The sequence below is a fragment of the Trichechus manatus genome, unplaced genomic scaffold, assembly GCF_000243295.1.
Source record: "Trichechus manatus latirostris isolate Lorelei unplaced genomic scaffold, TriManLat1.0 scaffold00057, whole genome shotgun sequence".
Taxonomy (NCBI): Eukaryota; Metazoa; Chordata; class Mammalia; order Sirenia; family Trichechidae; genus Trichechus; species Trichechus manatus.
In genome coordinates, this window is record NW_004443993.1 from 2,888,778 (window position 1) to 2,960,866 (window position 72,089).

Here is a 72,089-nt window from a genome sequence, read left to right on the forward strand (position 1 = left end):
ACTCAACATAATAATAAAGGGCATCTGTATGTCTTAGGCTGGGTTCTCTAGAGAACCAAACCCAGTAAAACATGTAAATATATATATAGAGAGAGAGATTTATATCAAGGAAATGGCTTACATGATTGTAGAGGCTGGAATGTCCCAAGTCTGTGGGTCAGGATAGAGGCTTCTGATTCACATTGACAAAGGTGCTGGCGAACCCAAGATTGGCAGGTCAGAGAGCAGGGCTCTTGCTCACAGGCTGCGAAGATCTCTGAATCCCAAGATCGGTAGGCAAGACTACAGGTAAGCTGCTAGCCAGGAACCAGAGATCACATGAACAAGAGCCAGCAAAAAGTGCTGAACCTTGCCAGGATGTCTGCTTATATTAGATGCAGGTCACATGCCCAAAGAAACTCCCTTTCAACTGATTGGCTACTCACAGCAGATCCTATCACTGGGGTGATCACGTATCAAATCTCAACAGGCAAGTGATCACAACATTATATGACTGCCAAAACACTGAGAATCATGGACCAACCAAGTTGACACACAATCTTAACCATCACAAAACCAACATTCAACATCTTTCTCAATGGAAAGAGGAAGAAAGCACTCCCCCTGAGAACCGGAACAAGGCAAGGATGCCCCTTACCACTACTCCTATTTAACATTGTGCTGGAAGTTCTGGCTAGAGCAATAAAGCAAGAAAAAGAAATAAAGGGCATCAAAATTGGAAAGGAAGAAGTAAAAATATGCCTATTCACAGATAATATGATCCTACACATACAGAGCCCCCAAGATTCCACAAGAAAACCACTGGAATTAATAGAAAGATTCAGCAGAGTAGGATAGAAAATCAACATAAAAAATCAGTTGGATTCTATACACACAAAAAAAAGAACTTCAAAAAGGAAATCAGGAAAACAATATCATTTATAATGGCCCCTAAAAAGATAAAATACTTAGAAATAAATCTAACCAGAGATGTAAAAGATCTTTACAAAGAAAACTACATAACACTACTACTACTACATAAATGGAAAACCATACTATGCTCATGAATAGGAAGACTCAACGTTGTGAAAATGTCAATTCTACTTAGAACCATTGACAGGTATAATGTAATCCCAATCCAAATAACAAGAGCATTCTTTAACAAGATGGAAAAACTAATCACCAACTTTATATAAGGAAAGCGGTCCCAGATAAGTGAAAAATTTTTGAAAAAGAACAAAGTAGGAGGCCTCACAGTAGCCTGTACTGGTACAGTGACAGACACATAGACCAATGAAAAAGAAGAATACAGATGTAAATCCATCCATCTATGGTCAGTTGATCTTTGACAAAGTACCAGAGTCCATTAAATGAGGATAAGACAGTCTCTTTAACAAAACTGGGTGTCTACCTGTAAAAAAATTGAAACAGGACCCATACTTCACTCTGTACACAAAAGCTAACTCAACATGGATTGAAAACCTAAATATAAAACCTGAAACCATAAAGATCATGGAAGAAAAAATAGGGACAACGCTAGGTGCCCTAATACATGGCATAAACAGAATACAAACCATAATCAATAGAGTCCAGCTAATGTGGTTCTAGAAGTCCTGGTGGCTCAGTGGTTAAAGCGCTCAACTGCTAACTGAAAGGTCAGCAGTTCAAACCCATCAGCTGCTCTGTGGGAGAAAGATGTGGCAGTCTGCTTCCGTAAAGATTTACAGCCTTGGAAGCCCTGTGGGGCTGTTCTCTATCCTACGGGGTTGGTATAAGTTGGAATCAACTCGATGGCAATGGGTTAATGTGGGTCTATCACTTGTGAAATGTTTATAATATTTAAAATCAAGGGAATTGATTGTACTGCAGTTGGATGAGATAAAGTACATTTGATTACCTCCTGTTATTGTTGGTTGCCTTTGAGTGGGCTCCAACTCATGGCAACCTCAAGCACGATGGAACTACATGCTTTCTGGTCCTGCATCATCCCATGATCGATTGTGGATCAGACAATGTTTCCTTGTGACCTTTTGGGTTTTCATTGGCTGATTTTTAGAAGTAGATTGTAAGCCCTTTTTTCCTAATCTGTCTTAGTTTTGAAGCTCTGCTGATATCATAGCAATACACAAGCCTCCACAGTACAACAAACTGACAGACGGGTAGAGGATGCACATGAGGTGTGTTGGCCGGATGCACATGAGGTGTGTTGGCCAGGGATCAAGCCCAGGTCTCCTACATGCAGAGCAAGAATTCTACCATAGAACCACAGAAGCCTCACTTGATTGCTTCTTAATCTCCTATAACTAGAACATTTTTGTTTTTACTTAAAAGGAGAAAGATATTTCTTATTGCATATGTTTCCTTCATAGTGAGCTGATATTATACTCCCTGTGTGTATTTCTTATCTTAAAAATGTCCTTGATATTCTAACATTCTTCAGCTCTGTGTCTCTAAAACAAGTGCCATCTTTGGTGTACAGAAACGGATGAATAGCACAGACACCATGAGGAAAGAGTTCTGGAGAATGGGCTTGCTACAACTGAGAAATATTGCTAAATTACTGAGGTATTAGGTCCTCAAGTATGAACACTTTACCTTGTATTTCTTGAATTCAAAATTTAGACACAGTGCTGGGTACCTGTTTACTCTTTTCCTTTTAACAATCCTTTTATTTTTCCAAAAGCTGTCTCAGGTACATGGAGCCCCAGAATCTAACACGTGTCCCTGATTTCCTCCTCCTGGGCCTCTCTGAGGATCCAGAACTGCAGCCCCTCATTTCTGGGCTATTCCTGACCATGTATCTGATCACTGTACTTGGGAATCTACTCATTATTCTGGCTGTTGGCTCTGACTCCCACCTCCACACAGCCATGTACTTCTTCCTCTCCAGCCTATCCTTTGCTGACATTGGTTTTACCTCCACCACAGCCCCCAAGATGTTAGTGAACATCCAGACACACTGCAAATCCATCACCTATGTGGGTTTCCTGATACAAGTGTCCTTTTTTCCATATTTGTATGTCTGGACAGTCTTCTCCTGACTGCTATGGCTTATGACCGGTTTGTGGCCATCTGCCACCCCCTGCACTACACAGTCATGATGAACCCCCGCCTCTGTGGCTTGCTAGTTTTGGTGTGTTTTTTCATCAGTCTTTTGGAGTCCCAGCTGCACATTTTAATAGTATCACAGCTTACCTTCTGCACAAAGGTGGAGATTGCTGATTTCTTCTGTGACCCTTCTCAACTCCTCAACCTTGCCTGTTCTGATACCTCCACAAACACCATATTACTGTATTGTATTGGTGCCATCTTTGGTGGTGTTCCAGTCTCAGGGATCCTTTTATATGCGAGTTGTTTCCTCCATTCTGAGAGTCCCATCATCAGGTGGGAAGTATAAAGCCTTTTCTGCCTGTGGCTCTCATCTGTCAGTTGTTTGCTTATTTTATGGAACAGGCCTTGGAGTGAACCTTGGTTCAGCTGTCTTATCTTCCTCTAGGAAAGTTGCGGTGGCTACTGTGATGTACACCACTGTCACCCCCGTGCTGAACCCCTTCATATACAGCCTGAGGAACAGGGACATCAAGAGAACCCTGCGGAGGCTCCTCAGAAGAATAATCTAATGTCAACATTTGTGTCATCTTTTTGAGCGTGTGGGTTGGAAAAGACAGCAAAACCAAACATCCACGATCAGAAATCTTGTCTCTTTGGTCCCATAACTTTTGTAGTTCTCATAGCTTTCTCTCTCAAGTTATCATTTTCTTTGCCATGTCTTTGGTGGAATTGTGGGAGAATTCTGGGTAATGTCAAATTGCTTGATAAAATCTATTACAGCTACGGAGCCTTCTTAGTTTCTCATCTATGACTCAGGCTTCCTGGTAAAATACACAACTCTATTTCTATGTATTTAGAATCTTTATCCTTTTTTGTAATTCATATCTATTGACAAGATTACTTTTATGTCTAATGGAACTGTATATGCAGGTTATGTGTTCAAATGAATGTCACTGGTCCCCAACCTGAACTTCATATTGCAAGCATCTGGGGAGCTTAAAAAATATTGACTTGGTCCCACCAATACAGATTCTGATTTAATTGGACCTGTATGTGGCTTCAGCATAAGATGTTTAAAGCACCACAGGTGGTTTTAATGTTCTGCCAAGGTTAGAACTACTGATCTTTTCAGACTTTTCCTTCAGAGATGACTAGTTTGTCATGGGTCTTTTACTCCTCCTTAGCAGATGCTGAAGATCGTAAAGCTCACAAGGGGAAAGATATGAAAGTGCTTGTCTTAACAACAGGCAAGTGATTTTTCCCAATATTCTTGATGATATTTCTTCTCATATCTTCTAGCTCCACACTTTGTTGCTGTAATTAGCTTCCCTTCAGTTGCCCCTCCCCCAACTCATGGTGACCCCATGGACAACAGAAGAAAATGCTGCCTAGTACTACACCATCCCCATTATTGGTTATGGATCAGACCATTGTGGTCCATAGGGTTTTCATTGGCTGATTTTCAGAAGTAGATTGCCAAACCTTTCTTCTTCATGTGTCTTAATCTTAAGCGCCACTTAAACCTGTTCAGCATCATAGCAACATGCAAACCTCTATTGGCAGAAGTGTGGCGACTGTATGTGGAGTGTGTGATGGTTAGGTTGTGTGTCAACTTGGCTGGGCCACGATTCTGAGTGGTTTGGCAGCTGTGTAATGATATAGTTTGGCTGTTATGTAATGATGTAATTTGCCAGTTACATAATAATGTAGTCATCTTCCATGATGTGATCTGATGTGATCAACCAACCGGTTGTAAGGGGAGTTTCCTCAAGGGTGTGGCCTGCATCAAATATATATATGGACATTCTGGCAAAGCTTGCTTCCTTGCTCTGGATTCTGCATTAGGCTTGTCATCATCTGACTTCCAGTTCTTGGGACTTGAGCCAGCTGCCTGCTGTATTGCCTGTTGATCTTGGGATTCATCAGCCTTTGCAGCCTGTGAGCCAGCAGGCTGCTGTCTTACCTGCCGATCTTGGATTCGGCAGCCTACGCAGCTCATGAGTCAGTGGCCTGCTGTCTAACCTGCTGATCTTGGATTTATCAGCCCCTACAGCTACTTAAGTCAAGAGAAGCCTCCAGCCTGATGCTTGACCCATGGACTTGGTTCTTGCCAGCCTCTACAACTGCATGAGCCCTTTCCTTGAGATAAATCTCTTTCTAAATATCTATATCTATATCTATCTATCTATACATATACATACATTTCACTGATTTTGCTTCTCTAGAGAACCCAGCCTAAGACATGGTTCTTTGGCCAGAATTGAACCCTGGTCTCCCATATGGAAGGAGAATTCTACCACTGTACCACCGTTGTCCCTGCCCTCCACACCATAAAGCTGGTCATATGTGCCTTTTATTAAGCTATTATCTCTCTTCCCCAAACTCACTCTTCTACTCTTTACTTTGTGATGCCAGGGCTAGAGAGGGAAGGTTCTTCAAACCATTGTTCTGATTTTCCATCTGGCTTTCTTGTTATGTTCTTCCAATAGTGATCAGTAAAGGACAATGCACCCTAATAAGCCCAACACTTTCCTTATGCCTGTTAGCCCGTGGTGTGGTAGCTTCCTTCTGCAGTTCCTATTTCTGTATTGCCACACTGTTCCTTTTTGCCTTTCAGTCCTTGCATAACTATTTTACCAATTTCCTGTATTAAATTCTCTTCATAATGTTTCTTAGTGCTTTTCTTTATTGAATCCTGGCTAACAAATTCTGCATGGGTAAGAAAAGTATTTGTGAAGTTTCTAAAATTAGAATATTACAAAGTATGCTTAGGAAAAAAAGGTAGTTAATGATATGTCTTGGTCAAGGTTATACTCTGAGGATTAAGACCAATCTCTAGAAAAGGACATCAATCCTAAGTAAAATAGAAGGTCGGTAAAAAGGAGGGAAACTCTCCATGAGATGCACTGACACAATAGCTGCAACAATAGGCTCAAACATACCAACAATTATGAGAACGGCGCAGGATAGGGCAAAGTTTCGTTCTGCTATCTGTAAGGTCTCCATGAGTCAGAGCTGAATCGATGGCAGCTAACAACTAACATCGTATTTTTAGTTGATGGTAGCCATTATGGTGACTTAGGATCATTGTTTGTTGTTGTTAAGTCAGTTCCGACTCATAGCGACCCTATGCACCACAGAACGAATCACTGCCCGGTCCTACGCCATGCTCATAATCGTTGTTATGCTTGAGCCCATTTTTGCAGCCACTATGTCAATCTATCTCATTGAGGGTCTTCCTCTTTTTCACTGACCCTCTACTTTACCAAGTATGATGTCCTTCTCCACAGACTGATCCCCTCTGACAACCTGTCCAAAGTATGTAAGTCTTAGTCTCGCCATCCTTGCTTCTAAGGAGCATTCTGGTTGTACTTCTTCCAAGACAGATTTGTTCATTCTTTTGGCAGTCCAAGGTATATTCCGTATTCTTCGCCAATACCACAATTCAAAGGCCTCAGTTCTTCTTCAGTCTTCCTTATTCATTGTCCAGCTTTTGCATGCATATGATGCAATTGACAATACCATGGCTTGGGTCAGCGACACCTTAGTTTTCAAGGTGACATCTTTGCTTTTCAACACTTTAAAGAGGTCTTTTGCAGAAGATTTGCCCAATGCAATGCTGCTTTTGATTTTTTGACTGCTGCTTCCGTGGGTGTTGATAGTGGATCCAAGTAAAATGAAATCCTTGACAACTTCATTCTTTTCTCCGTTTATCATAATGTTGCTTATTGGTCCAATTGTGAGAATTTTTGTTTTCTTTATGTTGTGGTGTAATCCATACTGAAGGTTGTGGTCTTTGATCTTCACCAGTAAGAGCTTCAAGTCCTCTTCACTTTTAGCAAGCAAGGTTATGTCATCTGTGTATCACAGGTTGTTAATGAGTCTTCCTCCAATCCTGATGCCCCTTTCTTCTTCATATAGTCCATCTTCTAGGATTATTTGCTCAGCATACAGATTGAATAGGTATGGTGAAAGGATGGAACTCTTATGCACACTTTTCCTGACTTTAAACCACGCAGTATCCCCTTGTTCTGTCCGAACAACTGCCTCTTGATCTATGTACAGGTTCCTCATGATCACAATTAAGTGTTCTGGAATCCCCATTCTCTGTAATGTTATCCATAATTTGTTATGATCCACACAATTGAATGCCTTTGCGTAGTCAATAAACACAGGTAAAAATCTTTCTGGTATTCTCTGCTTTCAGCCAGGATCCATCTGACATCAGCAATGATATCCCTGGTTCCACATCCTCTTCTGAATCTGGCCTGAATTTCTGGCATTTCCCTGTCGACATACTGCTGCAGTCGCTTTTGAATGATCTTTAGCAAAATGTTACTTCCGTGTGATATTAATGATATTGTTCGATAATTTCCACACTCGGTTGGATCACCTTTCTTGGGAGTAAGCATGAATGTACATCTGTTCCAGCTGGTTGGCCAGGTACCTGTCTTCCAAATTTCTTGGCATAGACGAGTGAGCACTTCCAGAGCTGCAACCTTTTGTTGAAACATCTCAATTGATATTCCGTTAATTCCTGGAGCCTTGTTTTTCATCAATGCCTTCAGTGCAGCTTGTACTTCTTCCTTCAGTACCTTCAGTTCCTGATCATATGCTACCTCTCGAAATGGTTGAACATTGACCAATTCTTTTTGATATAATGACTCTGTGTATTCCTTCCATCTTCTTTTGATGCTTCCTGCATCATTTAATATTTTCCCCATAGAATCCTTCACTATTGAAACTCGATGCTTGAATTTTTTCTTCAGTTCTTTCAGCTTGAGGAATGCTGAGCTTGTTCTTCCCTTTTGGTTTTCTATTTCCAGCTCTTTACACATGTCATTATAAAAACTTTACTTTGTCTTCTCGAGCTGCACTTTGAAATCTTCAGTTCTTTTACTTTATCATTTCTTCCTTTTGCTTTAGATACTTGGCATTCAAAAGCAAGTTTCAGAGTCTCTTCTGTCATCCATTTTGGTCTTTTCTTTCTTTCTTATCTTTTTAATGACCTCTTGCTTTCTTCATGTGTGATGTCTTTGATGTCATTCCACAACTCGTCTGGTCTTTTGTCATTAGTGTTCAACACATCAAATCTATTCTTGAGATGGTCTCTAAATTCAGGAGGGATATAATCAAGGTTGTACTTTGGCTCTCGTGGACTTGTTCTAATTTTCTTCAGTTTCCACTTGAACTTGCATATGAACAATTGATGATCTGTCCCACAGTTGGCCCCTGGCCTTGGTCTTACTGATGATATTGAGCTTTTCCATTGTCTCTTTCCACAGATGTAGTTGATTTAATTCCAGTGTGTTCCATCTGGCAAGGTCCATGTGTATAGTCGCCATTTATGTTGGTGAAAAAAGATATTTGCAATGAAGAAGTCATTGGTCTTGCAAAATTCTATTATGCGATCTCCAGCATCGTTTCTATCACCAAGGCCATATTTTCCAGCTATCGATCCTTCTTTGTTTCCAACTTTTGCTTTCCAATCACTAGTAATTATCACTTGCATCCTGATTGCATGTTCGATCAATTTCAGACTGAAGAAGTTGGTAAAATATTCAATATCTTCATCTTTGGCCTTAGTGGTTGGTGTGTAAAGTTGAATAATAGTCATTGTCATGGATAGAATTGTGTTCCCCCAAAATATCTGTCAACTTGGCTAGGTCATGATTCCCAGTATTGTATGATTGTGTAATCTGATGCTATCCCCTTATGTGTTGTAAACTCTATCACTATGATGAGGTTATAGTGATGACATCTAGAAGATTGAATAGTGTCTTAAGCCAATCTCTTTTGAGATATAAAAGACAGACTTGAGCAGAGACACATGGGAACCTCATACCACCAAGAAAGCAGTACCAGGAGCAGAGCTCATCCTTTGGACCTAAGGTTCCGTACTGAGATGCTCCCAGACCAAGGGAAGACTGATGCATCACAAGGACCTTCCTCCAGCGCAGACAGAGAAAGCCTTCTCCTGGAGCTGATGCCCTGAATTTGGACTTGTAGCTTACTAGACTCTGAGAAAATAAATTTCTCTTGGTTAAAGCCATCCAGTTGTGATATTTCTGTTACAGTACCAGTAGATGAATAAGACAGTCATATTAATTGGTCTTCCTTGTAGGCGTATGGATATTATATGAACACTGACAGCATTGTACTTCAGGCTAGATCTTGAAATGTTTTTTGTGTCAATGAATGCAACGCCATTCCTCTTCAAGTTGTCATTCCCAGCATAGTAGATGATATGGTTGTCCAATTCAAAATGGCCAATACCAGTCTATTTCAGCTAACTAATGCCTAGGATATTAATGTTCATGCATTCCATTTCATTTTTGATGATTTCCAATTTTCCTAGATTCATACTTCGTACATTCCATGTTCTGATTATTAATGGATGTTTACAGCTGTTTCTTCTCATTTTGAGTCGTGCCACATCAGCAAACGAAGGTCCTGAAAACTTGACTCCATTCACATCATTAAGGTCTACTCTACTTTGAGGAAGCAGGTCTTCCCTTGTTGTCTTTTGAGTGTCTTCCAACCTGGGGGACACTATATCAGACAGTGCTATTCGTAAGGTTTTCACTGGCTAATTCTTTTCAGAAGTAGACTGCCAGGTCCTTTTTCCTAGTCTTTCTTAGTCTGGAAGCTCAGGTGAAACCTGTCCGGCATAGGTAACCCCGCTGGTATCTGAGTACCAGTGGCATAGCTTTCAGTATCACAGCAACACGCAAGCCCCACGGTATGCAAACTGACCGAGGATCATTAATTCACCCAACTTATTATGAATAAATTAAACTTTATTTTCTTTTTCATTAATCTAGCATAACAAATGTCCATGTCTTCAGCAAAGGGGAGCTCTTTCCTTTCACCAGTAATAGACTGGTTAAGACTTTACTTTCTAACAATGTTTCCTTGTCTTTGAGATCCTTTGGTGTTCTAGTACATGAGTACTCCTATGTCCTTTAAGATATTGACATAATTTCTGACGTAGCAATTTGGGGGTGTCTGAAAAACTGCCCAATCAATAGTTTAATTTACTCTGTCTTTTACCACTGAGTTAAATCACCTACAAACTTTCTAGATGAGAAACTTTGATACTGGTGAAGAGAATTCACTTGACAGAGGATGAAGCTATCCCAGTCCATGGGAAGACATAGCTCCCATTAAAGTTCATGAAAGTAGTGTTCCGATTATCTGGTTATGGTTAACTGCATTGAGACTTCATGGTCCCATCTACCATAGAACTAAGTTGCACATCCATTTCTGCAAACCTAGGGATGGCCAAAAAAAAAAAAAAACCTTTGGTAGTTTCCAAGGTAATGTTGCCTTTTGATATCTCATGATAGACTCTCCTCAAAGATAACATTTTCTTTTTCCTCTTTAAACTTCAACACTTAGAATGAGTGATACTAGTTGATTAATTCTATGAATGGGGAAAAGACTGGAAGGAAATACACCAAGGGTTCCTAATGGCTCCCAGGAAGCAATGTGCGTATTTGTGATATGGAAGAGGAACAACAGATAATAGAAAGGGTGTGGGATTTGATAACATTCCTCTACCCAGATATAGGCTCATAAACTGGAGACCTTTAGTACCTCAGTGTGCCTCACAGAACCTCAGGGTTCTCATCATCAAATTGAAATTAATAGTGGTAAACTTCTAAGGCCATTCTAATCACTATAATGCTGTCAATATCAGATCAAATGGTAGTTTACCATTTCATCAAATGGTAGCTCTTATATCTTTAAAGAAGATCCTTTTTAGTATGCATTCCAGGAACTCAAAACAACTTGATATTAAAAACTAATCTTGGGCATAATACAAAACATCTTTCTGTTTAACTTCCACATATCTATAGTTGTGATAACAAAAGCACTCAACTGAGAGAGTGGTGAAAGGGAGATAATCAAAGGTACTGATTAGAATGGTGTTTAGTACATAGTAATGGATCAGTAGTGGACACTAACATAGTTACTATAAGGACAGACCAGTGTAGTGGTTCAGGGAGGCCATGGGTCATGCCAATGGTTAATGTGCTTGGCTGCTAACAAAAAGTTTGGAGGTTTGAGTTCACCCAGAGGTGACTTGGAAGAAAATCCTGGTGATCTACTTCCAAAAAGTCAGCCATTAAAATCCCAATGGAGTACAGTTTCACTCTGACACACATGGGGTCACCATGAATTGGAGTCAACTTGATGGCAACTGGCTTTTTGGTAGTGGTTCAGCTAATGGGCTTTGCTGGCAGAATATTTGATTTTCAACATCAGCAGCTCTAACTCATTAGATGTGTGAACTGGGACTTGTTATTTAACTCTCAAGGACTTTGATTCTTCATTTTAAATATTAATTAGCTTACATCAGTCTGAGGGTTAAGCAGATTATGCATATCATGCATGGTAAGAATTCAATAAATATAGACATCATAGTTGTTGTCTACTGTAACACAGATGCCACTGAAATAAATTATTTGAACTCCACGTGTGTTTTACTCTGGATGCTTGACAATCATAATTTATCTTTACAAGAAACGACCGTGAGCAGTTCAAAGGCAGGGATTGAATATTATTGGTCTCAATACACAATGCTGGAAGCACTTAGTTGTCTATGCCAAGAAATTTGGAATACAGCTACCTGGCCAACTGACTGGAAGAGATCCATATTTGTGCCCGTCCCAAAACAAAGGTGATTCAGCAGAATGTGGAAATTATCGAACAATACCATTATTATCACATGGAAGTAAAATATGGCTGAAGATAATTAAAAAATGGTTGCACCAGAGCACTGACAGGGAACTGTCAGAAATTCAAGCTGAATTCAACAGAGGACCTGGAACAAGGGATATCATTGCTGATATCAGATGAATCTTGGCTGAAAGCAGAGAATACTAGAAAGATGTTTACTTGTGTTTTATTAACTATGCAAAGGCATTTGACTGTGTGGATCGTAACAAATTATGGATAACACTGTGAAGAATGGGAATTCCAGAGCACTTAATTGTGCTTATGAGGAACTTGTATATAGACCAAGAGGAAGTCGTTCTAATAGAACAAGGGGATACTGCATGGTTTAAAATCAGGAAAAATGTGCATCAGAGTTGTATCCTTTCACCATATTTATTAAATATGTGTGGTGAACAAATAATGCAAGAAGCTGGACTATATGAAGAAGAATGGGGCATCAGGATAATAACTTGCAATATGCAGAAGACACAACCTTGCTTGCTGAAAGTGAAGAGGGCTTGAAGCACTTACTGATGAAGATCAAAGCCTTCAATATGAATTACACCTCATCATAAAACAAAAATCCTTACAACTCGCTCAATAAACAACATCATGAATCAATAGAGAAAAAGTTGAAGTTGTCAAAGATTTCATTTTACTTGAATCCACAGTCAACACCCACGGAGACAAGAGTCAAGAAATCAAATGACATACTGCATTTGGGTAAATCTGTTGCAAAAGATCTCCATAAAGTGTTGAAAAACAAAAACGTCACTTTGAAAACTAAGGTGTGCCTGACCCAAGCCATGACATTTTCAATTGCCTCACATGCATGTGAAAGCTGGACTATGAATAAGGAAGACCTTGAATTATGGTGTTGGTGAAGAATATTGAATATACCGTGGACTGCCAGAAGAACAAACAAGTCTGTCTTGGAAGAAGTAGAGCCAGAGTACTCCTTGGAAGCGAGAATGACGAGACTTTGTCTCAGGTACTTTGGATATGTCATCAGGAGTGACATCATGCTTGGTAAAGAAGAAGATCAGTGAAAAGAGGAAGATCTTCGATGAGATGGATTGACACAGTGGTGCAACAATGGGCTCAAATATAGCAACAATTGTGAGGATGGTGCAGGACCGGGCAGTGTTGTGTTCTGTTGTACATAGGGTTGGTATGAGTTGGAACTGACTCGACAGCACCTAACAACACATAATCAAAATCTACTGTAGCAAGGCCAGAGATTAATCCCATCTGTACTTTGTATAATGTTGAATAAACTATTCTTTATTTTATGTATAAAAAAAGGTGAAGACAATTTGACATCCATACGTTCAGTACTTTTATTCCTCCCTGGACCATTATACCTTCCATAGAGATCTTTAAGAACTTCTGAAAGAAAAAAGTATAATTTGTTTTTATTATTATCGACATTTGATGGGATCTATTATTCACCATTTAATTGTATGTGCAAGAATAAAAGTCATACAATAAAGGGTGAGCTTTGATAATTTCTATAAATAACACAAGGATAAAAAATTGAGGGTAGAAGTTCCTCAATTGGACATCTAAAAAGGAAATGCAGGAAGGTGGTATCTTTCCTTTTCCTCTAAGGATGCTCATCCAGAGAGAGAAGTGGGAAAAACACAAAGCAGATCTCTCTTTTTACCACAAGAACAAACACTCTTTGGTTTTCAATCACCTGTCCTCTACACTCAGCTCTGGCAGTGACTCTAGAATCTGATTCCCTCTTTCCACTATGTTTAATGTTAAAATTTTGTCACTGTCCAAGGATGCTACAAGCTCTTAACACTTATTCTCTACCTCTCCAATCCACCTCAACACACCTGTCATTTGGTCTTGGCCATTTACCCACATATAGGTAAATAGCATCCTTTTGTCCACATTCAATTTCATTGAGTATATATTCAAGTTTTCTTCATATCAGTTAATGACAAGCCAATTTCAGAGTTCTTCAGAACAGAGAAGCCTTACCCAGGTGGCCATATAGATAGAATGTAAAGGGTGCAACACACCATCATTCCACTTTATCCACTAGGGAAAAAACCAGATAATCCGAAAGCACATTTTATTAAAGATTTTAAGAGCTCTGAAAACAAAGAAATCTAAGGAAAACGATATTCTGGAGTGAAGTTAACCCCTTCTAGTTAAGCAGAAATCAGAAGCTGCTGGGAATATTTGTCGAAATTGTGCGCAGAATGGCTACAACATGGCTTGATGTCGATGGAGCGGCTTTGCTGAGATAAGGTAAACCAAGGAGGCATATCATAATTGCATGGCCAGGAGCAGCATAGTGGAGTGTGCAGGAGTACCCAAGCAGAGGTAGATCTGCCCATCTGTCAATTCTTCCGCAGGGAATTTTTGTTGGGTGTGATGGGTTGGGGACTATGCTGGGCTTAGAATCTAACAGCCTAATAAAAAGCTAAGTACGTGCAATGGGTAGCATCTTAGATTCTCCCAATAACACACAACCCCTGGTGTTCACGCCCTGGTGAAATCCCATTCCCATGTGTGTGTGCAAAGGACCTAGTGACTCGTCTCAAAGAATAGAATATGGCAAATTAAGGAAATGTGACCTTCAAGATTAGGGTGAAAAAAGACACTGGCTTTTGTCTAACTGATAGTTTGTTCATCTCCTGTTGACTCTGAATCCAGCCAACTGCTATGTTACAAGCTGCCTCATGGAGAACTCCATCTGGCTATAGACTGAGGGAGACTTCTGGTCAATCATCCAAGAGAAATTGAATACTGCCACAGTCACATAGGTGAATTTGGAAGTGAATCCTGTCCCAGTCAAGCCTTGAGATGACTGCAGCCTTAGGCAACACATTGGATGCAGCTTAGTGAAGAGCCTTACAGTATTTAGATAAAGTATCAAGTTACCAAACAAGTATGCAAATATCTCTTGTTTTCTAATATACCAACATACATCAATTAAAGAGAAAAATTGGAACTGGTGGTGCCATTCAAATTAGTAAAAGCATGAATCTCCAATGCACAAAATCCTAAATCCCAAGAAAAAGCTATAGGAAGGAAAGTAGGATGTTCTCATTAGAGACAAAAACATCTTAAATGAGATATAGAAATAGTATCAGATTCTTGGTATAGAAATCCTAGTTTTCCCTAAATTACTTGATTCATTCTCTGTATTTTATGATGTTAGAGTCACTCTTTGATACTTTAAAAGAAGAAAAGAGTCTGAATTTCATGTTATGATCTCTGCAAGATCCCTGGATGGCACAAATGGTTACGATTGACTAGACTAACCTAAAGGTTGGCAGTTGGAACTCACCCAGCTGCACCATGAAAGAAAGTACTGAGGATCTGCTTCCATAAACGTTGCAGCAAAGCAAACCATGTGAGGTACAGTTCTACCCTGTAACACATGGGATTGCCACGAGTTGGAATTGACTCGAAGGCAGTGTTTTTTTTTTTTTTTTAACTTACAAGTCAGAAGTGAGAAGTACAGGTGTGATTCCTCCTGAGATGAGGAAGGGCCCTCACCCTTCCAGGACATTCACATTTCTCCTCCCTCATCTGTTAACAAGCCCTCAGAGATTGGGATAACATAGATCAATTAGGATAATAATGAGCTTTGTGAAATGTGTTCTCAAAGATATACCACTATAAATTATTAGCCTGTGTCTCCAGCCCTTCAAAGTGTCTGTCTCAGTCCAGCAGGCTACAAAACGTGAGCCTCTTCTCCCAGAGTGGTCATCCACATCAGCAAGCCCATGCCTGAGTCTGTCTTCCTGCAAGTCTTGAAGAAGGAACCTGAGCCCTCATCTCCCACCAGGGACTGGAAGACCAATGGATCCACACTCCTTGGCCATGCCTCAGCGGAGACATGCAACCCAGTGAGTGCTGAGGGAGACAGGAAGGCAGGAGGGACTGTCGAGACCATTGTTTTTGTCATTAGGACCAACAGGACAGTCAGGATAGCAAGAAATGAGGGTCCAGAATGAAAAATATCAGCTAAGAGGTCTATGAAGTTTTAAGTTCTTTGTACTGGTGGGGATCTGAAGACTGTCATTTAGAGTTCTGCTCTCCACCTTCCATTTCCAGCTTCCATAGGCTTTGCCCCCACCAGAGTAGGAAACTATCTAAACTGTCCCTGGAGTCTCTGAGTAGTGTCCCTCAGCTGCTAAAGGGAAGGTCAAAGTTCAAGTCCACCCAGACACACCTTGGAAGAAAGGCCTGGGAATCTACATCCAAAAAAACCAGCTACTAAACCCTATGGAGCACAATTCTAACTCTGATAAACGTGAAGTCTTCATGAGTCAAAGTCTACTTGACAGTCACTAGTTTTTTTGTAAAGTGTTCCTTAAAAAAAAAGTTACTAGTGGTGTCAATTCTGACTCATGGCAACCCCATATTTTGCAGAGTAGACATGCACTCCATAGAGTTTTCATGGCTGTGACCTTTAAAACAGATCACCATGCTTTTCTTTTGAGGTACCTCTGGGTGGGTTGGAACCAGCAACCTTTTGGTTAGTAGCCAAAGGCTTAATTGTTTGCAACTACCAAGGGAGCCTAAACTGTCACTTAAGTACTCCTTAAAGTTCATGAAGCTGGAGATGATGATAATGATGCTGATGAGAACAGTAGCCAAAATGTCAACAAACTGTACTGAAGGTTTCCTAGTGCTAGACTCTGAGCTATGTATTAGGTAGTTCTTTCCATTTGATCTGCATAATCACACACAAGATATAGACATATAGATTATTATTGTTTTACAGATGAGGAACGTATTTTAACCAAGTTTTGGGGTCAAAAGGGATGAATCCATGTTTGAATCTGGGTAGTGAGACTCCATTCACAAGGCACCTAGCCAATACTTAACCTGTCAACATACCTGCTATTTCTCTACCTGAGTCACCCCAGGTGAAGTACTTGCCGGGAAAGACTGAGACTCATTCATTTCTTCTTCCCTAAAGTCTACATCATTCTTGGCACAGCAGAGGACACCAACACAAAATATCTCTGTTAAATATTGATTATCCTGTTTTAGTTCACAGGAACGAAGCTTAGTCATTATGTCCTCCACACACTGGGTGCTTTTCTGCTCATGCTTTCATCACTTTTAGGATGTTTAGCAGGACAAGAGAGATGAATGAGACTCGGTTATTTGTCTCCAAGCTCTCCACCTGGAGTCACCACGGAAGATAAATGACTAGGCGCCCTGTGAATGGAGTCTCACTGCCAGGGTAAATGAATAAGATAAAATAGGGCTTGTGTGTGTCTGTGTCATGAATTTTCTATAGGACATTTTTTTTCTTCATTTAATGGGATATACAACATCATATTTAATAATTGGGTAGATTTTCATAAAAAGAAAACAGAAAAAAGAGGGCAAAAGAGAATGTGTGGACTGAGACACATTTTAGGATTTCAATTATTTCATGCTCTAGTCCTTGAGATAAGATAGGCTTCAATCTCTCTGTTATATAATTGCAAATAAAGTGATTGAGTCTTTCTTGATACTGTATTTCATCAATAAAATTGCTACTCCAACAATGATTTAAACTTTGATTAAAAAGCCATGATGAAATATTTTTACTTACAAAACTTCCAGGGGATGAAAGATATGGGACCCAGACCTTGTTCCTTGACTCCCATCCCAGACTCTGTCCCCTCCAAAAGAATAAAAGAGTTTTTCTTCTCACTCCTACTTTGGTTCAAGGTGAGCAAACAGAAGCAGAAGCACCAAATTGGCCTCTTGGGATTCAGTTAGTCCATCTGTGAATTAGCTAAATGAGGCAGTGGTTTCTAGGGGTCTTTCTAGCATGCATGTTAGAGTACAGCTCGCATTGGAAATCTGAGGTATGGAAATGTTATTCTTTATAAAGATGGGGTTTTCATGTGGAGTATCATGGAATGGTGACTATTACTAGAGAAACTTCAGGATATTTGTGATTCTATACCTTGATAATAAGATCATGAAGCTGATTTTTTCTGTAGGGAAAGCAAATGTTGACAATTACAAGCAATATAAAATTGAACATACATTAATAGTTACAACTCAAACCGGTATCCTTCATTCATATATGTTATAGAAATTCTAACTTGTGTGAATGGAGAGAAGTCCAAGATTTACATAAGAAATTGAAAAATAAAATGAGATTCATCTCCCAGGGAATGCTATGCTTTAGTTAAAGTAGATTTTAACTAAATTTATGAGCTTCACAGGGAGACTTAAAGTACCATATCGTGGTAAATACCAGCAATTTGGGGGGAAATATGTGTTGTATGATAAATTTTCAAGAAAACTCTGTGGATATATAAACCAATACTAGCATTACAGAAACACTGTCAGGTAAATTTTGCCACCAAATTCATAACAGTGGTTGCCCTTGGGGAAACGGATATGCTGGAGAATGGGATCATGCAGAAGAAATAGGAGGAAGCTTAACTATTATTGGTAATATTTTAGATGTCTATAAAATATGAGTTCTGAAGCAAATATTATTAAATGTTTACATATTAAATATGTAGAGTAGATATTAATGATAATAATAGTAGCTAACCTTAATGGACCATTTACTAAGTACATGGAGATATTCTATGTCAGTGATTCACAACACTTGCTATACATTAGGATCACCAAGAACCTCATGTGTAGGGATTCTGAATTAACTGGTTCTTGGGTGTGGCTAGTGCATCAATATATTTTAAAAGAGCCATGGGTAATTATAATGATCAACCAGGATTGGGAACTAGCATTCTAATATGTACATGTGTATATAACATATTAAGTTAATTTCTTACTACAGCAACCATATAAAGTATATTCAATTAGTATCCCCATTTCAGAGATGAGGAAACTGTCCAGGAGTTCGTGATATTATACTCTGTACTTTTCTTTTTTTTTCATTTTCCCCAAATTATATCAAATTGTGTCTTTGTAAGGAGAATGGCAACATGATTTGCCTTCAAGGAGCTGAATTTAGGAGAATTACAATCCCCTTACCCTGAAGGCTTGGACTCCTGGTTGTGCAGAGGTTAACAGCTAGGCTACTAACAAGCAATTTGAATCCACCATCTGCTGCTTGGAAACTCTATGGGGCAGTTCTACTCTGTCTGTATTGTCGCTATTAGTCAGCATCAACTCTACGGCAACGAGTTTGGTTTGGTTTTGGTACCAGGAAGGCTTAACTTGAAAAGCTGTTAACTAGGCATTATCAGGGTAAGTTTTAGACTGGGCTTAGTCCTGAATTCCTCAACTGTAAATATACAAGGTTGGATGAGAAACTGGGTGATGAGAAACAAATGCTTTAAATGTTTGAGATTGGAAATATATTTAAGCACTTTTACCAAGCCTCTTCAAGTGTTGACAACAAAAGCAAAGAGTGGCCTTGAACACCAGATGTTTTCCTTAGATTGTGTGTGGTTGATACAAATAACCCTGCATAAAAAGAAAATGAAATGACAAATGAAAAAAGAGAACAGAGCGATCATTATCAGTTAATAATTGTTTAATCTTGGACAGGGTAATTGCACTGAATGTCACTTTGAATCAGTGATACTGTATGATTTTGTGCATTAACAAAAACATATTTATCAAACTGTGAAGTTCACCAAAGATCAAAGGTTAGAATTTATACTTGAAAGGACTTTTAAAAGACAACCCACACTTTTGATATTACTCAGCTCTAAAGAAAAAATGAAGTCCTGATGCATGCTACTACATGGATGAATCTTGAAAACATCACACTGAGTGAAATAAGTTAGCCACAAAAGGACAAATACTGTTTGATTCCACATATATGGAATATCTAGAGTAGGCAAATGTATAGAGACCTAGTTTTATTAGTGATTACCAGGGGTGGACAGAAAAATCTCATGAAGATAACTGTCACATAAAGATGCTGATTAAGAACATTTGACTTTAATTTAGAATGCTGTTTCTGTGGTTCTGCCTTGTTGTGACCACTCTTCAGTGTCAGGATGTTGCTGTTGTTAGGTGCCTTTGAGTTGGTTCAGACTCATAGCTACCCTGTACACACCAGAACAAAACACTACCCGGTTGTGCACCATCCTACAATGGTTGCTATGTTTGAGCCCATTGTTGCAGCCACTGTGTCCATCCATTTTGTTCAAGGTCTTCCTCTTTTCATTGACTCTCCATCAAGCATGATGTCCTTCTCCAGGGACTGGTCCCTTCTGATAACATGTTCAAAGAATATGAGATGAAATCTCACCGTCCTCGTTTCTAAGGAGCATTCTGGCTGTACTTGTTCCAAGATAGATTTGTTCATTCTTCTGGCAGTCGATGGTATAGTCATTATTCTTTACAAAAACCGTAATTCAAAGACATCAATTCTTCTTTGGTCTTCCTTATTCATTGCCCAGGTTTGAATGCATATGACCAAAAAAGAAAACCAGACTTCTTGCCCTCAAGTCGATTGTGACTCATAGCGACTCTATAGGACAAGTAGAACTGCCCTATAGGGTTTCCAAGGAGCGACTGGTGGATTTGAACTGCCAACCTTTTGGTCAGCAGCCAAGCTCCTTAATCACTGCACCACCAGGGCTCCGCATATGAGGCAATTGAAAATAGCATAGCTTGGGTCAGGCGTGCCGTAATCCTTAAAGTGACATCTTTGCTTTTTAACACTTTAAAGAGGTCTTTTACAACAGATTTGCTGAATGCAATATGTCATTTGATTTCTTGACTACTGCTTCCATGGACATTGATTGGGCATTGATTGTGGACCCAAGTAAAAAGAAATCCTTGACAACTTTAATCTTTACTCCATTTATTATGATGTTGCGTATTGGTCCAGTTGTGAATATTTTTGTTTTCTTTATGTTGAGATGTAATCCATACTGAGGGCTGTAGTCTCTGACCATCAGTAAGTGCTCCAAGTCCTCATCACTTTCAGCAAGTAAGGTTGTGTCATCTGCTTAATGCAGGTTGTTTATGAGTCTTCCTCCAATCACGATGTCCCATGCTTCTTCATATAGTTTAGCTTCTAAGATTATTTATTCAGCATACAGATTGAGTAAGAAAGGTGAAAGGATACAACCCTGACACACACTTCTGATTTTAAACCAAGTAACATTCCCTTGTTCTGTTTGAACAACTGTCTCTTGGTCCATGTACAGGTTGCTCATGAGCAGGAGTAAGTGTTCTGGAATTCGCATTTTTTGCAACGTTGTCCATAATTTGTTATGATCCACACAGTCAAATGCCTTTGCACAGTCAATAAAACACAGATAAGCATATTTCTGGTATTCCTTGCTTTCTGTCCAGATTCTTCTGACTTCAGCAATGATATCCCTCATTCCACATCTGCTTCTGAATCTAGCATGAATTTCTGGGGCTTCCCTATCTACGTAAAGCTGCAATTGCTTTTGAATTATCTTCTGCATGGACCCCCACATCCCCCCAAAAAATTTGGTTCAAATGTTGAAACTTGCGTAGCCACACATACACCAAGAGTGTATGAAAAGGCTTATTACTCTTTATAATGAGACTGTCTAGGGAGACCAGGGCAGGCCTCCCAAGCTGGGCCGAATGTGGCTTAAGAGAGTGAAGCACGTGGCTATCTTGGTATTTTTTTGTGGTAAGGGGGTGGAATGTACAAAGTATGAATCCAGGAGAAATTGGAAGTTGTCAAAAATGAAATGGAACACATAAACATCAATATCCTAGGCATTAGTGAGCTGAAGTGGACTGGTATTGCCCATTTAGAATCCGACAACCATATGGTCTACTCTGCTGGGAAAGACAACTTGAAGAGAAATGGCATTGCATTCATTGACAAAAAGAACATTTCAAGATCTATCCTGAAGTACAATGCTGTCAGTGACAAGATGGTATCCATTAGCCTACAAGGAAGACCAATTAATACGACTATTATTCAAATTTACCCACCAACCACTAAGGCCAAAGATGAAGAAATTGAAGATTTTTACCAATTTCTGCAGTCTGAAATTGATCGAACACACAATCAGGATGCATTGATAATTACTGGTGTTTGGAATGCAAAAGTTGGAAACAAAGAAGTAGGAGCAGTAGTTGGAAAAAATGGTCTTGGTGATAGAAAGGATGCTGGACATAGCCATTTTTTTTTATCGTGAAAGGGTGCTGGATTTTGTCAAAAGCATTTCCCACATTGATGGAGATGATCATGTTCTTTTCCTTTGTTCTATTGATGTGGTGTATTGCATTGATTTTCTAATGTTGAACCACCCTTGCATTTCTGGAATAAACCCTACTTGATCATGGTAATAATCCTTTTATTATTCTTTTGGAGTAAGTTTGCTCATATTTTGTTGATGATTTTTTGCATCTACATTCATGAGAAGGATTTTGCTGAAGATCATTCACAAGCAGCTGCAACAGTATATCGACAGGGAACTGCCACAAAATCAAGCCGGATTCAGAAGAGGACATGGAACCAGGGATATCACTGCTGATGTCAGATGGATGCTAGATGAAAGCAGAGAATACCAGAAAGATTCTTACCTGTGTTTTATTGACTATGCAAAGGCATTCGACTGTGTGGATCATAACAAATTATGGATAACATTGAGAAGAATAGGAATTCCAGAACACTTAATTATGCACATGACAAACCTGCACATAGATCAAGAGGCAGTCGTTCTAACAGAACAAAGGGATACTGAGTGGTTTAAAGTCAGGAAAAGTATGCATAAGCGTTCCATCCTTTCACCATACCTATTCAATCTGTATGCTGAGGAAATAATCTGAGAAGCAGGACTATATGAAGAAGAACGAGGCATCAGGATTGGAGGAAGACTCATTAACAACCTGTTATGCAGATGACACAACCTTGTTTGCTGAAAGTGAAGAGGACTTGAAACACTTACTGATGAAGATCAAAGACCACACAGCGTGCAGTATAGATTACACTTCAGCATAAAGAAAACAAAAATCCTCACAACTGGACCAATAAGCAACATCATGATAAACAGAAAAGACTTAAGTTGTCAAGGACTTCATTTTACTTGGATCCACAATCAACACCCATGGAAGCAGTATTCCAGAAATCAAAAGACACATTGCTTTGGGCAAATCTGCTGCAAAAGTCCCCTTTAACGTGTTGAAAAGCAAATATGTCACCTTGAAGACTAAAGTATGTCTGACCCAAGCTCACGGTGTTTTCAATCGCCTCATATACATGCGAAAACTGGACAATGAATAAGGAAGACAAAAGAATTGATGCCTTTGAATTGTGGTGTTGGCGAAGAATATTTACTATAGTATGGACTGCCAAAGGAACAAACACATCTGTCTTGGAAGAAGTGCAGCCAGAATGCTCCTTAGAAGCAAAGATGGCGAGACTACATCTTAAACATTTTGGGCATGTTATCGGGAGGAATTAGTCCCTGGAGAAGGACATCATGCTTGCTGAAGTAGAAGGTCAGTGAAAAAGAGGAAGACTCTCAATGAGATGAACTGACACAGTGGCTGCAACAACGGGCTCAAGCCTAACAGTGATTGTGAGGATGGAGCAAGACCAAGCAGTGTTTCTTTCTGTTGTACGTGGGGTCGCTATGAGTCGGAACCAACTCGACGGCACCTAAGGACAACAGTAACACATTCATAAGGGATATTGGTCTGTAATTTGCTTGTCTTGTGTGTTTGGCTTGTTTTGGTATCAGACTAATTCTAGCCTCATAGAATGAATTAAGAAGCTTTTTCTTTTTTTTGAAAAGCTTCAGAGGTACTGGAGTGACTTCTGTAAATGGTTGGTAGAATTCCCCAGTGACCATCTGGCTCTGGACATCCTTTTTTGGGAAGTGTTTAATTAGATGTTTGACTGCTGCTTTTATCTCTTCACTTGTTATGGTCTGTTGAAGTCTTCTATTTCTTCTTGAGTTGTTTTACTGTCTTAATGAATTTGTTATCTCTAAATGTCTTTGCTCCTCTAACATTCTTCATTTGAGTGTCTCTAAAATGGGTTGTATAGAAAGGGATACAGAAACCAGTGAAGAAGGAGTTCTAGGAATAATGCTTTTGCTACAACTGAGAAATATTGCTGAAGGTGGTGTATGGTACCTAAGTGTGAATGCTTTACATGTGAATTTCCTGAATTCAAAATGTAGTTGCCTTGCTGGTTGCTTGTTTCCTTTCACAAACCCTTCTTTTCTTTCCCTAAAGGTGTCTCTGCTACATGGAACCACAGAATATAACACATGTCTCTGAATTCCTCCTCCTGGGCCTCTCAGACAATCCAGAATGGCAGACCCTCCTCTTTGGAACGTTCTTGTCCATGTATCTGGTCACTGGGCTTGGGAACCTGCTCATTATCCTGGCTGTCACCTCTGACAGCTACCTCCACACCCCCATGTACTTCTTTCTCTCCAACCTTTCCTTGGCTGACATTGGTTTCATCTCCACCACAGTCCCAAAGATGCTTAATGACATCCATACACACCACAAAATCATCTCCTATGTTGACTGCCTGATTCAGTTATGTTTGTTAAATTTTTTTGGATGTATAGACAGTCTGCTCCTCACTACAATGGCCTATGACCGGTTTGCGGCCATTTGTCTCCCCCTCCACTACCCAGTCATTATGAACCCCCGCCTTTGTGGTCTGCTTGTTTTGGTATCTTTTTTCATTAGCCTTTTTTACTCCCAGTTGCACTGCTTTATGATGTTACAACTTACCTTCTGCACAGACGTGGAAATCCCTAGTTTCTTCTGCGACACTCCACAACTTCTCAACCTTGCCTGTTCTGACACCTCCACAAATACCATATTAGTGTATTGTATTTGTGCCATCTTTGGTGGTGTTCCAGTCTCAGGGATCTTTTTCTCTTATATGCGAATTACTTCCTCCATTCTGAGAGTCCCATCATCAGGTGGAAGGTATAAAGCCTTATCCACCTGTGGCTCTCACTTGTCAGTCATTTGCTTATTTTATGGAACAGGCCTTGGAGTGTACCTCAGTTCAGTTGTCTCACATTCTCTCAGGAGTGGTGCAGTGGCCTCAGTGATGTACGTCATTGTCACCCCCATGCTGAACCCCTTCATCTACATCCTGAGGAACAGCGACATCAAGAAGGCCCTGCAGAGACTCCTCAGTAGAACAGCCTATTTTTAATATCTATGCCATCTTTTTTGGTCTGTGGATTAGAATAGGCAGAGAAACAAATATGTGGAGCTGGAAACCATGCTTTTTTTTTTTTTTTTTTAAGTATTTTATTGTTTTGTTTATTGTTGTAGTTTAAGTGAAAGTTTACATTTCAAGTTAGTTTCTCATACAAAAACATATATACATAGTTATGTGATCCTAATTACTCTCCCTATACTGTGACAGCACACTCCTCCTTTCCACCCCTGATTTCCTATGTCCATCCAACCAGCTCCTAACCCTCTCTGTCTTCTCATCTCTCATCCATACAGAAGCTGCCCATTTAGTCTCATGTATCTACTTGAGCTAAGAAGCACACTCTTCACGAGTATAATTTTGTGTCCCACAGTCCAGTCCAATCTTTGAAGAGTTGGCCTCTGGAATTGTTTTAGTTCTGGGTTGACAGAGAGTCTGGGGGCGATGTGTTCTGGGGTTCCTCCAGTCTCGGTCAGACCATTAAGTCAGATCTTTTTACTAGAATTTGAGTTCTGCACCCCACCTTTCTCCTGCTCCATCAGGGATTCTCTGTTGTGTTCCCTGTCAGGGCAGTCATTGATGGAGGCCGGGCAACATCTAGTTCTTCTGGTCTCAAGATGATGCAGTCTCTGTTTTATGTGGCCCTTTCTGTCTCTTGGGCTAATACTCTCCTTGTGTCTTTGGTATTCTTCATTCTCCTTTACTCCAGGTGGTTGGGACCAATTGATGCATCTTAGATGGCTGCTTGCTAGCTTTTAAAACCCCAGATGCCACTCACCAGAGTAGGATGCAGAACACTTTCTTAATAAACTTTGTTATGCCAATTGACCTAGAAGTCCCCTGAAAGCATGGTCCCCAGAACCCCTCCCCTGCTACTCTGTCCCTTGAAGTGTTTGATTGTATTTAGGAAACTTCTTAGCTTGAAACAATGCTTTTTTGGTCACATAATTTTTGTAACTCTCAAAGCTTTCATTCCTCTTGGTGTTTCATATTAGAATAATGCTTATTTAGCACATCTTTTTGGGAATTGGGGGATGTTCTAGCATCCATCGTACATCATAACATCTGCCAAACTGAGTCCTATGACACCTATGGAGCCTTTGTTTGTGTCACCTAAGATGAAGGCATCCTGTGAAAAGCACAGCTCTCTTTTTTAAAAAAAATCCTGTACCCTTTCCACAGCTCACACCTATTTTCCATACTTTTATCTCTATCTTATCTATTTATGTGGTTTAGGTGTGAGAATTCTTGTTACTGGTCCTCAGTTTTGGCTTCATATTGCAAACATCTGGTGATCTGTAAAAATACTCATGTCTGAGTTGCGCCACCAGAGATTCTGATTTATTTATTTAACTGAGGTGTATGCTGAGACAGAAGATTTTTCAAAACATTCCAGCAGGTACTAGTGGGCAGCCAACTTTGAAGGTTACTGGTTTCAGTGAACCCTTTGTTCAAAAAATGACTAATGTATATGTCCTGGGTCCATTAAACCTTATGAGTTTATGCTGAAGATCTTAAAAGTTATCAGAGCTGACATGGGGGAAAAATGAGAGAAATTACCCTAGAAACAGGATCCTTCTGTCTTTCTTTACATGGGTATCCATATTTCCTTTAGAGATGTCAAACAGTTCCTGATGCATCAATGTATGTTCTGAAAACCTGTGCAGTAACTAGTTTAAATTACTCCACATTTTACTGCTAAGCTGAATCCATATGCAACTTTACTGATGAAGAACTTTGATACTTAACATTTGCTTAAACCTAAATGACTGAGAGAAGACCTTACAATTTCATCTTTACCCAATGAAACCTGTGCAGTTAAAGGGCAAGGACTGAATATCATTGGTCTATGTACTCAAAATCTAGCTTACTTAGGACATAGTTTTGGTACGTTTCATTTTGTTTATTGTTAAGTAAGTTAGTCACTGTCTCACAAGAAAAAGTGAAGACATTTTGACATCGATACATCGAATTATCAGATGAACCACTAGACCTTCGATATAGGTCTCTATTAACTCCTCAGAGAATAAATGTATGGTTTCTTTGTTCACATTCAATGACATCATTTTTCAATCTAATAGTATTTGCAAGGTTAAGAATCATAGAATAAAGAATGGGTTTTGATAAGTTATACAAACAACACCACTACCACCATCAGTTGGGGTTGAGTCAATTCCAACTCACAGTGACCCCATGAGTGTCAGAGTATAACTGTCCTCCTAAGGTCTTAAATGGCTGGGTGTTTGGGAGTAGATGGCCATGACGTTTTTTCCAAGGTGGCTCTGGGTGGACTCGAATGTCCAACCTTTCAGTTAGCAACCAAGCTAGCCATTTGCACCTTCCAGAGACTCCACAAAAAGCAAAGGGATAAAAATGTGATGATAGATGTTTCTCAATTGGACATCTAATAAGGTGATGCAAGAAGGTCATGTTTTTTTGTTTTATTCAAGGATATTTATGATAGGAACAGAAATTGGAAGTAGCATATGTTATCAAACAATCATAACTATTTTTGGTTTTAATATACCATGTACAGTACTCTAAGCTCAGATGTGGATTGAGCCTACTATCAGAAGGCTTCTACCTATTGTGAAATTACTTTCATTTAATATTACACTTTTGTTTTTCTGCAAGCATTCTAGAGTCTCATCACCAACTGCTACCACTCCAATCCACATACACATGCCTGTCATTTGGTCATATTGTTTTCCACAAAGCAGGATCTGCCATTTATCCACACACACATAAATAACATCATTTCTTTTCTTTTCAAATTAATTGGGTATATATTCAAGCTTTCTTCATAGACGTTAACGACAAAACAATCTTCCAGTTTCTCAGCAAAGTGATCTCAGAAACTGGAGGATATCATGGATAGGATGTAAAAGGTTGAGACAGACCATAATTCCCATACATTTCACTTTATCCACTAGAAAAAAAACAAATAAACAAAAAAGCATATTTTATTAAGAATTCAAGAGTTTCGAACATAAAGAAATCCTAAGAAAATATATTCTAGTGTGAAGTGAGCCCTTTCTAGTTAAACAGATATCAGATGCCACTGGGGATATTTGTTAAATTTGTGCATGGAATGGCTGTTATTGGCCTAATATCAATGGAAAGGCTCTGTTCTTGTTAAGAAACTGGAAAGACTTCTGACTGAATGGCCAGAAGCAGCATGGTGGCTTTGCAGAAGCACCCAAGACAGAGCAAATTCTACCATGTGCCTGTTACTCTCCAGGAAATGTTTGCTGACAGCACAGTGTTTGGATGGGTTGAGCCTAGGCTGGAAAACAGAAAGACTTCTCTAGAGTCTAGCTGTGCTTTGAGCCCACTGTCTTTATAGACAGCCTGTGTAGTGTGTGGCTTCTAAGATTCTCCCAACCACCCCTACCTCCTATATTCATGTTATTTTGGATAACCATCCCCTTGAATGGACTCAGTTACTTGCTTCAAACAAATAAAATTTGGAAAACTATTGGGATATCACTTCCAAACTTGGGGTGTAAAAAGAATCTGCTTTTCATCTTACCAGTCCTCTCTCTCTCCCCAGCTTGCTCTGATGAAGGCCAGTGTTCATGTTGCCATCTGCCTGATGGAGAGGCCCTTGTGACCAGAAGCTGAGGGAGGCCTCTGGCCAATAGTCTTCAAGGAATCAAATTCTTCTAACTGACTTGTGAGTGATCTGGGAATCGTATCTTACAATCAAGCCTTGAAGTGACTGCAGTCATGGCCAACGTTTTGAATGCAGCTGCTTTTGAGGACCATGGAAGTATTGTTTTTTTTTTTATTGTTTTGTTTATTTTCATTGATTGCCTCATTTACTATTTTGGGAAATAAATATATAACCAATGGTTTGTCATTTCACCATTGTTCACGTGTATTATTCAGTGACATTAGTTTATCAGGTTGTTCAGTTATTCCCATTATCCACTTCCAAATTATCCCATCACCCTTAGTAGAATCTTAGTGTCTCCTAAGCAGTGAGTCCCCCTTTACCCTTCATTCCACCTCCTCCTGGTAACCACTAACATACTTTGACCTCTACTCAATTGCCTGAACTAATTACTTCATATACCCACTGAAATATTCAAGTGGAAGATTATGTTATCAAATGTGTATGACAAATAATAGTTTTCTAAAGTACCAACATACATTAACTACCCAAAAAAAGTAGAACTGGTGTCATTCAAATTACCAAAAATATAAATCATCTACACATAAAAATCCCAAACCACATCAAAGCTAAAGAATGCAAAATAAAAATTTCCCCTTATGGACAGAAATCTTCATTAAGAAAATGGACATAGTACCAGATTTGTGGTATAGAAGATCTAGTCCCCCTAAATTGCATGAATAATTCAATGGGTTTGGAAATATCAAATCACACATTGATTTTTTTTCATTGAAAATTTGAAAAAAAATCTGATACTTAAGTTAACGTCTGTACAACTTGGAAGTTAAGAGTGAGGAATATAGGCAGGATTCCTCCTTAGAATGGGAAGGTCTAGATACCAAGAACATTCACTTTCTTCTCTTCCAGTTTCATTTATATTTATGAACCCTCAGAGATTGGAATAACATGAACCAATTTGGCTAATTGTGAGCTCTGGGCATTGAGCTCCCGAAGCCATACAACTGTAAATAAGCCACCTGTGTCCTCAAGGCCTTCAGTTTGCTCTTCCCAGTCCAGCGAGCTCCATACCTGTGTCTCTCCTCTAGAGTGGTCCTTTGAATCAGGAGACCCATGCCTGAATCTCTCTTCCTGACAGTTCTGAGCAAAGAACCTCAACCCTCATCACCCACCAGGCAAGGGAGTTGTGGTGGACCCACACTCCTTGGTCATGCCCCAGCAGAGACCCAGCACAAACCAGTGGTGTTGTGGGAGACAGTGGACACAGAGGGGCTGGTGAGCATTGTTTCCTCCTCTTCAGGACAGCCAACACAATTGCGATTGCCAGATGGGAGGCCCTGAAATACTAACTTTCAGCTCAGAAGTCCGTGAAGTTTCTGTTCTTGGATTTGGTAGAAGTCTGATAAGGCACGTTTAGATTTTTAATTTCTTCTACATTGGTTCTAGCTCCCATAGGCACTTCCCCACCAGAACAAGAAATGGGTGCCTCTCACCTGTCCCCTATGCACTTCAACATGATCTAGTTGATGATGATGATAATGATAATGATGAGGATGATGGCAGTAACCATAACATTGTGAAAGTTTATTGAAGGCTGTCCAGTGCCAGGATCTGAACTAAGTTTTCTATGCAGCTTGTTTCCTTTTTTGTGCACAACCACATCTAGAAAACAGCAACACATTTTATGTCATTTCACAGAAGAGAAAATGAGCACAGCCTTTTTTTTGTAACTTGTTCCAGGTCATGGGCCAGAAAAGGTTGAAGTCAGGTTTGAATCTGGGCAGTGTGACATCAGACACAGGGCACCTGGCCATATTCCCCTCTGCCAGTTCACTTCCTTGGTCTCTTCACACAGAGACCCTCTGCTCACTGTGCTCTTTAGTGGGGGGTTCTGTTAGATCACAGTGGATAGCAGTGGGTGCCTCTTAGTGTCTCCACTATCAGAAGGATAGTTGAGAATACAGGAGAAGATCACATCAGGAGTTGGCAGATGATAATTAGGACATATGTCTCTCCCTTTTCCTGGATTTTATCTCAGCTGTCCATTTCTTTTCATCATTGTAATTTAGCCAATTTCAGTCTCGGAGACATAAAGACAGGGTCTTTGGTTTCATTCCTACTCAGGAAGCTGGAATGAGTTAAAAGGTGTAACTTAAATGTATCTTTGTTTAGGTCCCCTGACTTTTGCTTTAAATGTTTTGAAATATGAGGAAACAGAGTGCAGATGGTTAATGCATGGACCTCAGTGACTTACAATTTAAGTGTGAATCCTGTCTGCACTACTTATGATCTGTGTGCAAGTTCTTAGTATCTCCCAGCCTCTATGTTGCCATTTGAGTTGATCTACAGCTGATAGATCTGCATTGCTGTAAGGACTGAACAGATAAAGCATATTACATATGTGATTAAATATCTGATGGATACATATAGATAGGGCACATTAATTTTACATATTATTATTAATATAAATTAGATGAAGCTTCATACCATTCAACTAATATATCCTGTGATCTGACAGTTTTGTTTTGTCTGGATCCCTGTAAGATCATTTTATTTCCATTCTTGTACAAGTAGATACTGAATACTTGGAAGTAAATCACTGAGTCTCATTAATTTCTGATTCCACAGAGCATATCCCATGCTTGGCACAGAGTAGGCTACAACCACAATGACAACAACAAATCTGTGTTAAATGTGGAATAGACCCTTGGTTCCTTTGTTCACAGCATCAGAGCGTAGGCTGTATTGCTTCCACACTGAGTGCTTTCCTGCCTGTGCTGTCATCCTTCCCAGGATGTGCCATAGGACTAGAGATAAGATAAAATAGGGCATGAATATATCTATATCATGGGCTTTCTATGGGACCTATTTAATTAATAGACTGCACAACATTGAATTATTTTGGAAAATTGTGGGGATTTTCATAAAACTGAAAACTAGAAAGGAAAAATAGAGAAGGAGAAGGGGAAAGTAAATCTTACTGTGTGAACCTAGGCACATTTTATGATGTCAATACATTCTAAGCTCAAATTTCCTGGGACATATTAGGTTTCTTTTTCCCACATAATCAAATAAAACTGGGATTATGTTTTAACAATAAACTCACTACTCTCATATTGATTCAAATTCTGATTAAAAACATTGTCCAAGTATTTATTAAGTGTCAAACTTTTGTTAGCTGCCACACACATCCTAGAGATGGGTATTATTCCCCCTTTTTACAGGTAAGAATGGTTGAGATTTACATGCACTCTAAATTTAGTGTGTGAAAGATATGGGATTTGGACCTTGCTCTGCTGATTCCTGTTCCAGGGCTCTGTCTCCTCATTCAGAGCTGAATGATTGTGTTTCTTTTCAGATAAGCAAATAGAAACTGAACCATTGATTCTTCCTCTTACAACTCAGTGAGTTGAACTGTGAATTAAGAAAATGGGCCAAATGAGGTCATATCAGACCTACCAATAGAAAGGAATAAGTGAGTTGCCATCAGGGATCTAAATTAGGAGAATTCCAGTCCCCCTGGTAAGGAAGGATTGACTTGGAAAGCTCTTAAGTAGACCTAACCTGGCTTTGGGATGTCCTTGGTCTTAATTTCCTCAATTGTAAATAGCAATGTTGATTTGATGAGGAAACAAAGCTTTCTACATATTTAGGATGAGAAACATATTTCAGCAATTTATCAAGTCAGTAAAGAATGGAAACAAATAAAGAAAAAGCCAAGTGAACACCAGACATTGCACTGAGATGGAGTAGCACTGATGCAAATACTAGTGTCTACTCGGTGAAAAATAGGAACAGGGTGTTCCTTAAAAGTAAATTGTTTAATCATTGGTGCATTTTACACTAATGTTATCTTAGGAATCAGCAGTATTGTATGATTTTGAGCATTTACCGAACAGTTATAAAATTTGATGCCGATTAAAACCAAGGGAGAGGATATATACTTTAAAAGATTTTTAAAAGAAACCATTTATTTGAATGACCATGCATCTCCATATAAAATATATGTCAGAAAACCAAAGAATGATGAAAATCTGTGAAGATAATTGACATAGAAACACACTCTCTGATTATGAACATTTTATTTTGATTTAGAATCCAGCTAATGAGGTCCCTGGGTGAAGCAAACGGTTTGAGCTCCACTACTAACTTAAAGGTTGGTGGTCTGAAGGCACCCTTCAGTGCTATGAATAAAAAAGCTGGTAATCCTGCTCTGTAAAGATTAAGGCCATGAAAACCCTATGGAGCAGTTCCATTCTGTAACACATGAGGTCGCCATGAGTGGTAATAAACTTGATGGCAATGGTTTTTTTTTTTTTTTAAATGTGTTCCTATCTCTTATATGTTGTTTTATAAATATTCCAAATCAAGAGAATTTATAGCACTGTACTAAGAAAAAATAAAGTACATCTGACTGCTTCTTAAGAAGAACAACTGGTTGCCATTGAGTGGATTCTAACTCACGGTGACACTATGTGTGTCAGAGTAGAACTGTGTTTCATGGGGTTTTCAATGACTGATTTTTTGGAAGTAGATCACCAGACCTTACTTCTGAGGTGCCTCTGGTAGACTCCAACCTTTTGGTTAGCAGCCAAGTGTGTTAACCATTTGCACACCATGGGACTGGAAGTGCTTTTTAGTGTCTTTTAATTGAAATGATTTCTTTCTTAAAAGAAGGATATTTCTTATTGCATATATGTTTCCCTCATAGAGGCGGCTCAGATTTTGCTCTTTATATGTACTTGTTACCTGAACATGTCCTTGCCATTCTAACATTATTTAGCCCAGAATCTCTAAAGTGGTTGGGTACAGAAACAGGTGAATAGCCCAGAAAACAATGAGCGAAGAGTTTTGAGAAATACAGTGGTTGGATTCGCTACAACCAAGTAACATGGCTGAAAGTACTGGGGTATTAAGTCCATAAGTTTGAACACATGTGAGTTTGTGTGCTTTACTTGTGAGTTTCTTGAATTCCAGATACAGACACAGTGCTGGGTGCCTGTTTACTTGTTCCCTTTTAATAATCCTCCTTTCTTTTTCCAAAAGCTCTGTCAAGTACATGGAGCCACAGAATCTAACAAGTGTCCCAGAATTCCTCCTCCTGGGCCTCTTTCAGGATCCAGAACTGCAACCAATCCTGTTTGGGCTGTTCCTGTCCATGTACCTGATATCTGTGGCTGGGAACCTGCTCATCATCTTGGCCGTCACATCTGACCCGCATCTTCACTCCCCCATGTACTTCTTCCTCTCCAGCCTGTCCTTGGCTGACATCGGTTTCATTTCCACCACAGTCCCAAAGATGCTAGTGAACATCCAGACACAGAGAAAATCCATCACCTATGGGGGCTGCCTGATACAAGTGTCCTTTTTGTATCTCTTTGGATGTCTGGACAATCTGCTGCTCACAGTAATGGCTTATGACCGGTTTGTGGCCATCTGTCACCCCCTGCACTACACAGTCATCATGAACCCCCGCCTCTGTGGCTTGCTAGTTTTGGTGTCCTTTTTCATCAGCCTTTTGGACTCCCAGCTGAACCTTTCAACGGTGTCACAACTTACCTTCTGCACAGATGTGGAAATCCCTCATTTCTTCTGTGACCCTCCTCAAATCTTTAACCTTGCATGTTCTGACACCTCCATCAATATCGTATTAGTATATTGTATTGGTGCCATCTTTGCTGGTGTTCCAGTCTCAGGAATCCTTCTCTCTTACACTCGAATTGCTTCCTCCATTCTGAGAGTTTCATCTTCACGTGGGAAGTATAAAGCCTTTTCCACCTGTAGCTCTCACTTGTCAGTCGTTTGCTTATTTTATGGAACAGGCCTTGGAGTGTACCTCAGTTCAGCTGTCTCGTCTCCTCCCAGGAAGGCTGCAGTGGCCTCAGTGATGTATACAGTAGCCACCCCCATGCTGAACCCCTTCATCTACAGCCTGAGGAGCAGGGAAATCAATAGAGCCCTGCAGAGGATCCTCAGCAGAACGGCCTAATCTCAACACTTGTGCCATCTTTTTTGGCATGTGGGTTGGAAAAGATGGCAAAATCTAACATCTGCAACCATAAATCTTACCTTTTGCTTACATAATTTTTGTAGCTCTCAGAGGTTTCAGTCTCAAGATTTCATATCTGAACACTGCTTCCTTTGTCACATCTTTGTTTGGGTAGTAAAGTATTCTGGGATATGTCAATCTGCACAATCAAATCTCATTATAGCTATGAAGCCTTCTGTAGCTTCTCATCTATGACCCATGCTTTGCGGTATAATGCACAACTCTATTTTTAAGTACTTAGAATCTTCATCCTTTACCATAATTCCTGTCTCTTACTCAGACGACTTTTGCATCTAACAGAACTGTATATGCAGGTAATGTGTGAGAATGCATGCCACTGGTCCTAAACCTTGAAGTCATAATGGAATTACCCAGGAAGCTAAAAAATATTGATGCTTTGGCCCTACCACTGTGGATTCTGATTTTTAATTGGAACAGTATGTGGCTTGAACATAAGATTTTTAAAGCTCCACAAGTGGTTTTAATGTTCAGCCAAAGTGAGGACTACTGATCTTTCCAGACTTTTCTTCAAAGATGACTAGTTTGTTGTGGGTCTTTTACTCCTCCTGAGCAGATGCTGAAGACCTGAAAGTGATCAGAGATCACAATGGGGAAGATATGAGAGAACTTACCCTAACAACTGAAAAGTGATTTTTCTCAATATTCCTGATGATATTTCTTCTCATATCTTCTCCCTGTACATCACGTTGCTGTTAGCTGCTCTTGAGTTGCCTCCCTGACACGTGGTGACCCCATGCACAACAGAAGAAAATACTACCCTATCCTGCACCATCTCTGTGATCGATTGTGGATCAGACCATTGTGATCCATAGGGTTTTCACTGACTGATTTTTGGAAGTAGTTCGCCAGGCCTTTCTTACTAGTCCATCTTAGTCTGGAATCTCTGCTGAAACCTGTTCAACATTTTAGCATAATGCATGTGTCTATTGACAGGTGGTTGCTGCACATGAGGCACATTGGTTGGGAATCAAACCTTGTCTTCCACATTTAAGGGAAGAATTCTACCAATGTACCACCACTGCTCCTGCCCTGCACACCATAAAGTTGGTCATGTGTGCTTATTGATAAGCTATTGTCTCCCTTCTCCAGATTTACCCTTTTATACTTTACTCTGTGATGCTGGCGCTGGAGAGGGGAGGATCTTTAAACCATTGTTCTGATTTCTCATCTGGCTTTATTGTTAGGTTCTTCCAGTAATGATCAGTAAAGCTCACCACACCCTAGTAAGCTTGACATTTTCCTTATACCTGTTTCCTTAGCACTTGTTGTGGCAGCTTCTTTCGACAGTTACTATCTCTGTATTGCCACATTGCTCCTTTTTGCCTTTCAGTCCTTGTATAACTATTTTACCAGTTTCCTCTATGAAATGCTCTTCATGGTGTTTTCACTTTTCTTTATTGAGTCCTGACTGATAAATTGAATTTGGGGGATAATGGTATTTGTGAAGTGAAGTGTCTAAAGTTGGCTCATTACAAAGCACGTGCAGGAATAAAAGGTGGTTGTCATTGATATATCTTGGTCAAGGTTGGACAACTGAAGATTAAGGTGGTAGATCATATTTCCAATTGCTGTGGCGCTATTGGTGCTTTAGGATCATTAATTCACCATGTCATTATGAGTAAATTAAATTTTATCTTATTTTTCATTAGTCTAGAATGGCAGAGGGTCATGTCTTCAGGAAAGGGGAGCTGTTGACTTTCACTTGTAAGAGACTGATGAAGACTTTACTGTGTTACCATATTTCCTTGTCTTTGGGCTCTGTCTGAGTTCTACTACGTGAGTATGCAATGCCCTTTAGACACATTGACCTAATTTCAGAGGGAGCAATTTGGGATGCTCAGAAAACCTGCCCAATCAATAGCTTAATTTACTCTTCCTTTTACCTCTGAGTTAAATCACCTACAACCTTTCCTGATGAGGAACTTTGATAATGGAGAATGGAATGCATTTGACAGAGGATGAGGCCATACCAGTTTGTGGGAAGAGATAGCTCTCATTAAAAATCGTAGTAGTGTTGTGATTCTCTGGTTATGGTTAACTGCAATTAGACTGCAATTAGAGTCCCAACTACCCTAGAACTAAGCTGCTTATCCTTCTCTGCAAACCTCTGGATGGCCAAAAAAAAATTGATGTATCCAAGGTATTACTTCGTTTTGATAGCTCATGGTAATCTCGCCTCAAAGGTAACATTTTCTTTCTCTTTAAACATCAAGACTTAGAATGAGTGATACTAGTTGATTAATGCTATGAAACAGGAAAAGACTAGAAGGAAATATGTCAGAGCTTCTTCATTGAGGTCAGAAAGTCGTGTACTTATTTTTGATATGGAAGAGGAACCGCAGATAATAGAATAAGTGTGGGATTTGATGATACACCTCCAACCAGATCTTGGCTTTTAAATTGGACACCTTTGACAACTCAGCGCACCCCACTGAGCCTAAGAGTCCTCATCATGAAGTTAATAGTGCTAATCTTCCAAGGCCATTGTAGTGACTAAACATAATGTAGTCAAGGTTGGATCACATACTAGTTTCCCATCAGATGGTAGTCCTTAATATCAATTTAGAGAAGTTCATTTTAAGTGTGTGTTCCAAGAATTCAAAAAGAGCTTGATATTACAAACTGTGATCTTAGGCATAATATAAAACATGTTTCTGTTTAACTTCTTCATCTCTGTAATTGTGATAACAAAAGGTATCATCTGAGAGAGTGGTTAAGAAGAGGTTATCAAAAGTACTGATTAGAATGGTGTTTAGTACATAGTAACGGATCAATAGGAGCCCTGGTGGCATAAGTGGACACTAAGGTATTCACCATATGGATAGGCCAATAGAGTAGTTCAACTAATGGGATTTGTAGGGAAAATGTTTGATTTTCAACATTAGCTCCTCTAACTCATTAGCTGTGTGGACATGGACTTGTTATTTACTCTCAAGGTCTTTGACTCTTCATTTTCTATATTATTTAGCTTATAACATTGTAAGGATTAAGCAGATAATGCATGTTGTGCATGGTAAGAATTCAGTAAATATAGATATCGTTGTTGTTTTCATCTACTGTAACACAGATGCCATTCAAATAAATTATTTGAAGTCCACATGTACTTTACCTAGAATGCCTGATGGGAAGTACAGTTTATCTTTACACAAAAAGACCTTGAGAAATTCAAGGGCAGAGATTGGATGTCATTTACATATATACTAAAAATCTACTGCATTAAGACCAGAGATTAGTCCCATCTCTACTGTTTATAATGTTGAATATGTTATTCATTATCTTAAAAAAAAGATGAAAACAATTTGACATCCATACACCCAGTATTTTTCTTCCTCCATGGAACGTTATACCTTCCATAGTGATCTTTAAGAACTCCTGAAGGAAGAAATCTATGGTTCGTTTGTTTTTGTTATGGAAATTTGATAAGATCTGTTATTCACCATTTAATTGTATATGCAAGAATAAGAGTCGTAGAATAAAGGGTAGGGTTTGATAAGTTCTATAAATAATACAAGGATAAAAAATTAAGAGTAGACGTTCATCAATTGGACATCTAAAAAGGGAATGCAGGAATGTGGTATCTTTCCTTTTCCTTTAAGGATACTCATCCAGAGAGAGGGATGGGAAAAGCACAAATCAAATCTCTCCTTTTACCACGAGAACACAACTCTCTTTGGTTTTCATACACTTGTCCTCCAAACTCAGTTTTGGCAGTGACTCTAGAATCTGATCTTCTCTTTCCACTATGCTTAATGTTAAAATGTTGCCACTGTCCAAGGATGCTAAAAGCTCTAACGGCTTATCCTCTACCTTTCCAATCCACCTTTAGACATCTAGTCTCCCCAAATTTACCCCTCAAACTTGCCCTCAGCCATTCATCCACACATAGGTAAATAAGATTCTTTCATCTATATTCAACTTCATTAGATATATGTTCAAGTTGTCTTCGTATCAGTTAATGACAAGTCAATCTCTGAGTTCTTTAGAACAGAGAAGACTCACTCAGGTGGCCACATGGATAGGATGTAAAAGGTGCAACATACCAGCATTCCACTTTATCTACTAGAGAAGAACCTAGATAGGCCAAAAACACAGTTTATTAAAGATTTCAAGAGTTGAGAACACAAAGAAATCTAACGAAAATTGCATTCTGGAGTGAAGTGAGCTCTTTGTGGTTAAGCAGATATCATATGCTGCTGGGAATATCTGTTGAATTTGTGCATGGAATGGCTGCGACTGACCTAATGGAAGGACTCTGCTGGTGTTAGAGAAATCAGAGAGCCTTCTGACTTCAAGATCAGGAGCAGCATGATAGGATTTTTAGGAATTCTATCATAAGCCTGTTTTTCTCCAGGGAATGTTTTCTGAGCACAATATACCTCCTGTATCCATGCTTTTGTGGACAACCATCCTCTTGAGTGTATGCTGGACTTGGTTAATTGCTTCCATCAAATAGAATTTGGAAAACTACTGAGATGTCACTTTCAACAATGGGGTGAAAAAAGAAACTGTCTTTCATCTTGCCAGCCCTCTCCTGCTCTCTAGCTAGATCACTGTGATGAAAGCCAGCTTCCATGTTACCAGCTGCATAATGGAAAGGCCTATGTGGTCAGAAGGTAAGGGAGGCCTCTGGCCAACAACCTGTGAGGAACAAATCCTGCCAATTGACACCTGAGTGACGTTGGAATTGGATCCTCTTCCAGTTAAACCTTGAGACAACTGCAGCCCTTAGCCAATATTTTGAATTAGCCACAGAGGTATTTAGGGGAAGGATGAAGTTACCAAATAAGTATGACAAAATAAGTAGTTTTCTAAAGTACCAACATACACCAACTACACAAAAAAAATTATAACTGGGGCTGTCATTAGCAAAAAATATAAATTGCCAGCACATAAAACCCCAAACCGCATGCAAGGGCTACAGAAAAAAGATAGGAAGTTGAATGTTCTCCTTTCTGACACAAATATTAATTCAGAAAATGAGAATCATATCAGATTCTTGGTATAGAAGACTTGTAGTTGTTGTTAGGTTCCATTGAGTAAATTTCGAATCCTGGTGACCCCATGTGACAGAATAGAACTGACTCATAGGGTTTTCTAGGCTGTAATCTTTATGGAAGCACAGTACCAGGTCTTTCTCCTGTGGAGTGTCTAAGTGGATTTCAGCTGTCAACCTGTTGGTTAGCAGCCGAACATTTTATCCACAGTGCCAGGGTTTTTATAGAATACTTAATTCTCCCTAAATTACATGATTCATTCAATGGGTTTGAGGATATTAAATCATATCTTGATTTTTTAAATTGAAAAATTTACAAAAAGAGTGTCTGGTTATTATGTTAAGATCCGTACAACTTTGAAGTTATTGGTGAAGACTAGAGTTGAGCTTCCTCCTTAGAATGGGAGGGTCCAGATACCAAGGGCATTCACTTTTTTCCCCACTCCTGTTACATTAATATGAACATGTCTTCAGAGATTGGAAAAACATGAACCAATATGGTTAATAGCGAGCTCTAGACATTGAGCTCTCAAGGCAATACAACACTAAACCACCAGCCTGTGCCCTCCATGCCCTCAGTTTGCCCATCCTAGTCCAGCAAACTCCATACCTTTGTCTCTCCTCTAGAGTGGTCATCTGCCTCAGGAGGCCCATATCGGAGTCTCTCTTCCTGCCAGTCCTGAGGAAGGAGGCTTGGCCTTCAAGCCCACCAGAAAGGAGAGGGTTGGTGGACACATACTCCTTGGTCCTGCCCTAACAGAGACCTAGTGCAATCCAGTGGGTGCCATGGGAGTCAGTGGACACAGAGGGGCTGGGGAGCATTGTTTCTTCTTCATCAGGACAAGCAGCACACTTGAGATCGCCAGATGGGAGGCCCTTAAGTGCTAAGTTTTAGCTCAGAAGCCTGTGAAGTTTCTGTTCCTGGTTCTGGTAGAGCTCTGAGAAAGCCCATTCAGTGTTTTAATTTCTTCTATGTTGGTTCTAGCTCCCATAGGAACTTTCTTGCCAGAGTAGGAAATGAGTCCCGCTCACCTGTCCCCTAAACAGTTGAACATGATCTTCTAGATGATGCTAATGACAATGATGAGGATGATGACAGTAACAACAGCATCATTAACATTTACTGAAGGCTGCCCAGTGTCAGGATCTGAGCCAAGTTTTCTGTAACCTGTTACCTTTTTTTGCACAACCACACCTAGAAAAGAGCAACACACATTATGTCATTTCACAGAAGAGAAAAGGAGCGCATCCTTTTTTTTGTAGCTTGTTCCAGGTCTCGGGCCAGAAAAGGTTGAAGCCAGGTTTGAAATCAGGCAATGTGACACCAGACACAGGGCACCTGGCCATGTTCTCCCCTACCCACCCTGTCATTTCACTTCCTTGATCTCTCGATGCAGAGACCCCCTGCCCACTGTGCTCTTTTCTGGGGGGTGTCTGCTAGTCCAAAGTGGACAGCAGTCAGTGCCTCTTGATGCCTCATCTATCAGAAGGTAGTTGTGAATACAGGAGGAGAACACATCAGGAGTTGGCTGATGATAATTCAGGACACATCTCTCTCTTGCCCCTTCTCCTGGATTTTATCTCAGGTGTCAACTTCCTCTTTCCTTCTTGTAATTTAGGCCATTTGAATCTCATAGACATAAAGACAGGATCTTGGTTTCCATTCCTAGTCAGGACACTGGAATAAGTTTAAAGCTGTAAAGTCCCCTGGACTTCTGCTTCAAACATTTTGAAATATGAGGAAACAGAGGGAAGATGGTCAGTGCCTGGGCCTCAGTGACTTACAATTTACTTGTGAATCCTATCTGCTCTACTTATGATCTGCGTGCCATGGGGCAAATTCTTAGTATCTCTCAGCCTCTATGTTGCAATCTGAGTTGATCCACAGCTGATAGAGAGGGAGATCTGCATTGCTGTAAGGATTGAACAGATAATGGATATTACATATGTGATTAAACATGTAATGGATACATATAGTCAGGACACATTAATTTCACATATTATTATTTCATAAATTAGATGACACTTCATACCATTCAATTAATCAGATCCTGTGATCTGAAGTTTTTGTTTTGTCTGGATTGCTGTAAGAGCATTTTATTTTCATTATTACACAAGAATGTACAAGATGTTTGGAATGAAACAATTAAGTCTCATTAATTTCTGATTCCCCATAGCCTATATCTCGTGCTTGGCACAGAGTAGTCTACAATCATGACAACAACAAATCTGTGTTAAATATGGAGTAGTCCCTTGGTTCCTGTGATGGTTAAGATTGTGTGTCAGCTTGGCTGGGCCATGATTTTCAGTGTTTTGTCAGTTGTACAATGTTGTGATCACTTCCTTGTTGAGATTTGATATGTAATCACTCCTATGATGGGAGCTGCTGTGTGTAACCAATCAGTTGGAAGTGAGTTTCCTTGGGCCTGTGGCCTGCATTGAATATCAGTGGACATTCTGTCAAAGGTTGAGGGATTTTTCTCCTGCTGGATCCCGCAGCTGGCTTCTATTCGTCTGACCTCTGGTTCTTGGGACTTAGCTAGCAGGTTACCTGTGGTCTTACCTGCCAGATCTTCGAATTAATTGATCTTCACAGCCTGTGAGCAAGAGCCCTGCCCTCTGAAATGCCGATCTAGGCTTTGCCAGCCCCTGCGACTATATGCATAGGAGAAGCCTCTATCCTGACCCACAGACTTTGGACATTCCAGTCTCTACAACTTTGTGAACCGTTTCCTTGATATAAATCTCTCTCTATATATGAATGTATATGCTTTATTGGTTTTACTCTTCTAGAGAACCCAGCCTAAGACAGTTCCTTTGTTCCTTGATTTATACGATCACCGAATAGACTGTATTGCTTCCACACTGAGTATTTTCCTGCTGAGCTGTCATCCCTCCACTGATGTCCCATAGGACTAGAGACAAGATAAAATAGGGCACAAATATATATATATCATGGGCTTTCTATGGGAAGTATTTAATTGATAGAGTGTACAACATTCAATTATTTAAAAAAATAGTAGAGATTTTCATAATAATGAAAACCAAAAAGGAAAAATAGAGGAAGAAAAGGGGAAAATAAATCTTATTGTGTGAACCTAGGCACACTTTATGATTTTGATATATTCTATGTTTCAATTTCGGCACATACTAGGCTTCTACCTTTCCCACATAATCAAATAAAACTTGGATTGTATTTCAACAATAAACCCACTACTCTCATATTGATTCAAATTCTGATAGAAAAACAATGTCTGGGATGGTTAAGGTTGTGTGTCAACTTGGTTGGGCCATGATTCTCTGTGGTTTGGAAGTTATGATGTAGTTTACAAGTCATATGATGATGTGATCACTTCCATGATGAGATTTGATATAATGCGATTACTTCCATGATGAGATCAGCTCGCTCTGGATCCTGCAGCTGGTTCCTGTTCATGTAACCTCCAGTTCTTTGAACTTCAGATAGCAGCTTACCTGCTGTCTTGCCTGCTGATTTTGGGATTCTTCTGTCTTTGTAGCCTGTGAGTAAGAGCCCTGCTGACTGACCTGCTGACCTTGGGTTCACCAGCCCCTGTGGCTACGTGAATCAGGAGAAGCCTGTCAGCCTGACTTGGGACGTTCCAGCCTCTACAATTGAGTTATCTATTTCCTTGATATAAATCTTTCTATATGTATATTTATATGCTTTACTGGTTTGCTTCTCTTGAGAACACAGCCTAAGACAATGTTCAAGTATTTATTAAGTGCCAAAACTTTGTTAGCTACCGCACGTATCCTAGCAATGGATATTATTCCCCCTATTTCCAGGTAAGACAGGTTGATAGATTTACATGCATTCCAAATTTAGTGTGTGAAAAATATGGGATTTGAACTTTACACTCCTAATTACTATTCCAGGGATCTACCTCCTCAACCAGACCTGAATGATTGTGTTTCTTTCCAAATGAGCAAATGGAGACTGAACCCATTGTTTTTTTTCTTACAACTGGGTGAGTTGATCTATGAAATAAGAAAATGAGTCAATTGGTTTACAAGGAATTTTATAGCATGAATTTTGTGGATTGAAAGGTTTCTATGAATAGTAATGCATTTTAATGCATACTTAGAAAATCTGAGCTATGGGAATATTATTCCCTATGTAGGATGGTAATTTTCATGTGGCTGGCTCTATCTTGGAATGATCATTACCAGACAACTTTCATGGATTTTTGATTCCGTACTTCACTAGAAGAGCATGTAGTTGTGCCTTTCTATTGGTAAACAAATGTAGGCAATTAATATTAAATTTGAACATGCATCAATTTTACACCTCAAACAACTATGCTCCATGCAAATATAATACACAAATTCTCAATTGTGAATAATAAATTAATAAATTGTGTATTGTGCTTAATAAATAAAAATAAATAAGAAACACTCAATTGTGAATAATATGGGGAGTGGAACAAGAATTTTACTATGATGATCTTAATAAGAAATTGACATAAAAAGATCCTTCACTTAGCAATACCATGCACCATTTAAAGTATGTGAAATAGATGTATGCATTTCCCAGAGACAGTTAAAACACAATGTTGTAGTAAATGAGAACTTCTGTGGGAAAATACGTATGGGATTATGCTATTTAAGTACATTTTCAAGAAAACTGATTGTGGATACATATATTAATACTAATATTATGAAAATATTGAGAGGACAATGTATTCACAAAATTTATTACAGAGGTTGCCTTTTGGGGAACAGGTGTGTGGAAGAATAGGATCATATTCAGAAAGCAAGAAAACCCAAGTTTTATCAGTAATATTTAAATCTCTAAAATGTGAGTTTTAAATGTTTGTATTTAAATGAGTATTAATAATAATAATAGATCACGTTAATGGAGCACTTAGTAAGTGCCTGGCAATAATCTAAAGCCATTGTTCTCAACCCTGGCTGTACTTCAGGATGACCAAGGGACTCACATGTAGAGTCTGATTTAATGGGTTCTAGGTTGTGGCATACTTTGGACATGTTGTCAGGAAGGATCAGTCCCTGAAGAAGGACATCATGCTTGTAGAGTGTCAGTGAAAAAGAAGAAGACCCCCATCAAGATGAATTAACACAGTAGTTGCAACAATGGACTCAAGAATAGTAGCAAGGGAGAATGAAGAAAACAAGATACAAGTGAAAGATTAGTCTAAAGGACTCCACCAGACTGCATCCAGTAAAACTAGATGGTGTCCGGCTACCACCACTGACTGCTCTGACAGGAATCATAATAGAGGGTCCTAGACAGAGCTGGAGAAAAATGTAGCACAAAATTCTAACTCACAAAAAAAGACCAGACTTACTGGCCTGACAGAGACAGGAGAAACCCAAACAGTGTTGACCCTGGACACCTTTTAGTTCAGTAATGAAGTCACTCCTGAGGTTCTCTCTTCAGCCAAAGATTAGACGGCCCCATAAAATAAAATGAGACTAATGGGGCACAACAGTCCAGGGACAAGGACTAGAAGGTAGGAGGGGACAGGAAAGCTGGTAATAGGGAACTCAAGGTCCAGAAGGGACAGTGTTGACATATCGTGGGGTTGTTAACCATTGTCATAAAACAGTATGTGTACTAACTGTTTAATGAGAAACTATTTTTTCTGTAAAACTTCATCTAAAGTACAATAAAAAAGAATAGCAACAATTGTGAGAATGGCATAGGACCAGGACTGTTTCATTTCGTACATAGGATCTCTCTAAGTCGGAACTGACTGGATGGCACCTAACAACAACAATAGGTTGTGGTCAGCTCATCAGTATATTTTTAAAAATCCATTGATAATTATAATGATCAACCAGCATCCAGAACTATGGGTGTAAGCACTTCATATGTATTATGTAATCTAATATCTTTCTGGAACTCTAAATATTAGGTTTAATTAATGCGTATTTTTCAACAGATGTGCAAATTACCAATATGTTTTTTCATATTATCATCTGTTATTTTCACTTTTACGTTTTCCCAGATTAAATCATATTGGACCTTCCAAGAGAAATGAAGAAATGAGTTGCCATCAGGAAGCTGAAATGAGGAGAATTCCAATCCCGCTGCTAAGGAAAGATTGACATGGGGAGGTAGGTCTTAAGGAGACCTAAGGTGACTGGGTTTCAAACCTGACTTTGGAAGCCCCTAGTCCTAATTTCCTCATTTGTAAATAAGAGTGTTGAATTGATATGGAAATAACGCTTTCTAAACATTTAGGATGAGAAACATATTTCAGCATTTTATCAAGTCAATAGAGAATGGAAACAAAGAAATGAAAAAGCCAACAGATCACCAGACATTTTCCTGAGATGGAGTACCACTGATTCAAACACAGTATATACAGTGAAAAACAGGAATAGAGTGTTTCTTAAAAGTAAATTATTGTTTAATCACTGGTGCATTTTACACTGACGCCATCTATGGGATCAGCAATGCTGTATGATTTTGTGCATTTACCAAACCATCATTACCAACATTTGATATCCACTAAAGCCAAGGGAGAGAACATATATTTTAAAAGATTTTTAAAGGCAACACAACGCACATATTTGAACGATTATCTCCACATAAGACGGATGTCAGAAAAACAAAGAATGACAAAAACTGGTGAAATTAATTGACATATAAACACACTCTCGATTATGCACATTTTATTTTAATTTAAAATCCAGCTAATGAGGTCTCTGGGTGAAGCAAACATTTTGACGACTAACCCTAAGGTTGGTGGTTTGAGTGCACCCTTCAGCACTGTGAAGGAAAGGCATGGTGAACTGCTTCTGTAAAGGTTAAAACCCCATGGTTTTTTTTCTTTTTAATTTGTTGTTTTATAAATATTCCAAATTAAGAGAATTTATTGCATTGTGCTTGGATAAAATAAAGTACATCTGACTGCTTCTTAAAAAGAACAACTAGTTGCCATTGAGTAGATTTTGACTCATGGTGACGTTATGTGTGCCAGAGTAGAACTGTGCTCCATTGGGTTTTCAATGTAGATCACTAGGCCTTTCTTCTGAGGTGCCTCTGGGTGGATTCCAACCTTTTCGTTGGCAGCGAAGTGTGTTAACCATTTGCACGTCCCAGGACTGTAAGAGCTTCTTAGTGTCCTTTAACTGAAATGATTTCTTTCTTAAAAGAAAGAAAATTCTTATTGCATATGTTTCCCTCACAGAGGGGGCTCATATTTTGATCCTTCTATGAATTCATATCTTAAAATGTCCTTGCCATTCTAATATTCTCTAGCCCAGTGTCTCTAAAGTGATTGTGTACAGAAGCAGGTGAATAGCCTAGAAAACAATGAGGAAGGAGTTCTGAGAAGTACAGTGGTTGGGTTTGGTACAACCGAGTAATATTACTGAAGGTACTGGGGTGTTAGGTCCTCAAGTGTGAACACTTGTGAATTTACAGGCTTTACTTGTGAATTTCTTGAATTCCAAATACAGGCACAGTGCTGGGTACCTGTTTACTTGTATCCTTTTAACAATCCTCTTTTTTTCCCCCAAAAGCTGTCTCAGGTACATGGAGCCACAGAATCTAACAGGTGTCTCAGAATTCCTCCTCCTAGTGGCACAGTGGTTAAGCATTAGGCTACTAACCAAAAAGATTTTTTTTTAATTTTTTAAAATTATGCTTTAGATGAAGATTTACAGAGCAAATTAGTTTCTCTTTAAACAATTAATACACATAATGTTTTGTGATATTTGTTGTTAACCCCATGATGTGTCAACACTCTCCCCATCTCAACCTTGGGCTCCCCATTATAAGCTTTCCTGTCCTCTGCTGCCCTCTTGTACTTGCCACATCTTTCTTCCGTAGAGCAGCAGGTGTGTTTGAACCACCGACCATGCAGTTAGCAGCCTAGGGCTGTAACCACTGCACCACAAGAGCTTCTATTACAGCTGCTTAGTGCAGTGGTTAAGAGGTACAGCTGCTAACCAAAAGGCTGCAGTTCAAATCCACCAGCCACTCCTTGGAAACCCTATGGGGCAGTTCTACTCTGTCTTTTAGGGTTGCTATGAGTCAAAACCTACTCGATGGCAACGATTTTTTTTTAATTAAAAAATTTTTTATTGTGCTTCAGATGAAGGTTTACAAAGTAAATTAGTTTCTCTTTAAACAATTAACACACACAATATTTTGTGACATTGGTTGCCAACCCCACAACTTGTCAATACTCTCCCCTCCTTGACCTTGGGTTCCTCATTACCAGCTTTCCTGTCCCCTCCTGTCCTCTCATCCATGCCCCTGGGCTTGTGTGCCCATTTAGTCTTGTTTTGTTTTATGGGCCTGTCTAATCTTTGGCTGAAGGGTGATCCTCTGGAGTGACTTCAGTACTGAGTTAAAAGGGTGTCTGGGGGCCATACTCTTGAGGTTTCTCCAGTTTCTGTCAGACAAGTAAGCCTGGCTTATTTTGTGAGTTAGAATTTTGTTCTACATTTTTCTCCAGCTCTGTCTGGGCCCCTCTATTGTGATCCCTGTCACAGCAGTCGGTAATGACAGCAGGGCACCATCTAGTTGTGCTGAACTCAGTCTGGAGGAGGCTGTGGTAGTTGTGGTCCACTAGTCCTTTGGACTAATCTTTCCCTTGTGTCTTTGGTTTTCTTTGTGGGACCAGTGGAGTGTCTTTGATGGCTGCTAACAAGCTTTTAAGATCCCAGATGCTACTCACCAAAGTAGGATGTAAAACATTTTCTTTATAAACTATGTTATGTCAGTTGAGCTAGATGTCCCCCGGGACTATGATCCCAGCCCTTAGCCCAGTATTTAGGTCCCTCAGGGAGTTTGGACGTGTCTATGACACTTCCATGACCTTGTCTTGGTCAAGTTGTGTTGGCTGAAATCTCCTCCCTGTGTGTGTGGGAAGGACCTAGTGACTCATTTCAAAAAATAGAATATGGCAAAAGTAAGGAAATGTCACCTTCAAGATTAGGGTGCAAAAGACACTGACTTTGGGCTTGTTGATTTTCTGTCCATCTCCTGCTGACTGTCTTTGAATCAAGACAATTTCTATGCTGTGAGCTGTCTCATGGAGAAGCCCATGTGGCTAGACACTGAGGGAGACTTATGATCAATCACCTGAGAGAAACTGAATCCCACCACAGCCACATAGGTGAATGTGGAAGTGAATTCTGTCTCAGTCAAACCTTGAGATGACTGTAGCCCTGGGCAACACCTTGGTTGCAGCCTAGTGAAGAGCCCTGTAGTATTTAGACAAAGTATCAAGTTACCAAACAAGTATGCAAAAATCTCTTGTTTTCTAATATACCAACATACATCAATTAAAGAGAAAAATTGTAACTTGGTGGTGCGATTCAAATCAGCAAAAAGCATGAATATCCAGTGCAGAAAATCCGAAATCCCAAGCAAATGCTTACTTGATTCATTCTCTGTATTTGATGATATTAGAGCCACTCTTTGATTCTTTAAAAGAAGAAAAGAGTCTGAATTTCACATTAAGATCCCTGCGTGTCCCTGGGTGTCACAAAGGTTGGCGGTTCAAACTCCCCAGGTGCATCATGGAAGAAAGTATTGAGGATCTGCTTCCATAAAGTTTGCAGCCAAGCAAACCCTGTGGGGCACAGTTCTACCCTGTAACACATGGGGTCCCCATGAGTCAGAGGTGACTCAAAGGCAGTGGTTTTTTTTTTTTAAATTTATGTAAGAAGTGAGAAGCACAGGTGTGTTTCTTCCAGAGATCTGGAAGGGCCTTCACCCTTCCAGGACATTCACTTTTCTCCTCCCTCATCCATTAACAAGCCTTCAGAGATTGGGATAACACAGATCAATTAGGGTAATTATGAGCTTTGTGAATTGTGGCCTTAAAGATATACAACTATAAATTACTGGCCTGTGTCTCTAGACCTTCAAAGTGCCTGTACCAGTACAGCAGGCTACAAACATGTGCCTGTTCTCCCAGAGTGGTCATCCACATCAGAAGGCCCATGCCTAAGTCTATCTTCCTGCAAGCCCTCATCTCCATTGGGAGGAGCCATGGATCCACACTCCTTGGGCATACCTCAGCAGAGACATCATGCAACCCAGTGAGTGCTGATGGAGACAGGAAGGCAGAAGGGACTGTCAAGAGCATTGTTTTCATCATCCAAGACCAATGGGACAGTCAGGATAGCAAGAAAAGGGGAAGGTCTGGAATGGAAAGTTTCAGCTAAGAGGTCTATAAAGTTTAAGTTCTTTGTACTGGTGGGGATCTGAAGACTGTTGTTCAGAGTTCTGCTCTCCTCCTCCACCATTTCGAGCTTCCATAGCCATTGCCCCCACCAGAGTGGAAATCAGACCCTCTAAACTGTCTCCTGGAGTCCCTGGGTGGTGCAAATGGTTAATGTCCTCAGCATCTAATAGAAAGGTCAAGGTTCAAGTCCACCCAGACATGCCTTGGAAGAAAGGCCTGGGGATCTACATCCAAAAAAAACCCAGCTATTGAACTTTATGGAGCACAGTTCCACTCTGATACACCATGGGGTCTCCCTGAGTCAGAGTTGACTTGATAGTAACTATTTTTTTTGGTAAACTGTCCCTTAAAAAAACAAAAATGAAAAACGGTTACTAGTGGAGTTGATTCCAACTCATAGCAACCCCATATACTGCAGACTAGACATGCACTCCATAGGGTTTTCATGGCTGTGACCTTTAAAAGCAGGTCACCATACTCTTCTTCTGAGGCATCTCTGTGTGGGCTGGAACTGCCAACCTCTTGGTTAGTAGCCAAATACTTAATTGTTTGCACCATCCAGGGATCCTAAACTGTCCCTTAAGTACTCCTTAATGTTCATGAAGTTGAGGATGGTAATAATAATGCTGATGGCAACAGAAGCTGTAATATCACTAAACTGTATTGAGGGTTTCCTAGCACTAGACTCTGAGCTATGTGTTATGTAGTTTTTTCCTTTTGATCTGCACAATCATCTCCAAGATATAGATGTGTAGATTATTGTTATTTTACAGATGAAGAATGTATTTTAAGCAAGTTTTGAGGTCAAAAGGGGTGAATCCAGGTTTGAATCTGGGCAGTGAGACTCCATTCATAAGGCACCTAGCCAATATTCTAACCTGTCAACACACCTGCTGTTTCTCTACTTGGGTCTCCCCAGCCAGAATGATTGCAGGGAAATGATCGAGACTCACTCATTTCTTCTTCCCTAGAGCTACATCATTCTTGGCGCAGCAGAGGACACAATACAAAATATCTATGTTAAATATTGATCATCCTTTTTTAGTTCACAGGGACAAAATATAGTCAATATGTCCTCCACACACTGAGTGCTTTCCTGTTTGTGCTTTCATCCCTTTCAGGATTTCCAGTAGGACGAGAGAGATGAATGAGACTCAGTTATTTCTGTCCAAGCTCTCCACTTAGAGTCTCTGGGGAAGACAAATGGCAGGTTAAATATTCACTAGGTGCCCTGTGAATGGAGTCTCATTGCCTGAGTTAATAAATAAGTGAAAATAGGGCTTGCATGTATCTATGTCATGAATTTTCTATGGGAGATTTTTTTTTATTTAATAGGATATACAACATCATATTTTATAATTTTGTAGATTTTCATAAAAAGAAAACAGAAAAAAAAGAGGGTGAAAGAGATTATGTGGACTGAGACACATTTTAGGATTTCAATTCATTCACGCTCAAGTCCTTGAGATAAGATAGGTTTCAATCTCTTTGTTATATAATTGAAAGTAAAATGATTGAATCTTTCATGGCATTGTATTTCATCAATAAACCTGCTACTCCAATAATGATTCAAACTCTCATCAAAAAGCCATGACTGAATATTTATAAAGTGCCAAACTTTCAGGGGATGAAAGATATGGGACCCAGACCTTGTTCTCCTGACTGCCGTCCCAGGCTCTGTCCCCTCCACCAGAATAGAAAAAATTTTGTCTCACTTCTACTTTGGTTCATGATGGGCAGAGGCAGAAGCATCGATTCTGCCTCTTGGGATTCAGTGAGTTCATCTGTGAATTAGCTGAATGAAGCAGTGGTTTCTAGGGATCTTTCTAGCATGAATAATGTGGATGACAGGGTTGCTATGAGTAGTAATTCATTTTACAGCCCACACTGGAAATCTGAGCTATGGAAATATTATTCCCTCTAAAGATGGGGATTTCACGTGGACCTATCATGGAGTGATGACTATTACTAGACAGACTTCAGGGATACTTGTGATTCTATACCTTGACAGTAAGATCATGAAGCTGTTTTTTTCTATTGGGAAAGCAGACATTGACAATTACTGGTAATAGTAAAATTGAACACACATTAATAGCTATAACGCAAACAAGTATCCTTCCCTCATATGTTTTATAGAAATTCTCACTTGTGTGAATGGAGAGAAGCCCAAGATTTGCATAGGAGTGTTGTAATAAGAAATTGAAAAATAAAATGAAATTCATCCCCCAGGGAATCCTGTGTATTAGTTAAACTAGATTTTAACTAAATGTATGAGCTTCACAGGGAGACTTAAAATACCATGTTGTGGTAAATGCCAGCATTTGGTGGGAAATATGTGTAGTACGATGTTATTTTAGTAAATTTTCAAGAAAACTCTATGGATATATAAACCAATCCTAACATTATGGAAACATTGTCAGGTAAATGTTCCCACCAAATTCATGACAGTGGTTGCCCTTGGGGAAATGAATATACTGGAGAATGGGATCAGAAATATGAGAAAACTTAAATGTTATTCATAATATTTTAAATGTCTATAAGATATGAGTTCTGAAGCAAATACTATTACATGTTTACATATTTAATATGTAGATTGGATATTAATGATAGTAATAATAACTAACCTTAATGGAGCATTTACTAAGTGAATGGCAGTGATTCACAGCACTTGCTGTACATTAGGATCACCAAGAACCTCATGTGTAGGGATTCTGATTTAACCAGTTCTTGGATGTGGCTAGTGCATCAATATATTTTAGAAGATTTATGGGTAATTATAATGATTAACCAGGATTTGGCTCTGTTATTGTTAGGTGCTGTCAAGTCAGTTCCGACTCATAGCGACCCTACGTACAACAGAAGGAAACACTGCCCAGTCCTGTGCCATCCTCATGATCCTTGTTATGCTTGAGCCCGTTGTTGCAGCCACTGTGTCAATCCATCTTGTTTCATTGAGGGTCTTCCTCTTTTTCACTGACTCTCTACTAGGATTGAGTACTAGTATTCTAATAGAGATATCTTCTAATTTAATTTCTGCCTGCAACAACTGTATAAAGTAGGTTCAATTATTACCCCCATTTCACAAATGAGGAAACTGTCCAGGAGTTTGTGATACTATACTCTGTACTTTTCTGTTTTTTGCATCTTCCTCAAATTTTATCATATTGTACTCTTCCAAAGAGAATAATGACATGAATTGCCTTCAGGGAGCTGAATTTAGGAGAATTACAATCCCCTTACCAGGAAGGATTAACTTGAAAAACTGTTAACTAGGCATTAGAAGGGTAGGTTTTAGACCTGGCTGTGGAATTTCCCTGGTCCTGAATTCCTCAACTATAAATATACTGGGTTGGATGAGAAACTGGTTGATGAGAAATAAATGCTTTAAATGTTTAAGATTAGAAACATATTTAAGCATTTTTGCCAAGCCTCTCTGAGTGCTGAAGACAAAAGCAAAGAGTGGCCTCAACCATCAGATGTTTTCTTGAGATTGTTTACATTTGATACAAATAACCCTGCATAAAATGAAAATGAAATGAAAAATGAAAAAGGAGAACAAAGTGTTCATTAGCAGTTAATTATTGTTTAATTGTGGACAGGGGACTTGCTCTGAATGTCATTTTGAGTCAGTGATACTGTATTCTTTTGTGCATTTAACAAAAATATATTTATCAAAATGTGAAGTCCACCAAAGGCAATGGTTAGGATTTATACTTGAAAAGACTTTTAAAAGATAACCCACACGTTTGTTATTACTCAGCTGTAAAGAAAAATGAAGTCCTGATGCATGCTACAACATGGTTGAATCTTGAAAACATCACATTGAGTGAAAGAAGTCAGTCACAAAAGGACAAATATTGTATGATTACACTTATGTGGAATATTGAGAATAGCCAAGTTCATAGAGATTTAATTTTATTAGTAGTTACCAGGGGTGGATGGAAAAACTCATGAAGATAACTGTCTTATAAAAAGGCTGTCTGATCAAGAACATTTGATTTTAATTTAGAATGCTGTTTGTGATGTTCTACCTTGCTGTGACCACTCTTCAGTGTCAGGATGTTGTTACTGTTAGGTTCCGTTGAGTCAGTTCCCTATGTACAACAGAATGAAACACTATCTGGTCCGTGCCATCCTCACAATCATTATGCTTGAGCCCATTGTTGCAGCCACTGTGCCAGTCCATCTTGTTGAGGTTCTTCCTCTTTTTCACTGACCCTCCCCTTTACTAAGAATGATACCCTTCTCCAGAGACTGGTCCCTATTGACAACATGTCCAAAGTACGTGAGACAAAGTCTCACTAGCTTTTCAGGAACATTCTGGCTGTACTTCTTCCAAGGTAGATTTGTTGGTTCTTCTGGCAGCCCATGGTATATTCAATATTCTTCTGGATATTTAGTTTGTTTCCACATTTTGGCTACTGTAAATAGTCCTGCACTGATCATTGGTGGACATATGTCTGTTTACATTTGCTGCTTTCAGTCTTTAGGAGTAAAATTGCTGGCTCATATGGTAGCTCTTTGTTTACATTTTTCAGGAACACCAAGCAATTTTCCATAGCAGTTGTACCATTTTTCTTTTCCATCTGCAAAGTACAGGGTTCCAATTTCCCTGCATCCTCACCAACATTTGTTAGTTTCTTTTTTTTTAATCTTAGTCAAAAAGTGACAGCGAAGTGGTATTTCACAGTGGTCTTGATTTGTCTCTCCCTAGTGGCTAAAGGAGCCCTAGTGGTGCAGTGGTTAAGAGCTTGCCGGATAACCAAATGGTCGGCTGCTTAAATCCACTAGCTGCTCCTTGGAAACCCTATGGGGTAGTTCTACACTGTCCTATAGGGTTGCTATGAGTCAGAATAGAGTCGATGGCAATGGATGTTTTTTTTAAATGGCTAATGAAAGGAACTCTGGTAGTGTAATTTAGGAGCTTGACTGCTAACCTAAAGGTTGGCAGTTTGACCGCTAACCTAAAGGTTGGCTCCAAGGTAGGAAGACATGACAATCTGCTCCTGGAAATATTACAGCCTAGAAAACCTAAGGGACAGTTCTACTCTGTCACATGGGATTGCCATGAGTCAAAATCACTTGACAGCACCTAATAATAACAACAATAATGACTAATAAAGTTGAGCAACTTTTCATGTGCTTGATAGCCATTTTTATATTCAAGACTTTTGCCCCCTTTTTTTTTATTGGGTTGTCTTTTTCTTGTTAAATTGTAGGAGCTCTTTATATACTCTGATTATTGAGCCTTATCTGATAAATGGTTCCCCCAAATTTTCTCCCAGTTTGTAGGTTATCTCTTCACTTTGTTAATAAAGTCGTTTGATGTATAGAGGTTTTTAATTTTGAGGAGATCTCATTTATCTATTTTGTGTTTTGTTACTTGTGCTTTTGGTGTAATATCTAAGAATCTGTTGTTGCAGACTAGATTCCTTTTTTTTTTTTTCTAAGAGTTTTACAGTTTTAGGTCCAATTTTTAGCTGTTTGATCCATTTTGAGTTAGTTTTCAAACGTGGCGTGAGGTATGGGTCTAACTTCATTATCTTGCATGTGGAAATCCAGTTGTCCCAGCACCATTTATTAGAGACTATTCTTTCCCCATTTGATGGATTTAGTAACCTCCTTGTAGATTAATCAACCATAGATGTGTGTGCTTATCTCTGGGCTCTCAATTCTATTCCATTGGTCTATATGTCTGTCGTTATACCAGTACCAGACTGTTTTGATTACTGTAGCTTTAAAATAGATTTTGAGAGTGGAAGTGTGAGTCCTCTCTGTTCTTCTTTTTCAATATTGCTTTGGCTGTTTTGGGCACTTTGCAGTTCTATATAAATTTGAGAATTGACTTTTCCATTTCTGCAAGAGAGAGGTATTGGAATTTTGATGGATATTACATTGAATCTATAGATTGCTTTAGGTAGTATTGAAATCATGACAACATGAAGTCTTCTGACCCATGAGCATGGAATATCCTTCTGTTTGTGGGGATGATCTTTAACTTCTTTCAATAATGTTTATAGTTTTCAGTATACAAGTCTATCACCTCTATGGTTAAATTTATTCCTAAATATTTTATTCTTTTAGATGCTATTTTAGATTGAATTGTTTCCTTAATTTCCTTTCAGATTGTTTGTTCCTGGTGTATAAAAATATAACTGATTTTTCTGTGTTGACCTCATACCCTGCCATTTTGCTGAATTAATTTATTGTGGATTCTTTGGGGTACAGAAGTTCCCTGGGCTATGAACATCCAAGTTATGGACAACTCATACTTGCCCTTTACTGTTATGTATATTTTCCTCACTTTGAAATGATTGATCCAACCCATAATCACAACAAATTCTTCATCATGATCACCTTCACTTCCTGAATGGGCAGATTTTAAATCATGGAAAAGGTTTCTAGCCTTTTATTGCACTAAAGTAAGGCTAAATAAGAACTGTATGCAGCTATTCCGACTTACCTACAAATCTGACTTAAAGACACATTTAGGAACAGATCTTGTTTGTAACAAGAGGACTGACTGTATTTTATATGTATATAAAAACTATCTGCATAGATTTACTTCTTCCTTCCCAATTTGGATGCCATTTGTTTCTTCTTCTTGCCTAATTGTTCCAGTTAGAACTTCCAGTACAATATTGAATGGGAATGGTGAGAGCGGGTGTTGAATTTTGTCAAAAGCCTTTTCTGCCTGAAATGAGATGATTATGTGGTTCTTTGCATTTGCTCTATTGATGTGGTGTATTCCATTGACTGATTTTCTAATGTTGAAATCATCTTGCATTCCTGGAATAAATCCCACCTGATTGTGGTGTATAATCCTTTTAATATGCTTATGGATTCAGTTTGCTAGTATGATGTTGGGAATTTTTGTGTCTGTATTTATCTGAGATATTGGTCTATAGTTTTCTTGTGAAGTCTTTGTCTGGTACCAGGGTGATGCTACCCTCATATAATAAGTTAGGAAGAGTTCTCCCCTCTTCTATTTTTTGGAAAACTTAAGAAGGATTGACATCCATTGTTCTGTAAACTTTTGGTAGAATTCCCCAGTGAAGCTGTCTGGTCCTGGAGTTTTCTGTGTTGGGAGGTTTTTGATATTGTTTTGATCTCTTCACATGTTATGTGTCTGTTGAAGTCTTGTCTTTCTCCTAGAGTTAATTATTTTACTCTCTTTATGAATTTGTTATCTGTAAATATCTTTGATCCTCTAACATTCTTCAACATCCTTCAGTTGAGTGTCTCTAAAATGGGTTTGCATAGAAGAAGGTGAATAGCACAGAAACCAATGAGGAAAGAGTTCCAGGAAGTATGGTTTTGCTACAATTGAAAAGTGTTGCTGAAGGGGGTGCATGGTCTTAAGTATGAAGGCTTTATTTGTAAATTTCCTGAATTCAAAATATAGACACAGGGCTGGGTGCCTGTGTTCTTATTTCCTTTTACCACTCTTTCTTTACTTTCCCAAAGGTGTCTCTGCAACATGGACCCACAGAATCTAACACATGTCTCTAAATTCCTCCTGCTGGGCCTCTCAGAGGATCCAGGATTGCAGCCCCTCCTCTTTGGAATGTTCCTGTCCATGTACCTGGTCACCGTGCTCGGGAACCTGCTCTTCATTCTGGCCATCAGCTCTGACCTCCACCTCCACACCCCCATGTACTTCTTCCTCTCCAACCTGTCCTTGGCTGACATTGGTTTCACCTCTGCCACAATCCCAAAGGTGCTTATGGATATCCACACACACCACAGAATCATTTCTTATGTCAACTGCCTGCTTCAGTTGTCTTTTTTTAGTTTTTTTGGATGTATGGACAATCTACTCCTGACGGTGATGGCCTATGACCGGTATGTGGCTATCTGTCACCCACTTCACTACCCGGTCATCATGAACCCCAACCTCTGTGGCTTGCTGGTTTTGGTGTCTTTTTTTCTCAGCCTTTTGGAGTCCCAGCTGCATTGCTTGATGGTGTCACAACTCACCTTCTGCATGAAAGTGGAAATTCCTCATTTCTTCTGTGACCCTTCTCAACTCATCAACCTTGCTTGTTCTGACACCATCACCAAAAACATACTAGTGTATTTTATTGGTGCCATCTTTGCAGGTGCTCCAGTCTCAGCAATCCTTTTCTCTTATACTCGAATTGTTTCCTCCATTCTGAGAGTCCCGTCATTGGGTGGGAAGTATAAAGCCTTTTCCACCTGTGGCTCTCACCTGTTAATCGTTTGCTTATTTTATGGAACAGGTGTGGGAGTGTACCTGAGTTCAGCTGTCTCACCTTCTCTCAGAACTGGTGCAAGGGCCTCAGTGATGTACTCCATTGTTACTCCCATGTTGAATCCCTTCATCTACAGTCTGAGAAACAGGGATATCAAGAGGGCTATGCAGAGACTCCTCAGCAGACCAGCATAATGTCAATCCCTGTGCCATCTTTTTTTGTCTGTGGATTAAAATAGCCCGAAAACCAAACATGTGGAGCTTCAAACCATGCTCCCTTGGTCACATAATTTTGGTAGCTCTCACAGCTTTCATCCCACTTGATGTTTAATTTCAGAATACTCATTATTTGGCCCATTTTTTTGGGAACTGGAAAGTGTTCCAGAGTTTGTGGTACATCATAATATATGCCCGATTGAATCCTGTAACATCTATGGAACCTTCTGTATTTGTCATCTATGACACAGGCATCCTGGCGAAATGCACAACTTTTTAAAAATTAAAATACAATCCACCACCCTTTCCACATGTCATGCTTATTGTCAATACAACATGTATATCTTTCTTATCTATTTATGCAGTTTAAGAGTATTAATGGTTGTTATTAGTTCTCAAACTTGGGTTCATATTGGAATCATCTGATGAACTTGAAAGATAATCATGCCTGAGTTGCACCACCAGAGATTCAGATTTATTTAGACTGAAGTGTGTGGTGAGCCAGAAGATTTTTCAAAGTACCTCAGGAGATACCAGTTAGCAGCTAAGGTTGATGACTACTTATCTAAGTAAGACCATTGCTCAATAATGACTAATATGCTTTGAGTCCTGTATTCCTCATGAGCAGATGCTGGAGCTCTTAAAGCTATCAAGAGCTTACAAGTGGGAAGATATAAATGAACTTCAGGCAATTCGATTTTTCTCAATGTACCTGGTAATATTTATTCAAATATCTTCTCCTCCATACCACAGAGCTGGTCATATGTGCTGGATATTAAGCTCTTGTCTCTCTGCTCCAAACTCACTCTTCTATACTATAATTTGTGTTACCAGAGTAGAAATTCTCCCATCACTGCTCTGATTTTCCATCAGACTTTCTTACAGTGTTCTTCCAATAGTTGTCCATAAAGATCACCAACCACAATAAGCCAACATTTTCACTATACTTCTTATCGTTTGGCATGGTCACTACTTTCTTTAGGTACTACCTCTGTGTTACCTCTTGTCATGGATTGAATTGTGTCCCCCCAAAATATCTGTCAACTTGGCTGGGTCATGATTCCCAGTATTGTATGATTGTGTAATCTGATGTGATTTCCTTATGTGTTGTAAACTCTATCACTATGGTGAGGTCATATGTGATCTCCTTATGTGTTGTAAATTCTATCACTGTGATGAAGTTATACTGATGAGGTTTACAAAATTAGATAGTGTCTTAATCCAATCTTTTTTGAGATATAAAAGAGAAGCGAGCAGAGACACACGGGAATCTCATACCACCAAGAAAGCAGTGCTGGGAGCAGAGTGCTTCCTTTGGACCTGAGGGTCCTGTGCAGAGAAGCTCCTAGACCAAGGGAAGACTGATGGCATGGACCTTGCTCCAGAGTCAATGGAGAAAGTGGTCCTCTGGAGCTGATACCCTGAATTTGGACTTGCAGCCTACTGGACTATGAGAGAATAAACTTCTCTTTGTTAAAGCCATCCACTCGTGGTATTTCTGTTAGAGCAGCACTAGATAAATAAGACACCTCTTTTTTTTTTATTAATGGCTTTCAGTCTTTCAATGTCTATTTGCCTATTTTAAACAATCTTCATTAAAATTACTAGTTTGTTTTCTTGTTTGAGCACTGACTGATAAATTGTAACATGGAGAATAAAGGTATGATATCATGTGTCTAATTGTTGTTGTTGTTAGGTGCCATCAAGTTGGTTTCGATTCGTAGTGTTGCCAAAACCTAGAAGCTGAGTTCTGTCCAGCATGCTCAGACCTGCCAATAATCTGGACATTTGCCTTTGAGAAAAAGAAAGTAACTTTATTGCACTGTGCAGAGCAAGGAGCCGTGAGGAAGTTCCTCAGATCCAACTCCCTGAGTTTTGGGAAAGCAGGGCTTATATGTGATTTGGGTAGCAAGATGGTGGCTGCACAGGTGTACTGGGGAGGGAAAATTCTAGAAAGAATACATAGGGAAGATGTTGCAGGGATTATGGTGGCCAGGAAACAGGAGGTGATGTGGTTCTTGTCAGACTTCTTGCTTTGGAATGGGGTCCAGCTGATGATTTTTCTTCTGATTTGTTCCATCTGTTGATGCGTCCTCTGTTGAGGTCAGCTAACGGTCACAGCTGGCCCTTTTGTGCACACAGGGTGGGTTTGGGCTGGTTTAAGGCAGTCTTTTCTGTCTAATGGAAATTTACTGGCATTCGTAGGGCCAGGTTACAATAGTGACCCTATGTACAACAGAACGAAACACTGTTGGGTCCTGCACCATCCTCACAATCGTTGCTATGTTTGAGCCCATTGTTGCAGTAACTGTGCCACCCCATCTTGTTGAAGTTCTTCCTTTTTTTTGCTGACTCTCTACTTTACTATGCGTGATGTCCTTCTTTAGAGACCTGTCCCTCCTAATAACATATTCAAAGTTAGTGAAAAGAAGTTTCACCATCCTCGCTTCTAAGGAGAACTCTGGCTGTACTTCTTCCAAGACAGATTTGTTCGTTCCTCTGCCAATCCATAGTATATTCAATATTCTTTGCCAACACCATACTTCAAAGGCATCAATTCTTCTTCGGTCTTCTTTATTCATCATCTAGCTTTCACATGCATATAAGGCAATTGAAAATATCATGGCTTGGGTCAGGCGCATATTAGTCCTCAAAATAACATCTTTGCTTTTCAACACTTTAAAGAGGTCTTTTGCAGCAGATTTGCCCAAAGCAATACGTTGTTTGATTTCTTGACTGCTGCTTCCATTGGCATTGACTGTGGATGCCAGTAAAATGAAATCTTGAAAACTTCAAGATTTTCTCCAATTATCACGATGTTACTTATTTGTCCAGTTGTGAGGATTTTTGTTTTCTTTATGTTGAGGTGTAATCCATACTGAAGGTCCTAGTCTGATCTTTATCAGTAAGTGCTTAAAGTCCTCTTCACTTTCAGCAAGCAAGATTGTGTCATCTGCATATCACAGGTTGTTAATGAGTCCTCCTCCAATCCTGATGCTTCCTTCTTCTTTATATAGTCCAGCTTCTCAGATTATTTGCTCACCATACAGATTGAATAAGTGTGGTGAAAGGCTAAAACCTTGATGCCCACCTTTCCCAATGTTAAACCATGCAATAGCCCCTTGTTCTGTTTGAACGATTGTCTCATGGTCTAAGCAGAGGTTCCACATGAGCACAATTAAGTGTTTTGGAATTCCCATTCTTTGCAATGTTACCCATAATTTGTTATGATCCACACAGTCAAACGCTTTTGCATAGTCAATACAACATAGGTAAATATCTTTCTGGTATTCTCTGCTTTCATCCAGGATCCTTCTGACATCAGCAATGATATCCTTGGTTCCATGTCCTCTTCTGAATCCAGTTTGAATTTCTGGCAGTTCCCTGTTGATGTACTGTTGCAACTGCTTTTGAATGATCTTCAGCAAAATTTTACTTGCTTGTGATGTTAATGATATTGTCAATAATTTCCACATTCTGTCAGGTCACATTTCTTTGGAATAGGCACAAATATAGATCTCTTCCAGTCAGTTGGCCAGGTAGTTGTCTTTCAAATTTCTTGAAATAAATGAGTTGAGCACCTCCAGCACTGCATCCGTTTGTTGAAACATCTCAATTGGCATTCCATCAATTCCTGGAGCCTTATTTTTTGCCAATGTCTTCAGTGCAGATTGTACTTCTTCCTTCAATGCCATTGGTTCTTGATCATATGTTACCTACTGAAATGGTTGAACATTGATCGATTCCTTTTGGTACAGTGACTCTGCGTATTCCTTCAATCTTTTTTTTTGATGCTTCCTGCGTCATTCAACATTTTGCTCAAAAAAATCCTTCAATGGTCCAACGCATGGCTTGAATTTTTTCTTCATTTCTTACTACTTGAGAAATGCCGAGAGCATTCTTCCCTTTTGGTTTTCTAACTCCTGGTTTTTACGCATTTCTTTATAATACTTTACTTTGTTTTCTCGAGCTGCCCTTAGAAACCTTCTGTCTGCAATTGGAAGATTACAAAAGTGCTTCCAAATAAGGGTGGTTGTGAATCATATACCTTGGTCAAGAGTGTACAATTGAGGCTTAAGTTGGTAGTATCGTATTTCCAGTTGCTGTGACTCTAACGGTACCTGAGGATCAATAAAAGTCACTCAAGTCATTATGAATAAATTTAACTTCATCTTTCTTTCATTATTCTAGGATACCAAAGAGCCATGTCCTAAGCAAAGGGGGGCTCATTCCTTTCTCTAGTAACAGCCTCAATGGGAATCCACTTTGTAATCATGCTTCCCTGTCTTCTGTCGTGATGAATCTGTCTTGGGGCTCCTTGTGTCTTTCTCTACATGGGTATGCACCTTTCCTGTAGAGATGCCACACATAGTTCCTGATGCCATAATGTGGGCTCTGAAAACCTGTGTAGTAAGTAATTTGAATTACTCTGCCTTTTACCCCTAAACTTAACCCCCAACCAACTTCACTGATGAGGAACTTTGATAATCAATGTGTGATTTAGCTTAAATGCCTGAAAGAAGACCTTACAATTTTACCCTTATAAAATGAGTCCTTATACAATTTAAAGGCAGGGATTGAATATCTTTTGTCTGTATACTCAAAATATAGCTTAGATTTGATACATCACTTCATTTAATGTTGAATAAATTATTCACTGACTGAAGAAAATGTGAAGACATTTTTATATCAATACATCAAATATCAAATGGAATACTAGACCTTCTGTATAGATATCTGTTAACTTCTGAGAGGATAAATGTATGCTTTATTATTATTATGATCATTCAATGGCATCCATTTTTTTCAATTTAATAGGATATGCAAGAGCAAGAAGCATGGAATAATGTGTGGATTTTGATAAGCTATACAAATAACATCACCACCAGTTGCCATTGAGTTGATTCCAACTCATGACAACCCCATGTGTCTCAGAGTAGAACTGTGATCCATAGCATTTTCAATGGCTGATTTTTCAGGTCTTTTTTCCAAGGCACATCTGGGTAGCCTTGAACTTCCAATGTTTTGTTTACCACTCAAGCACATCAACCGTTTGCACCACCCAAGAACCCCAAAATGATCATAAGAGCAGTTATAATGATAATTGTGAGGATAGTTATGAGAATGATACTGTAACTACGTTATCAGGAACCTTTATTTAGGGCTTCCTAGTACCAATGTTTGAGCTAAATGCTCCATGTAACTTGTTTTCTTGTATCTATGCTACCACCTTCCAAATGAGCAACACATATTATTACCATTTTATAGATGAGGACAGGAACAAAGTATTTTTATGTAACTTGTAGCAAGTCATGGGCTAGAAATGGATGAAACCAGTTTTGAATCAGGAAGTCTGACTGCAGACATACAGCACCTACCCAATGTTCTTTCCTGCTAACCCACCCTGGCATTTCTCTTCCCTGATCATTGCAGGCTACTCATTGTGATCCTCTAGCAGGTGTCCCTTGCTGCTTCAACTACAAGAAGGATAGCTAAGATCACAGGTGAGAATCAGACAAAGAGTTGACAGATGATAACTCTGGGCAGAACTTTCTCTTGCCCCTACTCATCAATTTTGTCTCAGCTGTCTACTTCCTCATCCACTCTTGTAAATAACTGCTCTCAATATCAAATAGAGACATAACTCAGAGTCTTGGATTCCATTTCTAGTCAGGAAACTGGAATCAATTAAAATATGTACCTTTGATATATCTTTGATTAAGACCTCTGGGCCTAAATTACTTGAGTCTCGTGAGCCATAGGATTTTCATTGGCTGATTTTCAGAAGTAGATTGCCAGGCCTTTCTTCCTTTTCTGTCTTAGTCTGGAAGCTTCAGTGAAATCTGTTCAGCATCATAGCAACATGCAAGCTTCCACTTACAGGTAGGTGGTGGCTGCACATGAGGTGCATTGGCTGGGAATTTCACCTATATCTTCCCCATGGGAAGTGAGACTTCTATCACTGAACTACTAATGCCCTCCTTGACTGCTTCATAATGTCCACTAATTAGAGTGATTTTTTTTTTCTTAAAGGAGAAGGATATTAGATATTCCATATGTTTCCCTTATAAAGCTATATTACTGCCTTTATGGATTTGTTATCTTAAAACGTCCTTAGTAGACTAACGTTGTTAGGCCCAGTATCACTAAAGTGGGTGTGTATCAAAACAAATGAGTAATGCAGAAACCAATGAGGAAAGAGTTTTGAAAAGAATGGGTTTATCACAACTGGGAAAAATTGCTGAAGGAGACGTATGGTCATCAAATTTGAGTGCTTTACTTGTGAATTGCTTGAATCCAAAGTATAGACCCACTGCTGGGTGCCTGTATACTTGTTGACAGCCCTCTTTTATTTTCCAAAAGCTGTCTTAGCTAAGATGTTCTCTTTGGAGAGACAAATCTTAAATGAGATATGGAAATAGTATCAGATTTTTGATATAGAAATCCTCACTCTGCCTAAACTACTTGATCAATTCACTGCATTTGTTGATATCAAAGTCACTCACTGGTTCTTCAAATTAGAAAAAAAAGAGTCTGAATTTCATATTATGATCCCTGCCATTTTCCAGATAGAAGTGAAATACTGACATGATTCCTCTTAAGAAGAGGAAGGGCCTTGATTTCCAGAACATTCACTCTTTCCCTCCTTCATTTGTCAACTTAACAAGCCCTCAGAGATTGGGAGAACATAGATCAGTTAGGCTAATTATGAACTCTGTGAGTTATGTTCTCATTACCATATGACCTAAATTATTAGCCTGTGTCTCCAGCCCTTCAGAGTCACTGTCCCAGTCCAGTAGGCTACATATGTATGTTTCTTCCTCCCAGTCGTCATCCACATCAGCATGCCCATGCCTGAGTCTCTATCCTTCCAGTCCTGAGGGAGTAGCCTCAGCCTTTATTGCCAACCAGGCAGGGGAGTACAAATGGATTCACACTCCTTGGCCATGCCCAAGAGGAGACACCTTGCAGCCCAGTGAGTTCTGAGGAAGAGAGGAACCCAGGAGGGACTGTCAAGATAATTGTTTTTCGTCACCAAGACCAACAGCATAGTTGGGACAGTTACAATGGAGGACTCAGAATAAAAAGTTTCAGTTAAGTGTCTTATGAAATTTATATTCTTTGTACTGTGGGTATCTGAGGACCCTCATTCAGATTTCTGTACTTCTCTAACACCATTTCTAGCTTCCATAGCAATTGCCCCCATCAGAGCAAGAAATGAGTCCCTCTAAACTGTCCCCTAAGTGCTCCTAAAGGATCATGAAGTTGAGGATGATGATAGTGATGGCGATGATGACAATAACTAGAATATCACCAAACTGCATTGGGGGTTTCCTGGTGCCAAGCTCTGAGCTGTGTTATGTAGCTTTTTTCAATTCATCTGCACAATCACTCCCAACATAGGTGCCCAGGTTATTATTACTTTATAGGTGAGGAATGAAGCACAGCAATTGTATGTATTTTAATTAAGTTTTGTTGTACAAAAGTATGAATACAAGTTAGAATCCGGGCAGTGAGACTCCATTCACAGGGTGCCACGACTGGTTGTGGTTCAGACTGTTGTGATCCATAGGGTTTTCACTGGTTGGTTTTTGGAACCTCAACTGAAACCTGTTTAACACTTAAGCCTCCGCTGAGGGAGAGGTGGTGAATGTGCTTGAGGTGTATTGGTTGAGAAATTAACAGTCTCATGCATAAAAAGTGAGAAATCTATCACTGAAACATTAATGCCCCTTATCACTGGGCCAAAAACCACACTCGTTGCTATCAAGTTGATTTTGACTTATAGCAACACTATAGGACAGAGTAGAACCGCCTCATAGGGTTTCTGTGATCTTTATAGAAGCAGACTGCCACATCTCTCTCCTGTGGAGTGACTGGTGAGTTCAAACTGGGTACCTTATGGTTTGTAGCTGAAAGCTTAACCACTGTGCCACCAGGGCTCCTTATCACTGGGCACCTACTCAATATTCTAACCTGTCAGCCCAACCTGCTATTTCTCTTTCTGGGTCACCTCAGGTGAAGTGATCAGAGGAAAAAAGATCGAGTCTTATTCATTTCTGCTTCCCTACAGCCGACAGAAAGCTTGGCACAACATAGGCCACCAAAAGAAAGTATCTCTGTTAAATGTTAATTAATGTTTTTAGTTCATAGGAATAAAATACAGTCACTCTGGCTTCCACACACTGGGTGCTTTTCTGCCTGTGCTTTTCTCCCTTCCTGGGATACCACTGGGACTAGAGAGATGAATAGGACTCAGTTGTTTCCCTCCAAGCTTTCTGCCAGGATCACCAGGAAAGAGAAATGGACGATTAGAGTATCAGCTAGATGCCCTGTGAATGAAGTCTCACTGCCCAGATACACAAATAAGATAAAATAGGGCTTGTTTGTATCTATGTCATAAATTTTCTATTGCACCTATTATTTTCCATTTAATAAGATTGACAACATTGTATTTAATAATTGGGTAGATTTTCATAAAAATGAGTACAGAAAAAGGAGAGGAAGAAACAGAAGGTTAAGAAAAATCTTACTGTGTGGACTGAGACACCTTTTAGGATTTCGGTTCATTCATGCTCGAGTTTCTTGAGATAATAAGCTTTAACCTCTCTGCTTCCCGCTCGTCTGTTGGTTTGTTGGTTTGTCATACTGTGGAGGCTTGCACGTTGCTGTGATGCTGGAAGCTATGCCACCGATATTCAAATACCAGTAGGGTCATTCTTGGCAGGCAGGTTTCAGCTGAGCTTCAAGACTAAGACAGACTAAGAAGAAGGAACTGGCAGTCTACTTCTGAAAAGAATTAGCCAATGAAAACCTTATGAATAGCAGCGGAACATTTTCTGATATAGTACCAGAAGATTAGCCCCTCAGGTTGGAAGGCACTCAAAAGATGACTGGGAAAGAGCTGCCTCCTCAAAGTGCAGTTGACCTTAATGACATGGATGCAATCAAGATTTTGGGACCTTTATTTGCTGATTGTGGCATGACTCAAAATGAGTAGAAGAAACAGCTGCAAATACTCATTAATAATCAGACCATGGAATGCACAAAGTATGAATCTAGGAAAATTGGAAATTGTCAAAAATTAAATGGAAGGCATAAACCTCGATATCTTAGGCATTAGTGCGCTGAAATAGACTGGTATTGGACATTTTGAATCAGACAATCATATGGTCTACTATTCCAGGAATGACAAATTTAAGAGGAACAGCATTGCATTCATTTGACAAAAAGAACATTTCAAGCTCTATCCGGAAATACAGTGCTGTCAGTGATAGGATAATATCCATATGCCTACAAGGAAAGCCAGTAATACGACCATTATTCAAATTTGCATGCAAACCACTAAGGCCAAAGATGAAGAAATTAAAGATTTTTACCTATTTCTGCAGTCTGAAATTGATCAAACATGCAATCAAGATATATTGATAATTACTGGTGATTGGAATGCAAAAGTTGGAAACAAAGAAGAAGGATCAGTAGTTGGAAAATGTGGCCTTAGCAAATGAAACAATGCTGAAGATTGCATGATAGAATTTTGCAGGACCAAAGACATCTTCATTGCAAATAGTTTTTTTAAACAACATAAACGGCGACTATACATGTGGACATTGCCAGATGGAGTACACAGGAATCAAATCAACTACATCTGTGGAAAGAGATGATGGAAAAGCTCAATATCGTTGGTCACAACGAGGCCAGGGGATGGCCAAAGAACAGACCATCAACTGCTCATATGCAAGTTCAAGCTGAAGCTGAAGAAAATTAGAACAAGTCCACAAGAGCCAAAATACAACCTTGAGTATATCCCACCCAAATTTAGAGACCATCTCAAGAATAGATTTGACCTGTTGAACACTAATGACCGAAGATCAGACAAGTTGTGGAATGACATCAAGGACATCATACATGAAGAAAGCAAGAGGTCATTAAAAAGACAGGAAAGAAAAAAAAAAAAGCCAAAAAGATGTCAGAAGAGACTCTGAAACTTGCTCTTGAATGTTGAACAGTTAAAGTGAGCAAAAGAAATGATGAGGTAAAAAAGCTGAAGAGAAGATTTCAAATGCTGGCCCTAGAAGACAAAGTACAGATTATAATGAAATGTGCAAAGACCTGGCATTAGAAAACCAAAAGGCAAGAACACACTCAGCATTTCTCAAGCTGTAAGAACCGAAGAAAAAATTCAAACCTCGAGCTGCGATAGTGAAGGTATGGGCAAACCATTGAATGACATAGGAAGTATCAAAAGCAGATGGAAAGAATACACAAAGTCACTGTACCAAAAGGAATTGGTCGAAGTTCAACCATATCAGAAGGTAGCATATGATCAAGAACCAATGGCATTGAAGGAAGAGGTCCAGGCTGCACTGGAGGCATTGGCAAAAAACAAGGCTCCAGGAATACCAGTTGAGATGTTTCAACAAAACCATACAGTGCTGGAGGTGCTCACTTGTCTATGTCAAGAAATACAGAAGACAGCTACCTGGGCAACTGGAAGAGATCCATGTTTGTACCCATTCCAAACAAAGGTGATACAACAGAATGTGGAGATTATTGAACAATATCACATACAAGTAAAATTTTGTTGAAGATCATTCAAAAGGGGTTGCAACGGTACATTTACAGGAAACTTCCAGAAATTCAAGCTCAATTCAGAAGAGGACAGGAACCAGGGATATCACTGCTGATATCAGATGGATCTTGGCTGAAAGCAGAGAATACCAGAAAAATGTTTACCTGTGGTTTATTGACTATGCAAATGCATTCAACTATGTGGAGCATAACAAATTATAGATAATATTGTAAAGAAAGGCAATTCCAGAACACTTATTGTGCTTATGGGAAACCTGTACATAGAATAAGAGGCAGTCATTGGAATAGAGAAAAGGGATATTGTGTGGTTTAAAATTAATCTGTGGGCCGAGCAAATAATCAGAGAAGCTGGACTATATGAAAAAGAATGTGGCATCAGGATTGGTGGAAGACTCATTAACAATTAACAATTGTGATATGCAGTTGACAGAACCTTGCTTGCTGAAAGCAAAGAGGACTTGAAGCACTTACTGATGAAGATCAAAGACCACAGCCTTCAGTATGGAATATGCCTCAACATAAAGAAAATGAAAAACCTCACAACTGGACCAGTAAGCAGCATCATGGTAAATGGAGAAAAGATTGACATTGCCAAGGATTTCATTTTACTTGGATCCACAATCAATGCCCACAGAAGCAGCGGTCAGGAAGTCAAATGGCATATTACATTGGGCAAATCTGCTGCAAAAGACCTTTTCAAAGTGTTATTCTAGAATCACAAAGGGCCATGTCCTCATCAAAGAGGGGATCTTTCATTTTTCTAGCAACAGCCTCATTGGAATTCTACTTTATAACCATGCTTCCCTGTCTTCTGTCATGACAAATCTGTCTTGGGGATCCTTCTGTCTTTCACTACATGGGTATACAACTTCCCTCTGGAGATGCCACACACAGTTCCAGACACAGCAATGTGGGCTCTGAAAACCTGTTCAATAAGTAGTTTAAATTACTCTGTAATTTACCACTAAGCTGAATCCCCATCCAGCTTTACTGATGAGGAACTTTGATTCTCAACATGTGTTTAAACCTACATGCCTGAGAGAAGGCCTTACAATTTCATCTTTACACAATGAAACCTGTGCAGTTTAAGAGGAAGGACTGAATATCATTTGTCTATATACTCAAAATCTAGCTTAGTTAGGGCATAATTTTTGTACATTTCACTTTAATGGTGAATAAGTCCTTCACTCCCTCACAAGAAAAAGTGAAGACATTTTGACATCAATACATCTAGTATCAGAAGAAACACTAGACCTTTGGTATAAATCTCTACTAACTCCTCCGAGAATAAATGTATGATTTCTTTGTTTTTGTTATTATGAACATTCAGTGACACCATTTTTTCAATCTAATAGTGTATGCGAGATTAACAATCACAGAATAAAGAGTGGGTTTTGATATCCACTAGGAAAAAAAACAATTAAGCAAACCACACTTTTTTAAAAAGAATTTCAAACATAAAGAAATCCTAAAAAAATACATTCTGGTGTGAGGGGAACCCGTTCTAGTTAAGCAGATACCAGGTGCCACTGGAGATATTTGTTGAATTTGTGCATGGAATAGCTGTGCTTGGCTTAATATCAATGGAAGGGCTCTGCTCTTGTTAAGAAACTGTAAAGACTTTTGACTGAGTGGCCAGAAGCAGCATGTGGGTTGGCAGAAGCACCCAAGGCAGAGGGAATTCTACCACATGCCTGTTTCTCTCCAGGGAGTGTTTGCTGTGAGCATGGTGGTGGCATTGTTTCTGACTATGTTGGAAATCAGAGGGACCTCTCTAGAGTCTAGTTGTGCTTACAGCCAACCATCCTTATACAGGGTGAAGCCTGTTTATTGTGTAGCTTCTAAGATTCTCCCAAATAACCCCCACCTCCTGTAGTCACTCTCTTATGGTAAACCATCCCCTTGAGTGTGTACTGGACTTGGTTGCTTCCAACAAATAAAATTTGAAAAAATACTGGGATATCACTTCCAACCTTAGAGTGTAAAAATAATCTGCTTTTCATCTGCCAGTCTTCTCTTGCTCTCTCCCTAGCTCACTCTGATGAAAGCCAGCTTGCATGTTGCCAGCTGCCTGATGGAAAGGCCCCTGTTGCCAGAAGCTGAGATAGACCTCTGGCCAACAGTTTTTGAGGAACTGAATCCTTCCAACTGATGCGTGAGTGGTTTGGGAATGAGATCTTCTTACAATCAAGACTTGATTTGACAGCAGTGCTGGCCAACATTTTGAATGCAGCCATCTTTGAGGACTGTGAAAGTACTGTTTTGTTTTTGTGTGTGTATTTTTCACTGATTGCCTCATTTATTATTATTATTTTTGTTTTGGTAAATATATATGTAACCAATGGTTTGCCATTTCACCATTCTTCACATGTATAATTCAGTGATGTTGTTACGTTTATCAGGTTGTTCAATTATTCCCATTATCCGTTTCCAAATTCTTCTATCACCCTTAGCAGAAGCTCAGTGTCTTCTAAGCATTGAGTCCCTCTTTTACAGTCCATCCACTCACTCCTGGTTACCACTCACAAATTCTGATCTCTATCTAATTGCCTAATGTAGTTATTTTATATACTCACTGAAATATTTAAGTGAGAGATAATTACTAAATATGTGTGACAAAATAGTTTTCTGAAGTACCAACGTACATTAACTACCCCAAAAAAGTAGAACTGATGTTGTCTTTCAAATTAGCAAAAATATATATTGCCTACACATAAAACTCCAAACTATACCAAAGCTAAAGAATGGGAAATAAAAGTTGTCCTTAGTGACAGAAATCTTAATTCAGAAAATGGAAATAGTATCTGATTTGTGGTATAGAAGACCTAGTACTCCCTAAATTATATGAATAATTAAGTAGGTTTGGAAATACAATATCACACACTGATTTTTTTTTGTTGAAAACTTGAAAAAAAGTGTCTGATTTTTTGTTAAGATCTGTACAACTTGGAAGTTAGAAGTAAGGATTATAGGCAGGCTTCCTCCGTAAAATGGGAGAGCTTAGATACTAGGGACATTCACTTTCTTCTCTCGTTTCATTAATATTAACAAGCCCTTAGAGATTAGAATAACGTGAACTAATTTGGATAATTGTTAGTTCTGGGCATTGACCGCTCAAGGCCATCTATATATAACCAGCCTGTGCCTTCCAGGCCTTTAGTTTGCCCATCCCAGCCCAGAGAACTCCATAGCCTTGTCTCTCCTCTAGAGTGGTCATCTGCCTCAGGACATCCATGCCTGAGTTTCTCTTCCTGACAGTACTTAGGAAGTTGTCTCAGCCCTCAGGCCTACCCCGGGGGAGGGGTGGTGGACC

At 39.3% G+C, this 72,089-nt stretch overlaps 3 protein-coding genes and 1 pseudogene across 3 annotated transcripts; all 4 read left to right on the top strand.

Moving 5' to 3' along the window:
- The first annotated feature begins 2,660 nt into the window (after window positions 1–2,660).
- LOC101346580 (olfactory receptor 7E24-like) lies at window positions 2,661–3,599 on the top strand (annotated as a pseudogene).
- A 20,294-nt stretch (window positions 3,600–23,893) lies between these two features.
- Window positions 23,894–24,853, top strand: LOC101346831 (olfactory receptor 18-like). Its single transcript, XM_012556087.2, has one exon. The coding sequence runs from the start codon at window positions 23,918–23,920 to the stop codon at window positions 24,851–24,853; it is 936 nt and encodes a 311-aa protein (XP_012411541.1). The 5' UTR covers window positions 23,894–23,917.
- An 8,641-nt stretch (window positions 24,854–33,494) lies between these two features.
- On the top strand, window positions 33,495–34,482 carry LOC101347086 (olfactory receptor 7E24-like). Its single transcript, XM_012556188.2, has one exon. The coding sequence runs from the start codon at window positions 33,553–33,555 to the stop codon at window positions 34,480–34,482; it is 930 nt and encodes a 309-aa protein (XP_012411642.1). The 5' UTR covers window positions 33,495–33,552.
- Window positions 34,483–57,217: 22,735 nt separating this feature from the next.
- Window positions 57,218–58,162, top strand: LOC101347345 (olfactory receptor 18-like). The gene has a single exon (XM_004378563.2). The coding sequence runs from the start codon at window positions 57,233–57,235 to the stop codon at window positions 58,160–58,162; it is 930 nt and encodes a 309-aa protein (XP_004378620.1). The 5' UTR covers window positions 57,218–57,232.
- The last annotated feature ends 13,927 nt before the right edge of the window (window positions 58,163–72,089 follow it).

Bases quoted from the DNA above. Each gene is read 5' to 3' on its own strand.
- LOC101346831 (XM_012556087.2), top strand. From the start codon at position 23,918: ATGGAACCACAGAATATAACACATGTCTCTGAATTCCTCCTCCTGGGC.
- LOC101347086 (XM_012556188.2), top strand. From the start codon at position 33,553: ATGGAGCCACAGAATCTAACAAGTGTCCCAGAATTCCTCCTCCTGGGC.
- LOC101347345 (XM_004378563.2), top strand. From the start codon at position 57,233: ATGGACCCACAGAATCTAACACATGTCTCTAAATTCCTCCTGCTGGGC.